This window comes from Gekko japonicus, unplaced genomic scaffold (assembly GCF_001447785.1).
Source record: "Gekko japonicus isolate JY-2015 unplaced genomic scaffold, Gekko_japonicus_V1.1 scaffold1705, whole genome shotgun sequence".
Taxonomy (NCBI): domain Eukaryota; kingdom Metazoa; phylum Chordata; class Lepidosauria; order Squamata; family Gekkonidae; genus Gekko; species Gekko japonicus.
Genome location: NW_015161450.1, coordinates 141,318 through 208,873, shown reverse-complemented (window position 1 = coordinate 208,873; position 67,556 = coordinate 141,318). Strand labels below are relative to the sequence as shown.

General features: G+C 47.9%; 1 protein-coding gene across 1 annotated transcript; it reads right to left on the bottom strand.

Moving 5' to 3' along the window:
- Positions 1-9,747: 9,747 nt before the first annotated feature.
- Positions 9,748-56,449, bottom strand: ATP7B (ATPase, Cu++ transporting, beta polypeptide). The gene is given in 20 exon segments (XM_015429051.1): positions 9,748-10,015; positions 12,479-12,581; positions 12,706-12,823; positions 14,133-14,336; positions 14,839-14,981; positions 16,376-16,525; positions 19,558-19,756; positions 21,528-21,713; positions 26,392-26,586; positions 27,195-27,329; positions 30,064-30,218; positions 32,338-32,465; positions 35,017-35,108; positions 37,647-37,880; positions 38,037-38,211; positions 39,220-39,296; positions 45,015-45,176; positions 47,219-47,382; positions 51,245-51,490; positions 55,273-56,449. Coding segments are annotated over 20 exon segments (4,311 nt in total).
- Positions 56,450-67,556: the final 11,107 nt, after the last annotated feature.

Sequence of the window (67,556 nt, the reverse complement as noted above, 5' to 3'; positions counted from 1 at the left end):
AATCCTCGAAAGAGCTCTCTCAGCCTCACCTACCTCACAGGGGGTCTGTTGTGGGGAGAGAAAGGGAAAGGAGATTGTAAATCGCTCTGAGACTCCAAATGAAGGATGGGGTATAAATCCAATCTCCTCCTCCTCCTCAAATCCTTGAGAAATTCCTGGAAATTTGGGGTTTGGCTCATGGGGAGGGCAGAGTTTGGGCAGAGGGTGGAGCTCAGTAGGGATGTGATGACATAGAGTCCATCCTCCAAAGTTACCATTTCCTCCAGGGCAACTGATCTGTAGTCAGGAGATCAGTTGTATTTCCAGGAGAACTCCTTGATGTTGATAATCATGAGGAGGAGAAAGGAAGACCTCTTCCCTTTTGTCATGAGCCTGGGCCGGTGTAGTGAGACCCAGAGGTCATTTCGGGGGGGATCGCGGGGGATCGCAGTTCCCCCGGGTGAGGTACTAATGTTCCAAGTTCAGAGAATGTGAACTTTAGGGTCATCCACCATACATACCACACTATAGCCCCCCCTTGATAGACCATCCGGAATGAAAAGTGCTGGTGAGACAAATGCCACTGTGTCAAGCAGGGGAAGGCCAAGCCTTTGGGTTGCTGCAACCATCACAGGTGGGCATGCTCAGTGACTAGTGTAAAGGGAGATCTCCACAAATCAGGTTGGAAAGATTCTACTGCTCAACGGGCAGCAAGTACCTGTCACTTGACAACTGAATAAGGGGGTGTGGCCTTATGACACACTTCCGGTGATGTCAGGGAGTGTGGCATATGCTAATGAGTTATGCTAATGAGTTCCCCTAGCTCTTTTTCTACAAAACGACCCCTGGTGAGACCTAGTGGATATGGGAAAGGCTGTATTAGAGTGACTACTGGACCTACATTTCCCAGGCCACCCTTTGGACCCTGTGATCGGTTAAGAGGGGAGTTGGAGAGGAGTAGAGGGTGGTGCCTGGGAAGAAGGGATAAAAGGCCTCACCCAAAGGGGGAGGTGGTTCACTCCTAGGGACCAGAGCTGAGGAGAGACTGCTGTAGACAGAGGGATCCCTCATCCAGAAGTAGGGTTGCCAAGCCCCCCCGGGGGGCAGGGTAACTCCCGCTCGAGAGGCCCATTCCCCGCTGGCCCGGATTGAGCCGCCAGGGGGAACCCCGCCCCCAAAGTGCCAGACGTGCCTGGTGCAATGACGCCACCCGGAAGTGACATCATCGCGTCGGGCACGTTGCGGGGGGACGCTCTATCATTCTAGGGGAAACTCTATGGTTTCCCCTCGAAGTATTGTGACCCCGCCCCCAATGTGCCTGAAGTGATGACGTCACTTCCGGGTGGCGTTATTGCGGCACACGTTCCCCCCGCTAAAGCCAAGGTAAGACTTGGCAACCCAATCCAGAAGGGGTGAGTCAGTTTGAGGCAAAACACCAAGACACAGCTAGGAACATAGAAAAGCGTGTAAAGGTGTTTTATTTTATTGGTTCACCCACCTTTACTGTTCTCATTATTCTACCGATTATTTGAAAACCAGTTATTACTAGACCTCTTAAATAAAATTGCTTATCATTCTGCCTGGGAACTCACACCTCATCCAATCACATATAAAGCAAAAACCTACTGAGAAAGAATCGGCATAAGAGGTCGGGTGGCTGCGTTGGGCCCTCCCGAGGAGGCCTGTACCAGAGTGGTGGCAGTCTACAGAGAGCTTCCCTGGTTCCCTGCTTGCCACACCTTTGGATTACAATATGAGCTAGAGAACAACAGTCATGCCAGAACACCCATTTGCGGTTGCAGCTAAGTATTACAGGGTGTCAGAACTAATGTTCCAAGTTCAGAGAATGTGAACTTTAGGGTCATCCACCATACATACCACACTATAGCCCCCCCTGGTCTTTCGGACGTCTAGGGCGTAATGCCGGATAAAGGTATTGGGCGTAGCCCACGTTGCAGCCTTGCAGATGTCTTGGAGTGGTACTCCGCTGAGGAAAGCGGTGGACGTCGCGAGAGCCCTGGTAGAATGGGCTCTAATAGGTCCAGGCAGAGGCTGTTTCGCCGGGAGATAACATAGCCGAATCAGACCAACGATCCATTTGGTCAGCCTTTGCACAGTAATGCGAGTACCGATTCGTGATGGAGCATACGATACAAACAGATGTGGATCACGTCTGGTTGGCAGTGTTCTTTGTAGATAAAACAAGAGAGTCCTCTTAACATCGAGGTTATGCAGCAGACGGTCCTCATCCGTCTTAGGGTCAGGGGAAAAATTCGGTAGTACTACTTCAGCTTGTAAATGAAATTCAGAAACAACTTTAGGCAAGAAAGTGATATCTGGTAATAGACGAACTCCATCAGGAAGGACAGAGAGGTAAGGCGGGTCATGCCGAAAGGCTAACAGTTCTCCCACCCATCTAGCCAATGTGATTGCAGTTAAAAAGGCTGCTTTCCAAGCAAGGAGCCGCAACTCGCAAGTAGCCAGAGGTTCAAACAGTTTCCGCGTCAACTGACGCAGGACCAGAGGTAAGTCCCAAGGAACAACTGGGGATCTAATCGGAGGGTAGAGACGCAACAAACCCTTCAGAAAACGTTTGGTGACCGGATGCATGAATAGTGAATAACCATCAACTTGAACATGGCATGCTGATAGAGCAGCTAAATAAACACGTAAACAGGAGTGGGAAAGCCCCGAGTCAGCAAGGGATAAAAGAAACGAAAAAACTTTTTCCAGGCCAGCCGATGCGGCATGAGACGTGTCAGTGCCGACAAATGTACAAAACCGCTTCCATTTATATTCATAAGATTTGCGAGTGGATGGTTTCCTCGCATTCATCAGCACATGAGCTATACGGTCTGAGAAGTTTGGGGTACTATGTGCCATGCTGTCAGCTTCAGTGTTTTGACATCGTGATGCAGTACTGGCGAATCCGTGAGACAAAGAAGGTCTGGGACCGAGGGAAAGTGGTAGTACATTCCCTGAGACAGTTCTAGGAGCGTTGAGAACCAGGGCTGTCTGGGCCACCATGGTGTTATCAATATCACCTTCGCGTTCTCCGAGAGGATCTTGCGGACCACACGGGAGATGAAAGGTAGAGGGGGAAACATGTACAGAAACCTCGTGGATGGTTTCCTCGCATTCATCAGCACATGAGCTATACGGTCTGAGAAGTTTGGGGTACTATGTGCCATGCTGTCAGCTTCAGTGTTTTGACATCGTGATGCAGTACTGGCGAATCCGTGAGACAAAGAAGGTCTGGGACCGAGGGAAAGTGGTAGTACATTCCCTGAGACAGTTCTAGGAGCGTTGAGAACCAGGGCTGTCTGGGCCACCATGGTGTTATCAATATCACCTTCGCGTTCTCCGAGAGGATCTTGCGGACCACACGGGAGATGAAAGGTAGAGGGGGAAACATGTACAGATGCCTCGTTGACCACGGGTAAAGAAGGCCATCCCCTAAGGAGTGGGCACCTTGACCGCCCCAGCTGCAGAAGAGGCGACACTTCCTGTTGTCCTTGGTCGCAAAGACGTCGAATTGGGGAGTCCCCCACCTCTGGAAGAGTGGGAGGAGGTAGGTAGAGTTGAGACCCCACTCGTGAAGGCTGAAACCGGAGCGGCTTAGGTGGTCTGCCTGTAGATTCAACTTCCCTGGTATATGAGTGGCCACTAAGAAAATGCCCTCTGCTTTGCAGAAGGTCCAAAGGGCTATCGCCAGAGTGCAGAGACAATTGGAAACAGTGCCTCCTTGCCTGTTGATGTACGACAGAGCCGTGGTGTTGTCCATGAAAATGCTCACACATTTCCCCCTGAGCAGAGGGAGGACGCTGGATACGGCGTTGTGAACGGCTAAGAGTTCCAAATAGTTGATGTGATTTTGTCTCGTGATGGCATCCCAAACATTTCCCACGGAATAACCCATAGAGTGGGCTCCCCAACCTGTCATGGAAGCGTCGGTAGTAATGACGACTTCTGGTGATGGTGGGTAAAACGGAGCCCCCTGGAGGAGGTTGGATCGAAGGGTCCACCAGTGCAGAGAGTCTCGTATGTGCAGGGGCGGGGAGAGTATCACTATGTGGGCGTTCTTTGAAGGCGTGTAATTGCGGAGGAACCATAATTGAAGCTGTCGCATTTGCAGTCTCAAAAAAACTAGGATTGCCGTTGTAGCGGCCATGAGACCCAGAAGCCTCTGAATGGTGTGGGCCGTGGAGGTAGGGCTCGCACGAACTAAAGCGGCCAGAGATATTATGTCCGCAGCCCTGTCTGGTGGCAAGTACACTGTGCAGGTGGTGGAATCTAATATTGCCCCTATGTACTGGATTATCTGTATAGGACAAAGATGAGATTTTTGGAAGTTGACTTTCAACCCTAAGTTGGCCAGAAGAGATAGGGTGTCTGCGACGTTGGAATGGAGAATGGTTTTCGTAGGAGCGACCAGGAGCCAGTCGTCTATATAAGGATATATTGTGATCCCTTTGAGCCGCAGAAACGCTGCCACTACGACCATTGTCTTGGTGAATACCCTCGGGGTGCTGGACAGACCGAAGGGAAGAGACCTGTATTGGAAATGCCTGTCGCCTATGGCAAACCGTAGGTATTGACGGTGGGACGGATGTATGGTAATGTGAAAATAAGCGTCCTGAAGGTCCAGGGTAGCCATCCAGACTCCCTCGCGAAGCAATGGCAGAATTTGATGGAGGGAGACCATCCGAAAACGGTGATATGCCACGTAGTAGTTGAGACCCCTGAGATCTAGAATCGGCCGCAAGCCGCCGTCCCGTTTTGGTACTGCAAAATACCGGGAGTAAAATCCTGTGCCTTGAAGGTTTGGTGGTACTCTCTCGATGGCCCCTTTCTGCAGACGGAGGGACACCTCCCGAAGGAGGGGGGGAGGGAGGCGTGAAGACGACAACTGGCACGTCGGGGTTCCACTGGAACTGGATGTTGTAACCACGGGTCACGATGGAGAGGACCCAATCGTCCGATGTTATATAACGCCATGAGGGGAGAAAAGGGTACAGGCGAGTTGGGGTAAAAAGAAGTGCTGATTCGGGGACAGGGAAGTCAAAAACCCTGTTTGGAGGGTTGTTTGGGTTGTTTGCCATGTGAAGATTGTTGCGTGGCGCCAAACCTTGGTTTCTGATAGTCAGATTTTTGGGGGCCAGAATAAGATCGAGGTTTCCATCTGGAATCCGGGGACTGATGTGACGGTGTATGCTTCTGCCACGGCCTAGTCCAGGTGCGGGAGCGTTGAGGCTGCCTATAGGATGAGGTAACTCCTAATGCTCTCGATGCCTTAATACTCTTATCAAGTTCCTGAAGAGATGAGTCCGTGTTGGCATTGAATAATCCTTGGCCGTCAAATGGCACGTCTTCCACCTGAGCCCTGGTGTCCAGTGGAAGGGAGGTGTTACGTAGCCAGGAGTGCCTTCACAACACCACAGCCGATGCCATTGTCCTGGACGAGGCTTCCAACACATGTTTAGTGGTAGTTAACTGTTGCTTGGCCACTGCCATGCCTTCTTTTTGAATAGAGCGGGCAAGGCGCAATTTTTCCTCTGGAAGTTCAGAAAGTAAATCTGTGAACTTTTCCCAAAGTGAGTATTGATAACGACTCATGCACGCTAAGTAAGTAGACTGCTTGACAGCTAAAGCTCCTGACGAATAAAAACGACGTCCAAAGGCATCCAGTTTACGCCCTTCTTTGTCAGACGGAGCAGTATGTGTTCTACGAGACCTAGATGATGAAGTCACAACCATGGAGTTCGGACTTGGATGCGTTACTAAGAAGTCTGCCCCTGGATCCTGGATCTTGTACATATGGTCCAGTTTTCTGGAAGATACCGGAGCAGATGACGGATTCTTCCATGGGGATTTTGCTGCCTCAAGTAGAACAGAGGACATAGGTAGCGCCACTACTGAAGAGGTGTCCAGCTGTACCACATCATACAGTGAGTCAGTGGTTTGTGGAGGCTTTTGAACTACTGTGAGATTTAAAGAAGTGGCCATCCTCTTAATCAAATCCGCATAGTTATTCAGGTTATCAGATGGAGAAATTGGTAAGTCATGTGCCACATCCGAAGTCGGAGATGTGTGGTCCGGGGAGGTAGGTATTACAGATGCATCAGTATCTGACTCCTCTTCAGGAGCATCCGAAAAGTCTTGGTCTGTGTCTGTTTGCGGAGTAATTGGTACGAGAGGTACCACAGGCACCTTAACCGGAGCTGCGGGTAAATTAGGTCGAACCTCTAATTTAAGCGGAGGCGGTTTTGGGTCCACTGACAAGAGATCAGAAGCAGGCGGGCGGGAAACTGTAGCAGGAGGCCGAGACCGAATGGGCGAACGAGATCTATGTCCAGAACGTATGGAGTAACAGTCCCAATCCGAATAAGTAGCCGGGTTAAGCCACGGCATTGGTGGGTGATACGGGCCATATAAGTATCTCATCTGCTTCTCATCCCATGAGAGTGGTGGTCTATACGCTCCAGGGGAAGGGCTTCTGTTCCTCTGTGGTCTAGAGGAGGCAGGCATGTCGTATCCCCGAGATGTGTGCCTGTATACCGGGGCATCGATATCGATCGGCTGTAAAAACTTAGATGGACGGTGACGCTCTACAGTGGATTGCGGTCGATGCCGACGGGCTTCGGCATCGTGCGGACCTGGATGCATCGATATCGATGAATGCGACGGAGCGGGGGAAAACTCTGCACCGTCTGGGTGACTAATGAGCTCCGCCGTGTCGATGTCGACAGATTCTGGAGCCTGTTGGCGTACAGGGGAAGCCAATAGACCAGTAGGTGACGTATGCGGTGGTGGAGGTTCCGGTATCGACACCACCTTCGGCGTAGATGGCTGTAACAAAACGTCCTCAGATGGTACTGCCTTACCCTTCTTGGACGGCACTGGCGTCGCCTTGGTAGACTTAGAGGTACCTGCCTTTGCACCTTTAGATTTAGCCGAATCCCTTGACGTCACCAAAAGTGGACTTCGATGTCAATTTTTTCGATGTCGACTGGTCGGTATCGACAGATTTCTTAGACGTAGAAGGTGGTTCTTCCATCGCCGAGGTTGGATTAAGAGCGGATTCCAGTAACGCAACCTTCAAACGAGCAGCGCGGTTCTCCTTCGTTTGATTAGAAAATTTCGCACAATGTCCACAAGTCTCTGGTTTGTGGGACTCCCCCAAACAAAACAAACACAGTTTATGGCCGTCTGGCGGGGCCAATTTGCTACCGCACCTACTGCAGCGGTTAAAAAATCCCCACTTTTTTCCCTTTCGTTTTTTTTCTTCCATACGGATGTAGAGAGATTTGAGGAAAAATTGGGGGGGGGGAGGCCCGAAAGCCAGAGGAGAAACTCCTCAACGGCTGAGGAAAAACACTAACAAAAACAATCCTTTTTTTTTTTTAGGTAAAGGAAAAATGGAGACAAAAAACAATTCAGAAGAAGTTTTGAAGCAAAAGGAAGAAGAGCTAGAGGGCCTGAAGGCAACTACAGCGAACCAGGTCGGAGGAGAGCAAAGTCGATCCTTTCAACACGGCGGTAGAAAGAGAACTGGCGGGATGTCCGCGCCCGCCCCTCTGGGCATGCGCACTGGGTTCCTGCGCTTGCCTGAGGTAAACGGGCGCGAAAATCCTCTGAAGAGAGCTTGCTACAGCACCGGTTGGTTCAGCGCGTGCGCACTAAACACATTGTTGTGAAGCACAGAGACCACAAATAAGATAGGTAATAATACTATTCTATTTCAGACTTAGATTTTTTTCGCATTGGCTCTTCCCGTTTTATGGTCAGACATTTTTTGTAGATATTTGTCCGCACCCAACATTGTTTTACATATTTTCAAATAACAGCCGTGCAATAACATGAGAGAGAAGAGGAGGTTTGAAAAAATAATGGTCAGAGATAACTTGAAGGATACACTTTCAGAATACTTGAATCCCGCTTGAATTTGATCAGCCTGAAAAATAGGAGTCACATGAAAAAGTGGGACAAAAATTTAGGAAGGGCGGGATTCATGGGATTGTTCCAAAGACAGGCCATAAGCACAGCTGAAAACCACTGCAAAGGAATTACACAATGGTGTATATCATTTCCCCAAAAGTGAGTGGATGGAAACCACTGCAGTGGATGGAGAGCACTACAGGGGCAATAAGGTTAAAGGGGATTTTCAAACATGGGGTGCGCTTTGTGTATTGTTAAAAAGTTATGGAAGGAAACGATAAGGCTAAAGGGGATTTTGTGCGCTTCGTGTATTGTTAAAAAGTTATGGAAGGAAATTATGAGATTCTTAGGGAAGCATTAGGTGTAGTTTCACCTCTAAACCAGGTAACAACCTTGACTTGGTTTGTTCTGAGAAGAATTAGAAATGAATCCCAAGTTAAAGTTTGTGTCTGTACATTATCATTCATTAAACATTTTAACAGCAAAAATACCCTACTTTAATGTAAAATGTAGGAGACACGTGAGGTTTTAAATCCAGCCTATTTTTAATAACTTATGTCTTAGGTTGACAGAACTGGTATTGCATTTTAAAAAAAACCAGTTCAGAGGTATGCCAAGGCCTGCGACGACCTATTTAAGATCAGGTTAAATAATTACGAAACACAGCTTTCTCTTCTGTGTTAGTTAGTTATTTGCATCTAAAATGTATTTCACCCTTTACTTGGTAACTCTGTGCTCCCCTATGTGTATTCTGAAAAAACAAATACATCAAAGTGTGCATGTTCTTACCCTACCCTTACCCATTCTAAAAGATTAGCCAGAAAATTTATTTGCTACAGTAGTGGGTGCACAATTTATCATCTGTAACCAGCTTACGTTGGAAATTACCCAGTGGAATAATTTCACTTTTAATATCGCTCGTAGTCTGACATGACTCATAGTCTGACATGACATACTTGTAGACATGAAATACATTTCCATCTTTGCAAAATGCAGGTTAAATGTGGAGACAGGGAACTTACTACTGATGGGAGGATACAAACGCCGTTATGGAAGCAAATGCCGACACAGGCTGACAGCGTAAGCTGACATCACAGTTTGTGGTCCATCGTTTCTTGCCCTCATGGCAGACAAAGAAGCCAGTTATAGAAGCTGAAAGGACCTTATAGGCACAGAAACGATACTCCACCTTGTTTGGTTTTTAGCCCTAATTAAGCAAAGGAACTCTCTCCTCCTCCTGGCTGGGAAGCTCAGCAGGCTGGATCCAATGCCTGTTTTTCACCAGCAGAAGGGCAGTACCATCAACAGGGGTGGAGAAGTAATTTTTGCTGATTTCCCCTTCCTACCACAGACCCCCTCACATCACACCCAGCACTGTTCTTGCAGATCCCCTGAACACCCCCCCCCCTCCGGGCAGGGCAGTGTTTGGGCAAAGATGCAGTGTGTGTGTGTGTGTGTGTGGGAGTTATTTTCCACAGTTGGAGCTCTTGACCACAATTCTCTGGATATGATCATAGTAGTCTGTCCCATTTGCTGCTGTCATTTGCAACCTTTCATGTCTAAAATTATTCAGTGCAATACATATCCTTGCATAACATTTCGTCTGTAGAGCTGGATGTGTGGAAAACCTTGAGGATGAGGCTCTCGGTCCACCTTTTGAGGGCCAGCAACCAAGATCAGATCAAACGCTGCCTCCCCCGTCAGAGTGCAGAAAGCACCACTGGACCCTCCAGAAGCCAAACACAAGAGCGCCAAGCTTCTTGTAGTGGAAAAGCCAAAGGTAAAGAAGTTGCATGAACTTCATAGCATCCTTGCAAGAAGATGAACCTCTTAAATGTACTGGTCTTCATCCTGATCATTGGTGAGCAGCGACCACCTGTCCGCTTCGTCCCCTAGAAGGTTCTCTGAATGTCCTGGCATTCGCTTGGAGGTCAGGGAAGAAAGAGACACGTGGCTGATCTCGTCCCAAGCACCTGATTTGGGCAAGTCCCGTCTCCTGTCATCCATTCCAATATGGACACTGACTTCGGAAGGAGTCAGCGACTTCATGGAACCCCGAGCTTGTGCTTTGTATCTTTCCACGTCTGGCTTCTTGTAGCTAAGGAAAGCAGACAACACATCAGAACGCTGAAGGTTCATACAAAGACATCTGTACTACAGATACCCAGGCTGCTGTAAGAACATGGCCGGCACAGTGGATTAGGCAATTTAGATGCCCCATTTTTAAGGTCGCTTAAAGGAGGAGCCAGATTTTCAGCAATTCCATCAGTGACACTCTCCCCTCCAGCTGCTTCTGGGGGTCCCCGTCCCCACTCCCAGTAGCATTTCAGGCTGCAGCTGGGGGGGGGGCAGGGGAAGAAGAGGTGAAGAAGTCATGCTCTTCAGGCACAAGTTCTTCTTGCAGAAAGTTTCAGTGGGATCCAAGGACAACATATTAACTGGTAGAGTCACTGGTTGGGATCCTGTAGTAAGTTTCTGTAAATGGAAGGGGAGGGCGATTTTTGCCGATTCCAATTTGCCCCTCGTGTTGTGCGGAGGGCATCCCCCAGTACCAGCATTTCAGGCAGAAGTAAGGAAAGGACAGTGGGGAAGTCCCATTCTACCAACAGAATTCCCCTCTGTCAGAGATTTACTGCAGGATCCAAGGCAGCAGAAAAATCAACTGAAGCGTAGTACGCCCCAACTCGGATGGTTTGGCACTTATGACTCTTTTGGGTAAAAGTAGGCACAAATTCTCTTATGCATACTTAAAATGGCTGTGAGCTGGCTGTGTGGGGTTATGAGGTGCCCTCAGGGATATTATCAACAAGTCCTTTGTTGAGGGACTGTTCCCGGGGGCACTCAAGGAAGCGATGGTCTGCCCTCTCTTGAAAAAACCGTCTTTGGACCCAGCTGAACTGGCTAACTATAGGCAAATTACTTGAGAAAGCGGTGGCGATTCAGTTGCAGAGCTTTATGGATGACACTTCCATGCTAGACCCGTTTCAGTCCGGCTTCCGGCCAGGTCATGGAACGGAGACGGTACTGGTCGCACTCACGGATGACCTCCGGAGGCATCTGGATTGAGGCGGTATGGCGGTGCTGTTGTTATTAGATCTGTTGGTGGCGTTTGACACCATTGACCATCAGCTACTGATCCACCGCCTCACCAACACTGGGATTCAGAGGCTTGCCTTGCAATGGCTTGTCTCCAAGGTTGGGGACAGAGGGTGGCATTAGGGGAGCAGACATCCCAGAGGTACCCACTGGCCTGCAGGGCTCCACAAGGGGCGGTACTGTCCCCGATGTTATTCAACATCTACATGCACCCCCTCGCCTAGATTGCTCAGAGTCATAGGCTAGGGTGCCATCAATACGCAGATGACACCCAGCTATATCTGCTGTTGGGTGATCAGTCCGACTCTACCCCAGATGACCTGGAGCGGGCGCTTTGTGACATGGCGGGCTGGCTTAGACTGAGTCGATTGAAATTGAATCCAACGAAGACAGAGGTCCTGTGCCTGAGTCGGAGTGGACCGGGGGTAGGGATCCCACTCCCGACCTTCGACGGGGCGCCATTGGTGCCAGTGCCGAGGGTTAGGAGTTTGGGAGTTCTCCTGGATGCCCCTTTAAAAATGGCAGCCACTGCCAAGGCAGCCTTTTACCATCTGCAGCTGATTAGACAGTTGGTTCCCTCCCTCGAATGCGATGACCTGGCAACAGTGATTCATGCTATGGTCACCTCGAGATTAGACTACTGCAATGCTCTCTACATGGGGCTGCCCTTGTCTCAGATCCGAAAGCTGCAGCTAGTGCAAAATGCGATGGCCAGGCTGCTGATGGGTCTCTCTATACGAGACCACATCCAACCTGTGCTGAGGACACTGCACTGGCTGCCTATAATGTACCAGATCTGGTTCAAGGTGCTGGTTTTGACCTTTAAAGCCCTATATGGTCAGGGACCTGCCTACTTGAGGGACCGTCTTTCCCCACATATGCCCCAGAGAGCACTGAGGTCAGAAACACAGAGTTGCCTGACTCTTCCTGGCCCGAGAGACGTCAAGTTGGCTGATACTAGAGCCAGGGCCTTTTCAGTGGCGGCTCCACGCTAGTGGAATGAGCTCCCGGATAACATCAGGGCCCTGCGGGACCTTTTACAATTCTGCAGGGCCTGCAAAACGGAGCTCTTCTGTCAGGCTTTCGATTAGGAGCCGCCGCTGATGAATGGGCCACTGGCGAATGCGCCACCGACGAATGCGCTGCCGGAATACATCTCGGCCCGCATGAAACATCGGTTGGTTATTGCCTCTGTTTGTATATTGCACGCCACCATCTTCATCATCGTCATTAGTACTGTTTAGTTACTCAGGCAGTTGTAGTTATACTCTATTGTATTTTAATGCATTTATTGTTTTAGTGTTTTCAATGTTGTTAGCCGCCTTGAGCCAGTTCTGTGGCATGGCGGGATATAAATTGAAATAAAAATAAATAAATAAATGAATGAATGAATGAATGAATGAATGAATGAATGAGAATGCTGGCTGTAGCCCTCACAGTCACGACTTTATGGACAAATCCTTACCATTTTAGCTGCAGAGAAGAGAGCAATACTGATATTGAAGACGCTGCCATGGCTGCTGACCCCATCCATGGTTGCAACACAATTCCAATAGGCATGAAAACTCCTGTAGACAGGGAGGGCAAGCAGTTAAACCAAGCTCCTTCATTTGGGTAAGTGATCTTTGTAAATGACCCCACAGCAAAGACAATCCGGCAGCTAAGTGAATTATCTGGACCATCGTAGCTTACCTGCTGCTATGGGTATCCCAAGGAGGTTGTATATTAAGGCTAGGATTAGATTTAATCGGATTCTTTTCACTGTTCTCTTGGAGAGATGGATACTTGCAACCACATCCATCAAATCATTCTGTGAGGGGGAGGAAAAAAAGAGAGAGAAGAGATTGGATTTATACCCCGCCCTTCACTACCCAAAGGAGTCTCAGAGCGGTTTACAATCCCTTTCCCTTCCCCTTCCCACAACAGACACCCTGTGAGGTAGGTGGGGCTGAGAGAGCTCTTTCGAGGACTGCCCTTGAGAGAACATCTCTGAAAGAACTTATGACTGACCCAAGGTCACACCAGCAGCTGCATGTGGAGGAGTGAGGAATCAAACCTGGTTCTCCCAGATTAGAGTCCATGCTCCTTAAATACTACACCAAACTGGCTCTCACACCAAACGGCTGCACCAAACTGCACTCACACGAATAAGAACGACATCTGCTGCTTCAATGGCGACATCTGTGCCTGTTCCAATAGCAATGCCAACATCAGCTCTCGCCAAAGCCGGGGAGTCGTTGACCCCGTCTCCGACCATGGCAACTTTCTTCCCAGCAACTTGGAGTTCCTGGACCTTGGCTACTTTGTGCGATGGGAGAACCTCAGCAAAGACTTTCCGGATTCCAACCTAGAGGTGGAAAGATATCTTGCGTTAGTGCAAGGAGAATTCATCCATCCTAATGAATTGCTTGCAGTCTTGGTTCCACTGCTGCACAGCAGACCGCAGGAACAGTTACGTGTGTACAAATGCTCCAGAAGGCCTCCTACTTTCACTAAGCCAGAGCCAGGATCATTTCTCGAGCCACCTCCTGGTGCAGCAACCGTGCTGAAAAGGGGCAACAAGCGAGCGGGGCGACCCCCCCAGAGGGCACTTCTGCCCAGCTGCACTTCTGATTGACTCTGCATGGGGGAAAAAAGTGTGCCGGCGGGGAGGTGTGCGCAGGGGATCTTGCGCCCTCCCCGTGCGAGCTTCACGAGGAGCCGGGCTGTTCGTGCGCTGCCGGAAAAGCGGGCAAGTGGCTGCTGGGAAAGCTTGCGGTCCAGAGGGGTGTGTGTGTACTGGGCTGGGCCGGGCACCTGAGCGAGCCCCTCTGCGAGAGAGCCGGGCCGCAGAGCAGTTGCATGGCAGAGGCGGGGGAGCGCGGGAGGTCCCAGCTCCCTTCATTTCTTCCCTCCAGGCTCGTAGCTTTATTGCCAACGCGGGCCGGCATCATTATGTCACTTCCGGGTGATGTGTGTTCGGCGGGCGCACGCTTTGCGCGTTGACCCAAGGTCACACCAGCAGCTGCATGTGGAGGAGTGAGGAATCAAACCTGGTTCTCCCAGATTAGAGTCCATGCTCCTTAAATACTACACCAAACTGGCTCTCACACCAAACGGCTGCACCAAACTGCACTCACACGAATAAGAACGACATCTGCTGCTTCAATGGCGACATCTGTGCCTGTTCCAATAGCAATGCCAACATCAGCTCTCGCCAAAGCCGGGGAGTCGTTGACCCCGTCTCCGACCATGGCAACTTTCTTCCCAGCAACTTGGAGTTCCTGGACCTTGGCTACTTTGTGCGATGGGAGAACCTCAGCAAAGACTTTCCGGATTCCAACCTAGAGGTGGAAAGATATCTTGCGTTAGTGCAAGGAGAATTCATCCATCCTAATGAATTGCTTGCAGTCTTGGTTCCACTGCTGCACAGCAGACCGCAGGAACAGTTACGTGTGTACAAATGCTCCAGAAGGCCTCCTACTTTCACTAAGCCAGAGCCAGGATCATTTCTCTCTTCTCAACATCAGTGTCAATCTTTCTCTCTCACACACTCACATGCATTTTTACTGTTAATATATGAAATTTGCTTCCCCACCCCAACTAAAGGCAGAACTGGTTCCAATTTTCTTTGCTCAGAGAGACAGAGCAGGTCAGTTGATTGAGGCTTTCTGGGCCTTTGAGTCTTGTGAGGGCACTCTCTTTCACAATCTTTTCCTGGGTCGTCTAGGAGCTCCACAAGCTATCCTGTCGGAGACCCCCGATCTAAACAGTAGTCAGCATTCCGATCCTGCAGGCGGACGAAGCCCATGCACGTGCGTCTCTATTTAAGACCATGAGGAGTACCTGAGCTGCAATTGCTTTGGCAGTTTTCCTGTTGTCACCCGTCACAAGCACCACATCCATGCCCATATTTTGCAAGGTGTGCATCGCCAGAGCTGCCTCCTCCTTGACGGAGTCCGCTATCGCAATCATGCCGCAAAGCACACCTGCAGAAGGAGACGACTCCTCTTTATTCAGCAGCTAAAAATCAAGCGCTAATCTAGGCAGCATCCGTCACCAAATCCTGCAGCCTCCCCAAGCAAGCAACAATATATTTAAAATGTACCAAGAAGGATTCTAACCTGCCAGTGTTTACGCTAACACCCAATACCAGCACCCAATCTTAAAAGGCCTTACATGATGCTCAGTGACTGGCAAGTCTACAGGGGGCAAAAAACAGTCATCCAGAATGTGATTTTGACTTGCATACAGAACAGCCCTGTTGATCGAGGGCTGAGAGTGAACCGGCAGCTCACAAAAATGAAAGGCTGGAAAGTGGCAAGTAAGAAACCCTCCCACCCCTCCAGCCTTACCCACTTCTGGCAAGTGTCACCTTTCCTATTTTCTGTTCTTTTCTTTTGTCTCACCCACTTCCGCTACACCGCTTCTCCCACAGGGGAACCCCTTCCTGCCTTCAAACCTCCTTTCTAAGCTCCTGCGATTCCTTGCATAGGAAGGGAGAAGAAAATAGTGTTGGGAGTTTTGCAAGTATCAAACCCACAGTCACGAAAGAGTTAAAACTGTTTGTTTATGTAGGCTAATATTAGTTAGCTAGCATATGGCCAATTAGCTATCATGCACGTGTGCTTCCTGCCAAGGAAGAGGAGGTGTCCTTCATAACGAGGCTAGTTTGACGGCAAAGGATGAGATGGTTAGACAGTGTCATCGATGCAACGAACATGAAACTGAGCAAACTTCAGAGGACGGCGGAAGACAGGAGGGCCTGGCGGGATCTTGTCCATGGGGTCGCGAAGAGTCGGACTCGACTGTGCGACTGAACAACAACAAATAGGCCGATCAACAATTCAGGACAAGGTACATGCTTGTTGTCACGTACACAAGAAGGTGGGGGCTGGGGGGGGGAACATCCTTTCCTTCGTTCTCACTTTCTCACCCAAGAGTCTGAACTAACTCGGGAAGAAGATGGAGTTTAAATAGTTAGAGTGTCTTTGTTATTTTTTCTTCCAAAGGTTACCCTGCCCTTTTATCTTTCAAGTGAAGTTTTTTTTTTCCTGTAAGCTGAACACACTGACTTCAGCTGCTTTATTTTTCCGCTGTGCCTTATGTTGGACTCGGCTAAATTTTTCCAACAAATAGCCAAGATACTCTTCTCCTGAAATCCCAATCCTTCTACGACACTCAAGCCAACAGGAAGGTGCTGGGCACCGCCCAAGTTGGAAACGGCTTGTAGTGTTTAAAGGCCGCTGGAACTGGGTCAGATTTCATTGGCCAGCCCCTGACCATACAGATCTCGCAGCTGTCTCCTCATCCTCTGATCCCCTCAACATGCAACCTAGCTAGACTCTAGTCAGCCACGGAACGTGCAATAAGGTGTTTAAGCATGTCGGCTACCCATTTATAGCCACCAGTATAGCGGTGTGTCCTTTTGTTTCGTGGCCAGTCATTGCTTCATGGACGTCGCTGGAGATGTGCAAGCCATTCCGCCTCATCCACTCCCGATTGCCGATCAATACTGGGTAGGTCTGAGGGACTACCACATCTGTCGGGCACAGAAGTAATCGCGGAGCAGGTTAACGGGAGCTGTCGTTCAAAGGGTGGTAACCGAGCATCGAAGAGGGTTCCAAAAATCACAGAGGAGGGGTTCTGAGAACAATGTGCACGCCTGACCAAAGCTGTGCCATACGTGTATTTTTCGGTAGGCACAGAACTTCCTGCTATGCAGTTACACAGATCAAGAAAGTCTATTTGTTTATTTGCTGCCTTTTAGACCCCGCCTTTCTCCCCGATGGGGACCCCAAGTGGCTTACACCGTTCTCCTCTCCTCCATTTTATTCTCACAACAATCCTGTGGGACAAGTTAGGCTGGCCCAAGGTCACCCATATAAGAGTATCTGGCGGAGGAAGCTTTGACTCTCGAAAGTTTATAACCTGGAGATCTTGTTGGTCTCCTAATGTGGTACTGGACTTAAATCTATCTGTCTGGTGAAATGCCAGCAGGGCTATTTTTGGGCAGGAACGCACAGGAACGGAGTTCCGGCTGGCTCCTGAGTTGGCCACGCCCTGCAGGAGCTCGTTAGCATAATAGGCCACACCCAACAGCAGAAACTCATTCGGATTGGCTATATTAGGGGTGTGTGGCCTAACATGCAAAGGAGTTCCTGCTACAAAAAAGGGCCCTGGGTTTTGACAACAAGCAAGGTAAACAGAATAAGAAGCAAAAGGTGGGCGTGGCTGGATGAGCACACTTCTGGTAACATGGGGATATGGCCTAATATGCTAATGAGCTGTACTATCAGGGGTGTGGCCTAATATGCTAATGGGTTTCTGCTGTTGGGTATGGCTTATTATGCTAATGAGTTCCTGCTGGGCTTTTTCTACAAAAAGAGCCCTGAATGTCAGTATCCTTGAGCCAATAAACCTATCAACATATGTTACATGTTGGAGCCTCATGAGGAATCACGAGGTGGGGGAGGCAATAAATGATTGGGTAATTCCCAAATATTCATTCCCTCCCCTCAACCCAAATTTCCTCATTTCAGAATCCAATATACTTTTAACTGACTTCAGCAGGCCAAGTTCCTATCTGTCTCTGTTTCCAGCCAGACCAGTTCTCATCAGGCTATGCTGGTTTCCCCCCACCCGTGGCTTTTTGTTAAATTTACAAAGTGGTATTATGTTACATGCCCTGACCTGGATGGTCCAGGCTACCTTGATCTCATCAGGTCTCAGAAGCTAAGCAGGGTCGGCCCTGGTTAGCACTTGGATGGGAGACCACCGAGGAAGTCAGAGGTCATGATGCAGAGTCAAGCAATGGCAAACCCCCTCTGAACCTTTTTTGCCTTGAAAACCCCAGGAGGGGTCCCCATAAGTTGGCCGTGACTTGACAGCATTTTCCACCACATTGTTCTGCATATCTGGGGAGGTCTTCAGCCTACTTGGCTGAAACCGCTACCTTGCCTGTGAACGATTTGAGGGTTTTTTGTGACTAGCCAGAGCCCACCCACTTTATTTCTAGGTTTATTATTTATTTAATCCATTTATACCCCGCCTTCCTCCCTTAATGGGGGCCCAAAGCGGCTTACATCATTCTCCTCCATTTTATCCTGACAACAACCCTGTGAGGTAGGCTAGGAGGAGATTTAGTAATCCTTTATTAGTTTTAGCTCTTAGCATAGTTTTTCATTTTAAGGTCTTAGTGGCTTAATAGATTTAGGGCATCTCACAGTGCAATGCTATGTAGAGTTACCCCAGTCTATTGTCTTCCATGAGCTTAGAATGGAGTAACCTGCCATGGGACGCCAGGATTGCACTTTATGTGTGCAAAACGATTTTAGAAGAATTCATTTAGCCCAGGGGTCCCTAGCAATGCTCCCTCTAAGCTGTGGAGTCTTGTGAGCAAAAATTCTACTTTAAATTGCTGGTCCCCTTTGTAGATTTATTCCCTAGCCTTGTTGAACCTGTGGGCATTTTTGGAATTCTGAGACCAGTGAGTGGGGTGCCACAACAAACGATGGCCAAAGACTGGTGATGGGGGTGGGACCCATGAAAAATGGGTGTCGGGGTTCCAATCACAGAACACTGGCGGGGTTCAATGAAACGCTGCAAGGTCCCAAGCCAGGCCTCCTCCTGCAATGGAGGCTGCTGATTGGATGCTCCCAGCAGACACAAAAACGATGCCTCCCGGGCTCTGGGGAAGCACCTCCTACTTCACTGAAGTGGAAGAAAGCTTAAGATTGTTGTGCTGCCCCAGCGGGCACAGTAAGCCATTTGTATTAGTGCAGGAAAATAAGTCCCCGACCTTTAAAGTAACGCATGATTGGAATCATAGTTTACTGGCCCTCCTTATTGGTTATATCGAGATAGCCTTCCTTATTGGTTACAGATAGGTTCCCTTCCGGTTGCTAGGAAGCCCACCCAACTCCTTTATTAGCCTTTTATGACCTGTTGTTTAAAAGTGACTAGCTGCAACGAGATGCACAGGATCATCTCTTTTAATCAAAGCCAACGAGCCGGCCCGTAGTTTTAACATCTGGCCTCTACCACTGTGCTCAGGAAGACCGTTGAGTGGCAAACCGTTTGGCTGAATGGTATTTCCAGCATGCCATCTTATGTACCCAATGTATTCGCACTAGCACTTTATGAGTTTGTTTTACTGTGTTTGAAATTACGTGAATTCATGGTCATTTATAGACCAAGTATGTAAGCCGCCCCGAGCCCGCTCGCGGGGAGGGAGGGGTATAAGTTAAATAATTAAATAAAGAAATAAAGTCATACAAATGGACTCTTACCACTAAAGATGCACTCTGTCATTCAAATCGCAAGTCAACGATCTTTGAATGCAAGAGGAGCCCAATAAAATGATTTGAGTCTAGTAGACTGGAACGGATCACTCACTTGCGACACGGCTCGGTTCCAGCTAGCCTCGGAGCAGGAACAGTTGTCTCTTTGCTTTGAGGAAGAGAGGCTAAGGGGACGAATAGGAGCCAGGAAACAAGCCAGATGACACCCATGGGTAGCGAGGATCACCGATTTAGCCCCCTTCTCAAGCAACTTACAGCTTACCTCCCAGTTCGGAGAGCAGAGTCTGTGAATGCTGGTTTGCAGGAACTCTGTCAGCGTCACCAAGTTGAGGGCTCAGGCTATCCAAATGCTGCTCCGTCTCCCCCAGCATCGCTTCAATGCTACTGACTTTACAGCTTATTCCGCAGCCTGGAACTGACTGGAAGTCCTGACAATACCCCAGGATGTCCGTGCCAAGCTCCTGAAAAATCCACATTGAAAAACTCTCATCTCTTCCCATTCCCCACAACAGGAAAGTTAGTTTAAAAGTCCACAGCATGAACCTTTCAGTGGCTTAACTACAAAATTCCATTTACATTTAGGGTTTAAAGCCAGTTTGTAATTTAAGAGGCAGGGGAGAGGTGAGATCCTTTCTGACCTTTCCAAGAATGTGGAACTCCTTGCAGCTGTTCAAGATGTTCTTGATGCAACAAAAGTCTTTGAATGCTGGAGCTATTTATTGGCATGGTTTTATTGTAAGTTTGAGAAACATCCACCAGCCTCGATGGGCAACATAGGACATTTAAATAGTTCCCCCTCCCATGGCCTTCCCCTCAGCATGAGAGATTATTCCCTTCTAACTCCCTTCCCAGGGCTGGATCTCCACTATACTTCTATCAAACTGTTGTGTCCGCTGACCGCCACCAGAGGTCAGCGAATACCCCAGAGCTTGACTCTGGAGGAACAATGGGACAAGGCTCCTGGTCTCTCCACCGAGGGACCAATGGGATGTTGGCGGGAGATTCAAACCCACCAACGGGACCTAGGGGGTGTCCCCATATGTGTATATAGTTGGCCCATGGGCCGTTTTTCCCTTTGTCTTTGTTGTGTAGCAGTAAGTGTGCAGGATGATACGCGAACCGCAGCGGCCTTGCCATGCGGTTAACCCACTACACAATACAAACACCACCCAAAACAAGGCTGGATCTCCACTATACTTCTATCAAACACCACCCAAAACAGTGACAGATATTATGGGAGAGAAAGCAATGGTGCAGTGCGATGGTGGAGAAGAGCCTTGGGGAATGCAGCCTCCTATCCCCATTTGACTCCGAGCACTCTTCTGGGCCAAGCACAAGTGGATTGTGCGCAGCAACCTGACGAAAGGACATCTCCTGTTTCTCCCTCCATCCATCTGGGAGCATCACTTCAGTGCAAGCACAGGAGGAGAGAGTTCACACCCTACTGAATCGCTACACAGTGAGCTGACAGAACCTCCCAGCATTTGAACAGGTCATCATATCCATTAGGGAAGAAGAGAAACTGCTGTACGGTGTCCTGGCAAGGCAGAGTGTCTCCATAGTTCCGAGTAGGAATGGGCAGCTGTTTTCAAAGTGCCTCTTCAAACGCAGGGCTGGCCCGACCATGAGGCAAACCTAGGTGACTGCCTAGGGCGCCACAGTTCTAGGTGCACCAAAAAAGCCTGCGCTGAAGTACTGCCTTACACCAAGTCAGACTATTTGACTTATCTAGCCTACGGCTGCCAGTGCCAATAACCTGTCCTTTTAGCAGAGGTATAATGGGATGGTTTCTTGCTGTTCTCTCTACTGAATGGGAGGACACCCAAGTTGTCGTTCATCCTGGGCTCCCAAATCCCTTGGGCCGGCCCTCTTCAAGTGACAGGAGTGGCTGTAAAAAGGTGCTGGTCCTTGGATTCATGGCCTGAAGAGGGGGAGGAGGAGGAGAGGGAGAGAAGGAAGTCTTCCCCATTCCTCCTGTCCTTCATCTCTTTGAAGAAGTTGGGTCAGTTGCAGGGACCAGCTTCTTCCTGGAGTCAGATCCCACAGAGTGATCCCAGGGATCTATGAGAGGAGATGGCATGTTTCATCCACCCCTTACTATACTGAGTGTTGCAGGTGAGCTTGTCCCGGAAGCCCAGCAAAGGCTAGGAGATAGGATGCAGCTGCTAAACATGCAAGGGCAGGGCCCCCCCCCCCCATCTGAACTCTGATTAAATGTAGCTCAAGAGGTACCTCTTTGCAGTATCGAGTGACAGCCACCCCTAAGGGATGCTCACTGCTGGCTTCGGCCGTGCCAACAACAGCAAGGATCTTCTTCAGAGAGAGAGTGGCTACCGCATCACCTAACAAGAGGATCCTCATGACTCTGGGGACCCCGTAAGTGATCGTCCCCGTTTTATCAAACATCACAGTATTGACCTGCAAGAAACAGAAAAGCAACAGCCATAATCCTCCGAGGACCCTGAAGCACCTCTGGTCATTGCTATGCATCAGTTTCTGCCTGTTCTGAAAACATGCACTGGCACAAGGTAATGGGTAACCAAAAACAACAATAACACCAGACAGAGAAACCCGACTGTCTTAAAGATAGTTTCAGGCACGGCTTTTTTTCTGGGGGAATGCACCAGAACGGAGTTCCGGAACCTCTTTGACAAAATTCTTTTCAAAATGTTTAAAAGTTTATGAGTTTTTCACTATACAGATTTAAAACTTGATTTCCCTCTTGAGAGTTCTGGCACCTCTCTTTTAAAATAACAATAACAATAACAACAACAACAACAATAATAATGAGGAGGAGGAGGAGGACGACGACCTGGTTTTAGGGGTTATCCATGCTGATCTGCAGTAGAACAGCCAGATTCAAGTCCAGTAGCATCTCAGAGAACACCAAGATGTCCAGGGTATGAGTTTTGGTGAGTCAAAGCCCTCTTTGTCACATACAAGGAAAGGGAGCTTTGACTCTCAAAAGCTTATACCCTGAACATCTTTTTGGTGTCTGATGTGCTACTTGGACCTGAATCTAGATTCTGACTGACTTGGAAGAAGAGGAGGGGACCCATTGAGATGAGGAAAGTGGGGCAGAAGAAGCTGGGTGGAGACCGAACAGTCCCTATGAAAGATGCACATGGTGCTGGGTCCATGGTTCTGACCACCTGATGGCTTCCATCCAGCATCATGGTCTGATGACCACCATCTTGGGAGGCGTAATTCTGTAGGAGTGAGAGGTTCTTATGTGGGAATTAAGAAAGCATGGTGTCACAGGCATGAGCCGGAACCATCACCGGAGAAGCTGACAGGTCAGTGATCTCCCTCTTCAACATGGAACCAAGAATTTGTACTTGCAAACAGGGGTCATTTCCTGCAGGAGCGCACAAGAGCAGAGCTCCGGCAGTAAAGAGCCCAGGGGGCGGGCACATGCAACAAGCCCCACCCCCTGCTTCCAGCAGCCTTCAGTCAGAGCAAGCAGCAGCCAGGTAAGTTGCAGAGCCCCTCCCCCAGCCCCTCCCCTGCCCCCCCCTGGCCCAAAATGGTCCAGTGGCACCTTTAAGACCAGCAAGAAGCAGCCAGGTAAGTTGCAGAGCCCCTCCCCCCACCCCCCCAGCCCAAAACAGTCCAGTGGCACCTTTAAGACCACGTTTTATTCAGGTACAAGCTCTCCCTCCTCTGTGAGGAAAGATCTGCACGTCCCCCTCCCCGCAATAGCTAGCAATCCAAAACAGTCCAGTGGAGCCTCGGTGGTGGGCGTTGCCTTCTGACACACTTCCGGTGATGTCAGGGGCTGAGGCATATGCAAATAAGTTATGCTAATGAGTTATGTTAATGAGCTCCTGCACATCTTTTTCTACAAAATGACCCCTGCTTGCAACAATGCATATTTTGGGGAATATATTATACGAGATGATGTCATCTGCCTTGTGATCTTAAGATAACAGTGATAGGGCATTTAAAAAGGATTACTTGTGGAATCTGTTCTGGAAATTATTTTTTGCCTATTGCCAGCAATGAAGCTCTGAATAGCTGCTAATGGGAAGAAATCAGAACCATCAATATAGAAGTTCTGGATAAAATGGTGGGAAGGTAACAGCGTTCCGTGCGTCTTGGTGTTTAGTCATGCCGGCCACATGACCCCGGAAACGTCTTCAGACAGCGCTGGCTCTTCGGCTTTGAAACGGAGATGAGCACCGCAACCCTAGAGTCGGATTCGACTGGCTTTCGAGCAAGGGAACCTTTACTTTACCTTACTGAGGCTTGAGTGTGAGAGAAGTCTAGAAAGATTTCTGAGTGATGTAAGATGGGCTCAGGTTGTATAGAGGTCTGTGGCAAAACAACAAATTCCAAGCAGCAGAGAAAGATGCAACTCCAGAAACAGAGTGTGAGATAACAGATGTGGGTGGGCCACAGCAGGTGGCACAGCTATTACGGAAGAGCTGGGACCCAAAAACCAAAGCAGTTTCTCCATTATTATCATTTCTTCTTCTTGGATTCTTCAGATATGTTACAGCCTACAGCTCCCAGTGGTCCAGGGATAATAGGGTGGTTTATTCCTGTGGCTTTGAGTTCCAGTGACATGCCAATCCTTCTACAGAATTACTGTAGATTTGTGCAACAGGAAGCAGGCAAGAGAGTTCTCTTAGGCCACAACCTCCCAGTTGACCATGGCTCCCTTTTCCACAGTGCTCCGGGCCCTCCTCTATGCCCTGTTTTTGGCCCTCCAAGGTAAATTAGTTGGCCTCTGTGTCAAACAGGACACTGGACTGGATGGACCACTGGTCTAATCCGGCAGGCTCTAATTTATGTTCTTATGTTGCTGCATAACTGCTGGGCTTGGTATAGGCCTCTGTGATTAGCAGCAAGTTTTCTCATGCAGGGGGATTAAGGGCTCATTGTAGGGTTGCCATTCTCCAGTCGGGGGCAGGGGATTGCCTGGTTTTGCAGGCTCCTACTCGCCGCTGGCCAGCTGACTGATGGGAGGAAATCCCGCCCCCCGCAACAGCAATGTTGCACGACATGCCTACATCACCGACAAGTGACGTAGGCATGTCAGTGATGTTGGTGAGCGACAATCTGGTTTCTGGGCAAAACTATGGTTTGAGGGGGTTTTTACCATAGAGTTTTGCCCCAAAATCAAAGCATTGCCCTCGACATGTCTACGTCACTTCTAGGAGACGTAGGCACAGTGCGTGATGTCACTTCTGGTGACATCTGCATGTTGGGGGCGACACTTCCGGCTCCCGGAACATCGCCCGGCCCCCCCACCAGCATCTCCAGTGGACCTGGCAACCCTAGCTCATCACCTTTTTCAGCCCCAGGTGGGGCTGGAAAGGAAGAGACTGGAAAGAAGTGAACAGCTTTGATAATGGTCTTGGGCTCCCAGCTTGCAAGGAGGAGCTCCGAGGAGACTTGTCTTTACTTTTGCAACTTCTCTTTAGGCTATGGTGTTTTCTACACGGGGACAGCCCTGTGCCCTTCACCTTTAGCGGCTGTGGCTGCCAATACAGTATAGTTTCCCTGCCTTTGTGGCAATGGCTACCACCCCCTCATGTGAGCAGGGCCTTTTCAGTTTCTTTAAAAATCAGCAACTGAATATTATATCATTATAATAACATAACACTCTGTTAGGTTCTCTGAATTCCCAGCTTTCATTATTAAAAAGTCAATGTCTAGGCCCTTCTGTTGTGGAGACAAAAGGGGAAAGGCACAGAGATTTACTTTTTAAAAAGCTGGGAATCCAGTAAACCTGACACACAGATCATTAGATCACCATAATGATATGACAGCATTCAGTTGCTGATTTAAAACACACACACACAAAAGGCCCCCCCCAGTGGTGGGAGAGAAGACAGCTGCTGCAGGATGGGGCAGAGAAAATGGCTGCCCCATGGACAGGACCTGGAAAAGCCAAACTTTCCCACCTACAAGGCAGCCATACATCTAGTCAGATTTGGTAAAGATCATAGAAAAGCCAAGGAAACCCCAGGAGGTGTATGAATGCACCACCATGATATGGGGAAATAGCAAAAAAAAAGGTCAAAGGGTGGGGTTTCCCCACTTTCAGGCCCCACCTCTCCGCCACTGGCCAGCAGGGATGAATTACGACCCCCCAACAGAGAGAAATATCAGAAATTAACACAACATGTCTACGTGACCCAGAAGTGATGTAAGCATGTCGGGCACGTTGCTTTGGTTTTAGGGCAAAACTCTATGGTAGAAGCTAATTCTACCATAACAGTTTTTGTGCAAATGGCAGAGTGTTGCCCCCCTCCCACCTGCCTATGTCACTTCCGGGTCATGTAGGCACACTGTGTTAATTTTCGGTGTTCCTCCCTGCTCCTGGTAAGTGTACCCCCCCATTCTCCCTGGCAACTCTGAGGGACCTGGCAACCTTCTGTATGGAAACTGCCAAAAGGAGGAGGAGGAGGAGGTAAACCAGGGCTGCCTCCTGCACTGTTCTATCCGGTGAAGAAAGAAAATGGAGTGGAGTGGAGTAGGGGGGCCCTTCAAGGGGACTTCAGTTAGGGTTGCCAGCTCTGGGTTGGGAAATACCTGGAGATTTTGGGAGTGGAGCCTGAGGACAGCAGGGCTTGGGGCTGAGAGGGACTTCAATGGGGTATAATGCCCCAGAGTCCTCCTTCCAAAGCAGCCATTTTCTCCAGGTGAACTGATCTCTGTCACCTGGAGATCAGTTCTAATAGTGGGAAGATCTCCAGCTACCACCTGGAGGTTGGCAACCATAACTTCAGTGCCTCAAAAACCCACTCATTCACAGACTAGGCCTAGGAGAAAGGACGTGTAGATCATCTCACTCAGAACCCAGACCTAAACTACAATCCCTCACAGTAAAGAAAGAAAAAAAAACCAGGAATAAAATCTCTGAGGAGTTCGATAACAGTTTGATAAGAGCAGTGCCTCCTGCCCCAAAGCCATGGCTGACAGCAGCATCCCAGAAATACTCTTTGTGGAGGACCTCTGCTTCCTATCAGTGTAGTCAAAACCGAAATTAAGAAATGCATGTGTGACCTAAAAAAACCTATTGAGTCCCAGGCTGGGAACTTAATAGCCGCCCCCCTAGGCACAGATGAGCAGCGACAATATTAACCTTGTGTGCCATTTCCAGAGGCTTCCCACCTTTGATGAGAATACCATTCTGCGCAGCGACTCCGGTGCCCACCATCACAGCGGTCGGGGTCGCCAGCCCCAGGGAGCAGGGGCAGGCAATGCACAGGACTGTGATGGAGGTCTGGAAGGCAAACCGCACGATGACTTCTGCTTTTGAAATGTGTTTACTGTAATGCTGGAAGGGAAAGGAAAGAAAAAATCGGTTTTGCTTGCCAAGGAAACCTAGCAGCCTTAAAAGACAGTAAAGCAGAGGTGTCAAACTCATTTGTTACGAGGGCCGGATCTGACATAAATGTTACTTTGTGTGTGCCATAAAATGCAATGCCAGGTACTGGAAAGATAACCTTTATAAAGGATACAGGTAAACCCAATTAACAATATTATTTTTTACTCAAAATACAAACAAATAATTTATATCCTGCCTGTACCCCCAACCTGCCAGCTTGTTATCAGAACTGTTGCTTAGGCTGGCAGAAGTGATTAACTTGCAGCAGCTGAGAACTGTCATCTAAAGTGGTTGACAGTTTGCATTAGAGATCTATCCTGATAACAGCTTTTTACTGGCTAAATGGCTTTTCTTTCTGCATCACCAGAAAAAATTTGCCCCACAAGCCACAAAATCCTGGCTTACAGGCCTACAGGTTAGTCTGAGAGAGATTGACTGGCCCACGGTCACCCTATGAGCTTCCATGGTGAAGTAGGGATTTGAATTCAGGGCCTCCCAGATCTTAGCTAGACGTTCTAGGCGCCACACCATAGTGGCTCTATCAACGCAGTACTTACAGGAAAGTATTTCAGCACGATATTGAAGTCTACAAATCCAATCACAATCCATGCTATCAGTGTTGTGGTAGAAATTATGATGATAAACGGGACAAAGTACCCGCTAAATTTGTCAGCCAGTTGCTGGATAGGTGCCTATAAAAATTCAGAAAAGTAGATATTTATACTTGCGCATAAGAATACAAAGGGAGACATATGAACTCCTGTTTCAAAGCCTTCCTTCACAAATCTGACTGGTCTACAACATGCCGGTCCCCAGCTCATATTTCCCCACAGAGAAACCTCTCCCACCAAATCTGCTCACTGGCCCTTGCCAATTAGTCAAAGGTGCAAGCCAAACCAAACTTAATCTACCTCAGTCTTGTAGACATTTTTTTGTACAATAACAGGAACACACCGTGGAAAACACAAATTACTTAAAGACAGATTACACTCATGCACTGCTTAAAGGCATATGGCTTCAATACAGTCTATAGGAATATAATGCATAGAGACTGAAATATAAATTCTACAGTATGACCCACATACACTTATAATGACTGTCAAAGCACAATGGCTTTAAGACAAATTACACATACATATATATACAAAGAAAACCTCCCCAGAGCAGGACCAATACAGCGGCTATGTACAGTCCTTGAGCCCATCTGTTATTTTCTTAATGCTTTTTGTTTCCTATATGTAGTGTATCCAGCCCTGACAGGGCCGGGCATGTCTGGACTTGTCCAGGGACAAGTCCTCAAGCTTTGCGCCTAAAGACAATGGGTCAGTAGGATCCTAGCCCGGCCCAATCAGAGGGCTAGGTCCCAGACCGTGAGGCCAATAGGCCTCTCGGTTACTGTAAATAGCCTATTGGGAAGTGGGGTGTGTGTTATGGTGATGGGTTCTGAGGGATATAAGCTGGCCTGTGAGCCGGCCAAGGTGTCTTGTTCCTCACTGAATAAAGTATGCTTTGCTGAAATCACTCTCCGTCTGCATACTTTTCACTATAGCTTTCAGGTCTTGACCACCACTGCAGAGAGGCCTCTCTTTGTGTATTTCAGTCTCTATGCATTATATAGGGTTGCCAGCCTCCAGGTGGGGCCTGGGGATCTCCTGCTTTTACCACTGATCCCCAGCCGACAGATATCAGCTCCCCTGGAGAAAATGGCTGCTTTGAAGGGTGGACTCTATGGCATTGTACTATGCTGAGGCCCCTCCCCTCCCCAAACCCCACCCTCTCCTGGCTCCACCCCCAAAGTCTCCAGGTATTTTCCAACCCAGACTTGGCAACCCTAGCATTATATTCCTATAGATTGTACTGAAGCCATATGCCTTTAAGCAGTACATGAGTGTAATCTGTCTTTAAGTAATTTGTGTTTTCCACAGTGTATTCCTGTTATTGCACTAAGTATCTCTATGGTCCCTCTGTATTCAGTATTCAATTTGTTCAAGCAGCAGTGTGCCAGTCAAGGACAGGGAGAAGAACGCTTTAGCCTTGCCCCTGACTACAGTCCCAGGTGCTTTTCTCCTCAGCTCAGGCCTTAATGTCTGAAGCAAGCTCAGTGTCAGTGAGGGAGGGGGGAAGGGAGTCTGCTGGGTGAAGACCTTACTGTCCAGGAATGTTCGCTTTCTCTTCGCACATGGCCCTTATCTAGTTTCCTGACCTTGAAGCTTCGCTCTATCTCCTTCCCTGGGAACCTGTAGTCCTTCCTTTGCGCATGCAAAACTAGCACCTCTGATTGGCTTAACTCCATCAGAAGACCCCGCTTTGAATGTAGTATATCCTTTTCCCCTCCCGCCTGGTGGGTTACCTTTTGCACAGAATGTACGTACAGATGCCCTCATACTACTGAACTCAATAAGTTTGATCCTTCTAGGGAATGTCGTTGAGTCTGAGTGCTGTGGGACTCTGACACTCAGTTGGATAAAAGTACAAGGAGACAGGAAGCAGGTATGAGAAAAGTTCAGCTTCCCCTTTGGCTTTAGGTGTGCCTGGCACGGACCGGGGTTAAAGTATCATTTCTAGCTTGGCTCTGAGGCAACTGTCGTATTATATCCGATGAAGCCCTAGTCGTACGGCAGCTAGCCTACCTGCACAAAAAAGACCAGAGAGGAGTCCTACTGTAAAAAGGACAGCCATTTCATATGCCCCCTGTCCCGTATCTGTGGGAGATGAGCTTTCCCAGAGCTGGAGAGGAGGAGCGCTCAGCTGACCATGAACTCAGTTCTACAACACTGGACAGCGCGGGAGATCCCTTTCCCCAGCAACCAGGTGTTACCGCTTGAATTCTGAGAAAACATAACCCTGCCTCCCACACGCTAGCTCATGGAAGTCTTCTTGCTTCTGCTCAGAAACATAATGGCTGTGCTAAAACAAAACAAATGAGCCATTTTCTAAAGGAAGTCCTTGAGTTTCCAATTGGATGAAGGGAATCATTTTTTCCCCTGTTTTATTAAAGTAAAGGCACCTGGGATGTTAGCAAGAAGGAGCCAGCAAAAAACAGGAGGAGGAGGATATCAAGGAGGACGTGAGCATGAGGAAGGAGGAGGAGAGATCTGAGTGGGGCAGCGGTTTAGCCAACGGTCTCGTGGGCAGGCCAAAGAGCAGAAGTGGAGAGAGGATCAGAGACTGATCATGACGCCAGATGTGGATCCTGTAGTAGCAACCTTGCATGAGTCTTCTGCAGTGAGATACATTAGAGGCCCTTTTTGCGACTTCACAGAGTACAAATCCAGTTGGAAAGTGCATTGAAAGTGGATTGAAAGTGCATTACTTAGTGTGTGTGACCACAGCCTGTTGCTTCCTACAGACCTTAACACAGTGTCCACCGTGGGGATGAACGCAGCAATTCGACAGCCAAAAGCCCAAGGCTTGAAGACACTTTACCTTTGACATCTGAGCTTCTTCGACCAATTTCACAATCTGGGCCAGGGTGGTATCAGAGCCAACGTGTGTCGCATTGACAAGCACAGAGCCGTGGGCATTGAGAGAGCCTGCAATCACAGTGCTGCCAGGTCTCTTGGCGACAGGCATGGCTTCCCCTACAAAGACAAGCCTGTCAATATCCACTTAACAACAGCACCTCCCTCATTTACTGGCCCCTACCAAGAAACAAACAGAATAGAGCTACTGCAAACTGTGCATATTTCAAACTTGTATTAAATGCAATAACAATATATCAAACTATGTTTTACAGAAAACTGAAGCCAATGTCCATAAATGATGATGGATGGATGACGAACTCCCCCGGAGTTGACACCTGCCTCGAGGCGTCTTCCCCAAACATCAAACCCCATGCAAGTGTGTCTCCGCAAGGCCACAGGTCCTCCAAATTGGATTTCTCCTTAATTCCTGTACATTTTGGTATTATTTATAAGATGTTCTCAATCACAATATCAAATGCGAGCTGATCAGGCTGAATTAAGGAGAAATCCAATCGTCATCCATCCATCATCATTTATGGACATTGGCTTCAGTTTTCTGTAAAACATAGTTTGATATATTGTTATTGCATTTAATACAAGTTTGAAATATGCACAGTTTGCAGTAGCTCTATTCTGTTTGTATTCCTATCATACTGCACCCCCCTCTATCTTTTTGGTTATTCCCTACCAAGAAACAGCCATACCAGAGCATACGCTCAAAACTTGATCAAATCAAAAGCCTATCATCAGGGAACCAAGGTGCTCCAGATCAAGGGGGAAAGGAGATCAATGCGCTCTCAAGTGAGACCTTGATAAGCCTGCAACAATGAACCTCATTGGTTTTCCTTTCTGCCTACTTTGCTTTCCCATGGCAACCTAGTAATGCTTCTCAGCAACCAAGAAATTCAAGCAGCTGAACACAATCTTCAGGAAGAGGTTATAGAATCATCATCACCTCTAAAGTCTACTCATTTAATTGCTTTAATAGCTCACTTCCATATTTGAATTTCTAGGAACACCTTTAAAGGAATCTTGTACACGTTTCCTTTTAACCACATGGACCAGGTCAGCGAGAAGAGAAATATGCACATACAATCAGAGAAGGGCTCTTTTCTAGGGTCATTTTGTGATGCTATTTACCTTAGTCGTTTTCAAGTTGTTATCAGGATGCGGCAGCATGTGTCCTACCTCAGGCTGGAGGGAAGGGCAACTTAAACTGGAGGAAGACTCCTTCGGCTAGAGGAAAGCTTCAAAGGTGGCCAAAGTGATGCAATTTTGCATCATCGCATTTTGACTGGATTGTGGTTGGGAGAACTGACCACTGCCGTTCCTGGAACCTCCCTCCAGTCTTAACGCTTGCAATTCTGGCATGGTTTTATTTTCCAGAGATTACAGGGCTTCCTATTCCTGGTTCCAAGAATTAAGACCAACACTGCAGTGCAAATATCTTTCATGTTCCAATGCAAATCTAGGGCAGTGGAAGACCACATGGCTTAGATACTTGATAGATTTCTGGTCGCAAATACAGACTCATTCATAATATGAGGCCCCGTTATATCAGCCTCTTAACATCACCAATTGTAAACTATCCAACCGTGCTTTGGAAGTGCTTTCTTATACTCGGAATTTGATAAATCAGTAAAATAAGGTGGAAGGGTTAAAGGAGAAGGTGCAAGTTGCTTGGAAAGGGGAACTATTTTCAAGGTACATAACATTGTGGTCCCAGACTACTTACAAGCATTTGCCAGTACCTTTGCTGTCTATTCATGAGAATGTAGAGAATTCGCCATATTCTTAAGGGAAAAAGTCTTTCGCACATCCTGTATATTCTCAACAGTTGAAGTTCACTTTAAAAAGTACTGGCCTGCATCCAGCTACATGCCAAAGACCACTTACGTTTTCTTAGGAGGGCGGTGTCAATTTCACTAGATTTCTCCTTCCAACTGCAAGCCCTACTAGGCTATTCCCCAGATACTCCAGCACTAAATCTGGGGTGATGGCTGTGAGCTGTGGGGGGGACGACACACAATCAGCATAACCCCCCCTCCCATTAATGAAAAAAGTGCCCTTAAGTCTTTGGAACCGCATGGCAGAATACAAGTCATTACCTTCTCTGTTTTGCCTCTGGCCCAATGAACAAGCACAGCAACAATTCTTTGCATTAGTGATCACGTGTCTACAAAGCCTATCCTTGGAAGCAGAGCCCAAAGTAGTTACTGAAGCCTATGAAAATTACCAGTGATTAGGGATTCATCTGCCATAGAGCTGCCTTCAATTACTTTCCCATCAACTGGAAATTTTCCGCCAGGTACCACTTTGACGATGTCTCCTCGCTGAACCAGCTCGACAGGTACTTGATCCTCCCTGCAAAGGGGTCACAGTTAAGACCCAATGATCCAAATCCTTAAGAGAAGTTGCACGTTATCTCAGTTGGGATAGATCCCCTGCAGATACCAAAACAGAAGTGTGCATCCTATATGTGTACATGCATGTTTACTACAGAGTGTCTCATGTTTTGCACATCTAGTTGTGGTGGCTTAAACTTCTGCAATGGAATAAGATACTCAATACAGGCAGCAGACAGGTGGGATGCAAAGACGAAAACTATAACAAGAGCTTCAGGCATGAGCTGTAAACGTTTTTCTTCTCTGAGGTTTCAGGTTGCTCTGATGCTGTTGCCTTGGTTTTCCACTGAGTTCACCCCAGCTCCTACTTCTTTTTCCCCTTGACTGGTTTGACTATTTATTTTATCCTGTTCTCTGTATGGGTTTTTACTGTATTTACACTGTGGAAGAGTGTTGCCAGTTTCATTTCTTGATAGCCTGGTGGTAGGTAGCACTTTATTTGGAAACCATTTCCAGGAGGAGATAGAGGAGGAAGAGGAGGAAGATGAGTTGGATTTATAACTTGCCCTTTGCTCGGAGTCTCAGAGTGGCTTACAACCAACTTCCCTTCCTCTCCCTACAACAGACACCCTGTAAGGTAGGTGGGGCTGAGAGAGTTCTGAGAGAAGTGTGACTGGCCCAAGGTCTCCCAGCGGGCTCCATGTGGAGGAGTGGGGAATCAAAGCCACTTCTCCAGATTAGAGTCTGCCGCTCTTAACCACTACACCAAACTGCTAACATCACGGAATAGAACTATTCTCTACAAATAAAATTACTAGCATGGATTAGGGATTAAGATATGAAATAATAAGTAGTAACACCCCACTATTTATTAATTTATCAAAAATCCTATTTTTTTTAGATATTCCTTGTTGGGAAAAACTGGGAGACAACATTTGAAGTAGATTATGAAATCAGCCAATACCTGGACTTTGCAGCTTGCAGTGCTCTGGTGGTCAAACATTTATTACTCCACCTGGAACGTTCCATATTCCTCTGACACAAGCAAGCCTCCCCTCCATTTTTCTTACACAAATAACATTCTACTGATATGTCTTGTACAGAGTCTGATCATTCATCCATTTAGATCAATACCCTCTCCCCTGACAGCAGAATCTCACACAGAATAAGGTCTTCCCCACCATCTATGCCTGCAATCTTGCCACCGAAGAGAAGAAGAGGAGATTTGAATTTATACCCTGCCCTTCATTACCTGAAGGAGTCTCAGAGTGGCTTACAATCTCCTTTCCCTTCCCCTCCCCACAACAGACACCCTGTAGAGGTAGGTGCGGCTAAGAGAGCTCTTTCAAGAACTGCTTGTGAGAGAACAGCTCTGAAACAACTTGTAACTGACCCAAGGTCATACCAGCAGCTGCATGTGGAGGAGTGGGGAATCAAACCCAGTTCTCCCAGATTAGAGTCCGCGCTCCTAACCACTACACACAGCAAAGCAAGTGCTCTACTATTGAGCCTGTATAAACCTACCTAAAATTTGGCTTTTCTTGCCTCAGAATCCACCACTTTCTGTATGAAATTCTGAATTCCAGATACCACAGGAAACAATGGGTAGTGGGGCTGTACCCTACCTCTCCACTAAACCAAGAGGAACAGCCTCTTCTGCTCGAAGAAGGCGGCAAGTCTAACCAGGTCTACTCCTAAGTAAGGCCCACTGCAGGATGGACTAAGAATCAAAACAGATTCCTTTGGGTCCCAGGTAGGGATCCCAAGTCCCCCTGGGGGGCGGGGAAACCCCCGCCCCAGAGGCCCATTCCCCAGCGCTGCCGGATCAGGCCCCGGGGGGAACTCCACCCCAACGTGCGCGTCACCCGGAAGTGACGCGGGCACGCCGGGCACGCTGGGGGCGGGGCTACGGCCATACAAGGGAAAACTCTATGGTGTCCTCCCGTCACTTCCGGGTGACGTGCGGGGGGCGTGCGCACAGGACGCCGGCCGGGAGCCCCCCGCTCCTGGCGAAAATAGACTTAGCAACCCTAGTCCCAGGAAGTCTCTGCGCTTAGCTTATTGGTGCGACAGGGTACAACCCAGGAATTTTATTTGTGCTTTCATTCCCTGATGCCACTGCTTAAAAAGCAAAACCCACGTTCCCCGCACACAATTTTAAAAGATGCATGATAAGAAATACTGGCACCAGTAGCTGAGTTCCCCCAAACACAGTCACCTCCAAACCCTCCAAAACAGTCACATCCACTGTGTATCATCTACCACTAAAGCTGGATTCCATGATATCAGAAAAACTAATATTATCATCATGTTTGAAAAATACTTTTCACCATGGACATATAGGGTTACCAGCCTCCAGGTGGCAGCTGGAGATCACTTGCTACTCCAACTGATCTCCAGGCAACAGAGAGATTGGTTCAGCTGGGGGAAATGGCTGCTTTGGAGGGTGGGCTTTATGGCATCATAACCCAGTGAAGTCCCTCCCCTACCCAAACCTCACCCTCCTCAGGCTCCGCCCCCTAAATCTCCAGGTATTTCTCAACCTGGAGCTGGCAGCCCTGTGGACATACCTGATGACACTGTTGTCAGGTCCGAGTGTCACTACAACAGCCTCTGTGGCTTGAAGAGATATTAATTTGGCAAGCGCCTCTGATGTTTTACTCTATCCAAAAACAAACAAACAAAAAGTGCCTGAAACATCCCTAGTACGTTGATTCACTTTTCCATCAAGCCCCACGTGCTCTAGAAACATGAGTAATCTAGCATTGCCTACAAACATGGCACAATATTCTGATTTTCTACCGAGAACAGTGAGATATTTCATGCTATAAACAAAATGGATGAATAGTTTCTTAAAACCGGCTTTGCCCAAACAACGTAGAAGCTGCAGAGGATTATGAGTCAAAATTGTCATTGCTGCGGCACAAAAAGACAGAATTGTATGATGCCATTTCAATCCGTATTGTTCAGGAGGGCCTTTTTATAAATGTGACAGAGTTATATTATCAAGGAATGGTTCAGGAGGTTTTTCAAGGAAGGGAACAGGTCCGTGGACTTAACTACTGTGTATGGAAGGTGCTATCTGTTGCTGTACACATTATCTTGTTCTCAGTGCACTGTATTTCTACTTATAGAATACCATTTACCACTTGTTTAATTCTCATGCTTTGTTCAAATTTCTGTAATCCCAGTCCTATTACATTGTTTTAAATGTCTCATCCTTTTGATTGCACTGATTTACACTGTGTAATCTGCCTTAAATCTCATTGAGAAAGGTGGATTGATGCATACTGCAAATAGATCGGGGTCCCCAACCTTTTTGAGCCTGCGGGCATCTTAGGAATTCTGACACAGCATGGTGGGTACAGCCACAAAATGGCTGCCAGGAAGCTAGGGTTGCCAAGTGTATCTACGCCGGGAGCGGGGGGCTCCTGGCCAGTGTCTGGTGTGTGTGAGCACACGCATGTCACCCGGAAGTGACGGGAGGACGCCAGGCACGCTGGGGTGGGGTTCCCCCCCGGGGCCCAATTCCGCGGCGTCGGAAATCGGGCCTCCAAAGCGGGGATTTACCCGCCACCCGCCCCCACTTGGCAGCCCTACAGGAAGCGGCTACCGCAGGAGGTGGAGCCAGGTGCAAAATGGCTGCCACAGCTTACCTTCAGCCACACGGTGAAGATCCTTGTGATGCGGTGGCAGCTGCTGCCAAAGCAGCATTCTTAAAAATCTGCATAGTAAATTGACTCTCCAATGGCCAATTAGAAGCCTTGCTGGGTAAAAGCCTAACCTGGCCCACCCACTTTCAAGAAGCCCTTGGTGGTCACCAAGAAAGGTCTTGGTAGGCACCATGTTGGGGACTAGGGTTGCCAGTCCCCAGGTCCCAGAGGGGCTCCCCCAAATTATGCTCTCCTCACAATAAATTTACATGAGATTGAGACACCCCTGTCTCAAAAGATTTATGAATTATTTACTTAAATATACAATACGATAATGCGGAAGACATATGTTATGTATTGTGTATACATAATGCCTGAGCTTGAGTTGCACCGCTATCTAAGTCTGGTATTGTAAATTGCACAGTCTGATTGGCTACTCTGTACAGTAGCCCAATCAGGATGCAAGAAGCTTCTGAAGGGAGATGAATTCATTGGTTGTTATGTTCTTATTCTGATTGGTTCTTAACTCACCAGTGGGCATGGTTATCCAAACCCGGATAGTTTAAAAGAGAGCCTGTTGCTCTCCTGTTTGTGTTCGTTCATGTCTTGTTCAAATAAAGCTGAATCACTTGTTAATGAGCTGCCTGAAGTCTCATATTTAACAACATATATATAAATTTCCTGCATTATTGTAACGGACTCCAGGTGGCCTACAATGCCTAGTGCTAGAACAGATGCAGATTCATTCGGAGACTTGACCAGCAGATTACTTGGCATGGTCTGGACTGGCAGGGAGACAAATACATGCTCAAAAGGACACAGACTTGCATCAGGGAGCTAAACAAAGGAAAGAACGGGTGTGACCTGCGCCTCCCACATTCAGCAGCCACAACACCAAAGCATAGGGCTGCCAAGTGGGGGCGGGTGACGGGTAACCTCCCACTTTGGAGGCCTGATTTCCGCCGCCGCGGAATCGGGCCCCGGGGGGAACCCCGCCCCCCGAAGAGCAGCTGGTGACGCAACCACGTAGAGCACGTTGGGGGTGTGACCCCGATCGGCAGAGGGAATACTCTATGGTTTTCCCTCTGCCGATTGGGGCCACACCCCCAGCGTGCTCTACGTCGTGCGTCACTTCCTGTGACGTGCAGGCGGCGCGCGCGCGCTTCATGCGTGCGCACGTCCCACAGCAACTCCCGGAGCCCAGAGACAGTCCCCCGCCGGTGAGTATAAACGACTTGGCAACCCTAGCAAAGCACAAGCCCAGATTGAGATCTGCACTGGTTTGCGAATCACAGTCTGGAAATCATCAGCCATTCACCCCCCAAGTATACCAGAGTCTCAAGGCAGATATTGCAACTCAACAGTCAAAATACAAACTTGGTAAGGAAGTTGGGGTCTCTTTATGCCATGCAGATTTCCAAGAACAGGACAGGGGGGAAAGGATCTTTTCAGATTAGGTTTCCTTCTGCAGGGCAGAAGGTTGGACTAGATGCTTACAGGGGAGTCCCTTCCAACCCAGTGAAGCATTTAGTTGCGGGATGCATTACCTTCGCTATGTGTTCCAGCCACCGACCGAGAGCAATGAACACAAACAGCATTGGAGGGGTGTCAAAAAAGGTGAGGGGGCTTTGCTCTGCCTGTTCCGCCATTCCGACCAGTAAGATAGCACAGGAGTAAACATAAGCGATAGTCGTGGCCAGCACTATGAGGACATCCATATTGGCCATCTTGTGCTTCAATGACTTATAGGCCTGGATGTAGAAGTACCAGCCACCAAGGAACTGTCAAGACAAAACAAAACAAAAAGTCTCAACTCCCCATCAACAGTTCTAGCTATAAGGCCATTCTATTCTATAAAGTGTAAACACTGTGATTATATCCAATTATGCAACAGGAGATTACAAAGATAAAGGAAAGAAAATACTCTCGAATCGTACCTGAACCAAAGTGCAAAGGACAAAGAAGAGAAGGTTTAGAATAGATAATCCAGGAATTAGGTTTTGCTCCAGCACCGACGATCCATGCGGCTGACCATCAGGTATTAGCATGTAAATCATTAAGATCAAAACAGGGATACCAAATACCAGACTGCATAAGAATGATTTCTTCCACCTGAAAAGGCAGTGAATCCACAACATGAGAAGACCAGACATCCCTATCAACTGAGTGGGTAAAATTCCTGGGTATGTGTTTCAACTGTTTGTTTTAATTGTGTACATGGTCTAATTGTCATTTTTGTTGTTTAATCAATATATCCAATTCTTAATCTATAGATCCAATTCTTAATCAATATATCCAGTCAATATATCCAATGGACAAATCTGTGGATACTTAAATCCAGAGACCAGAGCCATGAACAGACATACCAGATCTTTCCACAAACCTAAGAAAAGCCCCAGGTTTACAGAAAAGTCTGAAAACTAAAAGAAGTACATTGGGAAATTAACATCCTTCCTCATAACAGAAACAGGCCCTGTAGCTTTAAGAAACTCAATGGCTGTTGTGGCCATTGCTAGGCAACCACACCAGTATTGCCAACCTTCACACTTTGGATTCCGGTCAGTAAAAGACAAGGGGGGAGAGGGCGGGGTGAGATGCCCCCTACCCAAACACCAACAAATCCAACCCAGACATTACTTGAAAACAAATCACATGATTTGCGTGTACTTTGTATTTTAAAAGCTTGTTTTAATGCTTTCGATTGTTTGCCACCCTGGGGACCCTAAGCCAAATGGAAAGGTGGCATGATTTTTTTCCCCAATAAACAAAAAATAAATTAAATGTCTGATATTCCTGAATGTAAACCAAGTGACTGCTGCACTCTGAATATGCACTTGCTGCACTTTGGTATATACCGAGACAGATACATTTACATTGAACTGTCCCATTTAAAAGCATTGCTGTCAAAACTGTCAAAGCGTTTACGTATTTTAATTGAATTATTTTATAATTTTAAATGCATTTTAATCGCTCAAATGTTTTCATTTTTTTTTTATGTTCGCCACCTTGTGGCACAAAAACATCCTAAATAAAACAAATCAATTAATAATAAAACAAACTGGAAAACTGCTTATTACTATATGGCCAGCCATACCTTTTCTCATTCGCTGCTATACTTACTGTTGGATCTCTTCTTTGTGATCTAAGCTGTGATCCCGTGGGCCCTTTTTAACCAGAGATGGTTGAAAACCAATTCCCTTTGAAAACAAAAGCCAAAAGAGAGAAAGACATTTTGAACTGTTCCTCATGCATCAGGCACAGCAGGGTCAACAACAAGGACAGGTGCTCTGGCTTGGGCTCCCTTCTGTAGCTATCCAGTCTCTGGGAACTGACGACAGATATTAGCTTTCCCTGCCATTTCCCCCTGTACTAGGGTTGCTAAGTCGAAATATCTTCTTACTGGGGGACTCCCGCGCTGCGGCTGGAGTTTGCACACGCCACACGCACATCACCCCGAAGTGACAACGCTGGGCACAGTGGGGGCGGGGCCACGATTATCCGAGGGAAAACCATAGAGTTTTCCCTCGGATGACCGTGGCCCCGCCCCCAGCGTGCCCGGCGGGGTCGCGTCACTTCCGGGTGATGCGCATGTCGGGTGGGGTTCCCCCTGGGGCCCGATCCGGCGGCGGTGGGGAACGGGCCTCTGGGGCGGGGGTTTCCCCGCCCCCCGGGGGGACTTGGGAAGCCTACCCTGCACAAGCGTACAGATTGCATAGTTTCTGAGAGCAGGCTGGATCTACTCTGCAGCCATTTCTGAAACTAGCTAAAACTGATCTGGAATTGAAGGATAAGTATAAATTAAAACAAACAGGGGCTCTCTTAATTAGGGTCAGTAGACTTGATTAGCACCTGTCCCTCTGACATGACACCCAAAAAACGTCAGGTAAGATATTTATCCTAAATATCCTAAAAGAGATCAACACTGACTGTTCCCTGGAAGCCCAGATACTGAAGCTGAAGCTCAAATACTTTGGCCACCAAATGAGAAGGGAGCACTCCCTGGAGAAGACCCTGATGCTGGGAAAGATTGAAGGTCACAGAAGAAGGGGACGGCAAAGGAACAGTGTCATCAATGCAATGAACATGAAATTAAGTAAACTCCGGAACATGACAGGAGGCCCTGGCGCGATGTGGTCCATGGGGTTGCAAAGAGTCAGACTTGACTGTGCGACTGAACAACAACAAGATATTTCATTGTGTTCCAGAAAGCCACAGATTTCAGCCTGAGGGCCTCATCTAGTACTGTGATTATACAGAAATACGGAAGTAAATGAACAAAGACACCATAATGGGTACAAGAGAAAATAAAAAGGACATAAATGCACACAAAGAGACGCAAGACCAGCTAGAGGACCCATGTCTCCATGCTCCTAGGCCCTAGAAGCATTCAGGGTACTACGCAATCTAGGAAGAGGCCTGTAACATTTTCACTACAGCAATCTACAGCAGCTAATTTTCACTCTTGTCTGTGAGAACCCCTATAGGGAGCCTCTATAAAAGCCCTTCTCTGTAGTGTTCTGAGGTGACGTGTATTATGCTGCCTCCTGCTTAACTTAAAAGCGTTCAGCACAACAGAATGCAGTCTGCAGCCATGATGCTCTTTGCAACAATTCCTGTGTCAGGACATTCAGGCCCTCGAGCACGGGGAAAGCAATAATGCCAGCGGATTCTGAATAAAGGCAGCCCAAGCTTTTATCCTTGGTCCTGTGTTCAGTTGTGGTCACTTTGATCTCCAAGGATTGGGCCATGCATAACATTTGTTCACTGTACATTCAAAGATCTTCAGTAGGGGATGCTGGTGCAGGGTCCCATGCCCTTTCATCGGGGCTTGGATCTTCAGAACTAGCATTAGAACCAAGTACCCATTCTTCGCCCTCCTCCACATCAGAGACCGGAGGTAGGAGATAGCGGTTTCCTGGAAACTGTCACCAACGTTGAAAGAGATGGTGGTCTCAGTTGTGAATGTCGAACCTGAGTTGGATCTGGTCTGGTCCCGGGGCCATAACAGTCTCTGCATTCAGCCATATATGCTGGGTATATAAAATATGGATAAGGAGGCCATGGCAGGAGGCTGTTACCATGGAACCAGTGGGTTAACTTTGGGTCCAGGAGGGCATGGAACTGAGGTGACCATAGGTTCTGGCTCGATTTTGCTTTTCAAAAATAAGAGTGGTGGAGAATCAGGTCCAGGTGAAGGAGTCTTTGGAAGGGCCAGTGCTGCTTCCACCTTGTTAGATACGAGACTCAGGCTGCAGGTGAACAGTGATTAACAGCTTTATTGAACACGAAGTCAGAAGAACCAGAACGAGACAAATCAATGGAGCAACAGGCTCCTTTTTAAACTGTCCGGGCTTGGCAAGCCACGCCCACATGTCAGCTAAGGTCCAATCAAATGCAGTACATAAAGACCAATCATTTCTCTTCCCTCCAGAACTTCCTTTGTTCTGATAGGTCTATTTACAATACCTTTCTAGACTCAAGCTCATACATTCATTACATTACAATACATTACATTACATACACAACACATCTCAAAGGTAAGTTCCGGCACTTGAGCTGGTGCATGATGTTTTGCTTTTGACTTGTGTTTCTCTTTGTGTTTAACTTTCAGCTTCAGTCTTTTAGCCATGAGTTTGGACGGGCCCCCAGGGACAGAGGGGGATCAGGAACATGGATGGTTCCGCTGAGGTTCGGAATGGAGAGAAGATGGAACCCATTTAACCAACCTGGATGAGGAGGCTTTGGGTGGCTGCTCCAGAGCCAAAGTCAGGTTCAAGGAAGTATTGGAGGACTGCAGGGCCTTTCCCCAAAGTGCCGCTTTGAGTTTAGATGCCCAATTGCCCCTCACCTTGGGGGTAAAATGCTGGCAAACTTTGCACGTGGCCATGTTGTGTTCTTTCCCCAAACAGAAAAGACAGAGATTGTGCTCATCCGTGTGGGTCATTTTCCCACCACACCAGGTACACTTTTTGAACAAAGCTCCCTGGGCCATGTTGAACATCCAAATAATAAAACAGCAATAGAACAGAAGGTTTTGTACTTGCTTATCAAACGGGACTGGCTTGCTCCTTATGTAAAAGCTTAATTGCTACAATAGGAAGATAACCACAGAGCAACAAGAGGAAGATAATTAATGCAGAATAAAAACTTCTGAAGACGTTGTTATACGAAAAGGGTCGGAGAAGAGGATTACTATTGGCAGCATATGAAAGGAACACAGAGAGGCAGCTAGCAGAATGTCTTCTAAATGCTTTATTTCCCCCAGTATGCTGCATGTGTCTTTTAGAGATGTAACCTGATATGTAATCTGCTGCTGGGATCATTGGTTTATCTGCACTGCAAATGCCTTTAGTTCTTGCTTTTTTCTTGGAGATAGTTAAAGATTTTTTTTGCACACTCCTACTCCAGAGAGAAGGGGTTTAAAGTTTAAAGTCCTTCTCTCTAGAGTTTCCCCTCCCAGCCCACCTTGGCAGGTCATCTGGGGAAGGGAACGGGAGGCTTTTGAAGATGCCTCCCCCCTTTTCTTGCTTCCTCAGCCAGCTGGCTTCTGCCCCCCTGGCTTAAATGCCAAGTGGGTGAGCCAAGGAAGGCTCCTAGAGGGCCCCCCCACCTTCTCCAGAGACCTCGAGTCACGCCGCAGTGGCGGTGCAATCTTTCCATTATATTCTATGGGCCATAGAATATAATGGAAAGATCACGCCGCTGCTGCGGCACAACTCCATAGAGAAGGGGTTTAAAGTTTAAACCCCTTATTTGTGGAGTTGCGCCGCAGCAGCGGCACAATCTTTTCATTATATTCTATGGCCCCATAGAATATAATGGAAAGATTGCGCCCCTGCTGTGGCGCAACTCTAGAAAAAAGAAGTGCGGAGCTGCCGGAGCAGTAGCCTATATATCACAGTGATTATTCCTTGGATTCTGTGAATTTAAGCAGATTGTGGGCAGGGGATCACCCACTTTTGTGAGTTCCTGCTCACTGCTGGCCAGCTGGCTGGTAAGAGGAAATTCCCCCCACACACCCTGACGTCACCCACAAGTGATGTTGGTGACATCGGGGGAGGGGGGGGACACTGCTTTTTGGGCAAAAGTCTGTGGTTTGAGGCCACTTTACCATACAGCTTTGCCCCAAAAGCAGAGCATCACCCCGACGTCGCTGATGTCACTTCCGGGTGATGTCAGCATGTTGCAGAACATCTCCGCCCGCCCCCCCGGAACACCCCCCAAATACCCTCACTGGCATGACAAAGAGACCTGACAACCCTAGAGGGAGGGCAGGTAGAGATGAGTCAGCACTCGGCTCTCATGCCCTTTCTCACATGCCCAGAGTTATGAAGATCACCACTTTGAGGTCAGGAAGGACTTTTCCTCCAGACCAGATGGTTCCCAGGGATCCTGGATGTTTTTGCCTTCCTCTGGGCATAGAGCAGAGGTCACGGGGGGCGGGGTTAGTTGTGAATTCCCTGCACTGTACAGGGGTTGGACCCTTGAAAACCCTTCCAGCTCTCTGTTTCTGTGTTTTAGGGGTGAGGTAGGCCACCCGGAGCATCTTAGATGAAAGACAGGATAAAAGTGTCCTAGCTTCAGTGCATGTACACAGTTACACTGGAGTAAAGGAGGCAGGAGGAGCTCTGTACACTCACTGTACTCCACTGCGACCTTTCAGATCCATCAGCATAAGAGAGCCCTGTCGGATCAGGACAGTGGTCCTTCTAGTACCGCATTTTGTTTAATATAAGGGCCAACAAAGCGGACAGAGGCTTCTTCCTGAAATTGCCACACAGCCTGAAATTACCACACAGTCACCACACCTTAAAAAGGATATTATAGCTTTGGAAAAAGTGCAGAAAAGGGCAACTCGAATGATAAAAGGGTTGGAACACTTTCCCTATGAGGAAAGGTTAAGGTGCTTAGGGCTCTTTAGCTTGGAGAAACGATGACTGAGGGGAGACATGATTGAGGTTTATAAGGTTATGCATGGGATAGAGCAGGTAGAGAAAGAGGTACTTTTCTCCCTTTCTCACAATACAAGAACTCGTGGGCATGAAATTGCTGAGTGGTCAGGTTAGAACGGATAAAAGGAAGTACTTCTTCACCCAAAGAGTGATTAACACATGGAATTCACTGCCACAGGAGGTGGTGGCGGCTACAAGCATGGACGGCTTCAAAAGGGAACTGGATAAGCATATGGAGCAGAGGTCCATCAGTGGCTATTAGCGACAAGGTATAGATAGGGACTCTGGGGCAAGTGATGCTCTGTCTTCTTGGTGCTTGGGGGGGTCAACAGTGGGAAGGCTTCTAATGTCCTGGCCCCACTGGTGGGCCTCCTGATGGCACTGGTATTTCTGGCCACTGTGTGATACAGAGTGTTGGACTGGATGGGCCTTTGGCCTGATCCAACATTGGCATCTCTTATGTTCTTATGTTTTTAGCATTGATATTCAGAGGATTACTGCCTCTGGATGTGAAAGTTCCCTTTAGTCATCATGGCTAGTAGCCATTGATGGACTTCTCCTCCATCATGAGCTCCTTCTTCACTGCCCCTACATCACATAAAGTTCAAACAGCAAAGGCCTGTATAGTGGAATTCTCCATAGAGACCTCAGTTGTGCAACTCCCTTCTCTAAAAGTCGAAGGAGGAGGAGGAGGAGAAGAAAAAGAAGAAGAAACCCTCTGAGCACAAATGCTTTCTGGAAATGCCGCAAGACTGTTTAGGCAACCTTTTAACAGCCGCAGCTGAACAGCTGTGGGGTGATCAAGATTTAAAAGTTGTGTATGCAGTTACTATATTTTGGTGTTCCTACCTTGAGAAGAGCTTGGACTGAAGCTGAGGAAAACCCCACCACTACAAAGAGGCTTAATGTTTAGAACATCAACTAGTGTTTTCTGTTTCAAAAACATCCGTTTCAATAACTTACCTCAATAATTTTTATAATATCTCGAGGACCGATGACTTCGGGGTCAAAGCGCACACGGGCCTTGGATGTGGCCAGCACTACGGACGCATCAAGGATGCCAGGCGTTTTGACAAGTCTGGATTCAATGTTATGCACGCATGAACCACAAGTCATCCCTAGGATCTGAACAGAGTTACAGTTAGTGCTAAGAGATGAAATGGCCTTCTGCCAATCAGGCCTCTGATCCAACAAGCCAAGCTCTCTCCAACATGGACTGGTCGAGTTCTCAAGCTGAGATCTGTCCCAGATCCTTTTCAACTGGAGATGCCAGGGACAGAACTTGGGAACTTACACACGCAAATCACGTGCTGTACCCTAAGGGTGTGCTCATTCCCCTTAACTGATCTTTCACGGAATTCCCAGGGCTTCTACGGCTTTTCCTTAACAGAAGGGCCTTCTCAGATACTCAAAGGCATCCCTCTCCAGGTACCTGAGCCAGAAGCAAATGGCCATGTGCTTCATGGAGATTTTGGAAGAAGCGGTTAATCCTTCTCTTCCTGCCCTCAATACAATATCCTAGGTAGAATTCAGGCATCAGGAGTGGCTCCCTGCCGACCAAGTTGCCCAGTGTGCCTGGGTTAGGCTTGCCAAGTCCCCCCGGAGGGCGGGGAAAACCCCACCCGAGAGGCCTGTTACCCGCCGGCGGCGGATCGGGCCCCGGGGGGAACCCCACCCCAAAAGCACCCACCATGCCTGGCGTCAGCATGTCACCCGGAAGTGACGCGATCACGTCAGGCACGTTGGGGGCGGGGCCACAATAATCCGAGGGAAAACTCTATGGTTTTCCCTCGGATGATTGTGGCCCCGCCCCCAACGTGCCCGACGTGATTGCGTCACTTCCGGGTGACGTAATTGTGGCACACGCGCGCATGGACTCCCAGACGAAGACTGGACTCCCCCGCTATACAGCAGATGAGGACTTGGCAACCCTAGCCTGGGTTCATGCAGAGGGGCAGGGCCTTTGGGGGAATCTATACACCTCTGCCTTTCAGAAAGCCAGGTGCGCATTTCCCTAGAATAGGTTAATAGAGTGGCTGTGGCTGGTGGAAATGGATCCGCATGCAGGTGAAGCATGGTTACAGTTAGAGTTGCCAACCTCCAGGTAGTGGCTGGAGATCTCCTGCTATTATGATTGATCTCTAGGCAACAGAGCTCAGTTCGCCCAAAGAAAATGGCCGCTTTGGACTCTATGGTATTATAGCCCATCGATATAACTCCGCCTCCTTAAACTCCCCCCTCCTCAGGCTCCCCCCCCCCAAATCTCCAGGTATTTCACAACCCAGAGCTGGAAACCCTAGTTACAGTGGCCACTTCCAGAGGGCATGTGAGTTATATTAGGGAATAAGTTCCATTTAGGTCGGTTAGGGACTATTTTATTGTTTTGCGTACCTAGCCTGGCAACCTTGAACCTGTATTGTTGTTTGCTTCCTTTGTGGCTCTGGCCTCTTTGCTGAGTGCACAAAGGTTAAATTCCAACCCAACAGCAGCAGTTTTTTTTAGCTTCCCAATAGGAGCCAAACATGACCCATGCTTTACACAGAGCTGCTCATTCCCGGGCACTGGCTTTTGGGGCCAGCCCCCATCTCTCTGCCTTGACTAGATGTTTCTGTGCAAAACCTCCCACGGTTTTGGCATGCTTTTGGACCTTTGGGCTTTTTCCCTACCCAGAACGCAATCTTTTAATAAAACCTTTTAAAATTCTGCTAGGGTTTTTGTATGTCTCAGACTCTGTGGCTGATCCAGGCAGCTACTCGGTGAGAAAAGTGTTGCCGCCAGGGGAGTTCATGAGGGAAATGGGGGGGGGGGGGACAGGGGTGACATGGGCTTCTCTTAAGTAATGAACATCCAAAAGGCATGATGGTGGCAAGTGGTTTACCAAGCCCCCTGCCTGTCCAGGAGTTAATCAAGTGGGGGTGAGAATGAAGCAGAAAAAGTTGAGGCAGGGCAGTCTGCCAGTCACGAAAGGGGTCTCTGCTCCAGGGGGGCCCCCAACTTTCACAATCATCACCAACACTCCTGTAACACCTAAAATCCACAATCTCAAATTAAAGAATTCACATCTCTGAACCTGAAACTCATCAGACAGCACAGATTCTGTGGTACGATGCCGCTCTTTCGCCACATTTCCGTCCAGACAAATGACAGGCCTACCCTGCGATACTCACCTTAAGATCTATATTGCCATCTGCGTCAGGGTAATCTTTTATGACTGAAGCGTCAAAGCCCAAATTCTCAATCAGCTGGGCTATCTCCAGAGGCTGAATCAACTCCGGTTTATATTTTATTTCGGCTTTCCCCGCCATCAAGGCAACAAGCACAGAAACGATTCCTGTAAATGACAGGATTGAATCAGATACAGATCACAAAATGGGGGGGAAACAGCGAGAAAATGACACGCAGCTGGTGTCTTTTTAAAAAAATTATGTTCTTTACGGCCCGCCTTTCTTACTGGGACTCAAGGCAGATTGCTCAATGTCAATCGATGCAGTCAACAGGATGGAACATTCAGTAAACAATGGAATGGGATTTGGGTTGTAAAACCAACCAGAGTTCTTTTTTAAAAAATCCCCATAAATGACGCAAAGCATAAATGTTAACATGAGTCATTAAAATGATCCAAGATTATATAGTTTGATCCAACTTGGATCAAACTATGCACAGTAGTGTAGGTCACAGTCACTAATAATTTGTCCAAGTAACTCTGAACCATTTATACAGTCCTACCCTATTGCCTGAGTAGAAAAGCCCTCTTGGAAAATTCAGTTTTGCACAGTTTGTGGAAACCCAGGAGAGAGTGAGCGGCCGAAGCCTTTCCGACTCCCTCAGACGGACCCTTCCATAAGGCTTAAAGTAGGGCTGCCAGGTCCAGGCTGGGAAATACTGGGAGGTTTTGGGGGGTGGAGCCTGGGGAGGGTGAGTTTTGGGGAGGGGAGGGACCTCAGCAGGGTATAACGCCACAGAGTCCGCCCTCCAAAGCAGCCATTTTTTCCAGGGGAACAGATCTCTGTCCCCTGGAGATCAGCTGAAATCCCAGGAGATCTTCAGTCACCACCTGTAGGCTTAGGGATCCCAAGTCCCCCTGGGGGGGTGGGGAAACCCCCGCCCCAGAGGCCCGTTTCCCGGCGCCGCCGGATCGGGCCCCGGGGGGAACTCCACCCCGACGTGCGTGTCACCTGGAAGTGACGCGGGCACGCCGGGCACACTGGGGGCGGAGCCACAGCCATACAAGGGAAAACTCTATGGTTTTCCCTTGTATGGCCGTGGCCCCGCCCCCAGCATCCCTGGCGTCCTCCCGTCACTTCTGGGTGACGTGCGCGCGCACAAGTCGCCAGCTGGGAGCCCCCCGCTCCCGGCGAAGATACACTTGGCAACCCTATGTAGGCTGGCAACCGCAGCTTAAAGAAGTGTTGGTTCACACATGCATTTTCATCATTTGATGAACAAACGGTTCAATAGGAAGGTACTAAACACTATTTTCAGCTGAACTACCAACACATACAGAATCCATTTATAGGCATATACAGGCCAGGCCAGTGATAACCTGAACTTCTGGGCTTAGTAGATTTCACAGGACTCCAAGACACTCAGCATTCAATACAGTCTACCCTGATGGCTGGAGGTGGGGATTAAGATACAAGCAATTTCTACTAAGGATTTCTACTAGTATTTAGAAGAAGAGTTAGATTTATACCCCGCCCTTCACTCAGAGTGGCTTACAATCTCCTTCCCTTCCTCTCCCCACAACAGACACCCTGTGAGGTAGGTGGGGCTGAGAGAGCTGCTCTCCAGAGAACATCTCTGAGAGAACTGTGACTGGCCCAAGGTCACCCAGCTGGCTGCATTTGGGGAATCAAGCCCGGTTCTCCAGATTAGAGTCTGCCACTCTTAGCCATTACACCAAACTGGCAAGCAAACAGTGTGTTTGGTAACAGCTAACCTTCTCAATGGATTCTGCATGCCGAACACAATGACTTCACAACTCTTTGGTCAAAAACATTCCCAAGTTCTCATGACTTCACTTTCGAGGATGTCCCCCCCCCTGCGCTGGCCCTGCTTGCATGTCTTTCCCAGTGGCCTGACACACGGACATTTAGAAGATGACGTTTTCTCCCTGATGCTTGTCAGGAAAAGCTCCCCCTGCTCAGTTTCTGCGCATCAGTTTGTGTTTTTCAAAGGCAGAGAAATGAGAGGAGTTCCTTTCCATATTTTTAAAAATAAGACCACCATGCAATCACGTGAAGAGTCACTCCAAATCTATACCCCTTAATTCCAACTCTGCATGGGACTGCGCTTAACCTTAAACTCAAGATACTGCAGTGGGGCTTCCAATGGGAAAGAAATGGGATTCACTTCTGCCATGAACTTATTTGCCAGTTTGGTGTAGTGGTTAAGTGTGTGGACTCTAATCTGGGAGAACTGGTTTTGATTCCCCACTCCTCCACTTGCAGCTGCTGGATGACCTTGGGCAAGCCATAGTTCTGTCAGAGCTGTTCTTGAAAAGGAGCAGTTTTTGTCAGAGCTCTCTCAGCCCCACATACCTCACAGGGTGTCTGTTGCAGGGAGGAGAAGGGAAAGGAGTTTGTAAGCCGCTCTGAGACTCCGAGTGAAGGGCGGGGTATAAATCCAATCTCCTCCTCCTCCTCCTTTGCAGCCTTTAGGCAAATCCTAATCTGAAATATGGGGGAATAATGAAACTGGCCTATCTTACAGGGGAGTTGTAGAACTTGTGAAGCATTTGGAACACATGAAAGTATTATTATTTCAAACTTTATATCCGTTCCTACTCATTGTCCTATCACTTTCAAAATGTACCCTACCCTATAAATTTCAAAGCCCAACTTTCATTTCCTAGTTCCTCAAATAACGAGTTATCAAAGTGCCAAAATATTTTTTCAATTAAAAATAAAATAAGCAAAAATATACAAATTTGTGCACATATTACAGCAGACACCCATTTAGAATCAGCACATTTGTGAACAGCCCGTACCTATTCAGTAAAACAGCCTGCAGTATCCAACAGACAGATTTAAGATGCAACATCATACGTGGGTTACCAACTCCATGCTGGGAAATTCCTGGAGATTTTAGGGGTGGAGCTGATCCCTGTCATGTAGAGGTTGTAATTCCAGGAGATCTCCAGGCCATGCCTGGAGGTTGGTAACCCTGCCTAGTTCCCATTTAATGATTAAACCATAAGCATAAGATGAGGGAGGAAAAAGCAAGTGACTCATGTGAGGAGACAAAAATTCCTCCATTTTATCAGGAGGGGAAGGGATGTCAAATCTGGTACAAAAATTCCTCTTGAAACACTTTAGGAATTTTGCATTGTATTTCTAACGGCAAAAGAGATTTTTAAACTTAACAGCATTTCTCAGCTTTGCATTGACTTCTCCTCTGGCTTTTGCTGCATCCTTCCTTGGTGGCAGGTATTACTAACCCCAGCTTTGCAGGCAGACCTTGCGCTGAAGATATTACCAAGCAGTCAAGGGCATGCAGATATTTATGGAAGAGGCCCGAATGAACTGAGCACTCCTGGGTTCATGGATGGGTGTCTTAGCCAAAAGACTTCACTCCACTCCCTCAGTAATAATTAACCTGCAGAATTCTTGTATAAACAGGGATTAAAATAACCTCAGACCTTATTCTAGCTCCTGCATGGTATACCTGTCTGTTAGCTAAAGCATGACCAGATCAGGAAGAACAGGTCCACATAGTCCAGGGAGCAGGAAATGGGGCATGTTCTCGTTTTACAATATGGGAACTGAAGACTTTCATCTGAATTCTGCACTTACTCAGGTTTTGGTTTTGTAGCATTCTAAGGCCTCGCAATAAGCCACCCACAAAATATAATGCACTTATCCCATCCTGTCTTTTGTTAAAGAACTCAATCTGTCACTGCGGACACTCTTCCTTGGAAACGTGTATCCTGGAATCAATGGGACCTGCTTCCAAGGAGATGCACTTAGAACTGCATGCCCAACTTCAGAAGCCATACTGAGCCGCACTGCTAAGAACTGTACAAACGAGGCTGTACTTATTCCAAGAATATCAACACCTCCCATCTAGAGCCAGGATGCCAAATCACCTTCTAAAGATAACCAACATTCTAGTAGGCAGCAACCCAGCGGTGCCCAAAAACCACTGGCTCACAGCACCGGAAGAAGATCACAAAGGAGTATTAGTTGTTTTACCATTTTCTTTTTGTAGATTATTTTCAATGTTTGAGACACAAGATGCACAGGTCATGCCCATGATCTGCATAAAGCATTTTTCAGTGGTTCCCGCACTGGGTGGCCTTGGATGATCACGATGCAAGTCCTCTGTCTCCAGCACAACATCGCCACATGGCAATTCAGAAACAGGTTTGGTTCTCGAAAGAGCAGAAACTGGTTCACTGGCCTCGCTACTTCCAGTGGTAAGTCTTCCAACGGCGGTGTCTTGAAAAGGGACATGAAACAAATTAATGTAAGAAATAGCCCATCCATAAAGAGGTGCCATATTTATGGGAAAGAATGGAGATAACTGAAGAGAGATCCGGAAGAGAAAAAAGGTAAAGGTTCCCTTGCTCGAAAGCCAGTCGAGTCCGACTCTAGGCTTGCGGTGCTCATCTCCGTTTCAAAGCCGAAGAATCAGTGCTGTCTGAAGACATTTCCGTGGTCATGTGGCCGGCATGACTAAACACCAACGCGCACGGAATGCTGTTACCTTCCCACCGAAGTGGTACCTATTTATCTACTTGCAATTTCTTGCTTTCGAACTGCTAGGTTGGCAGGAGCTGGAACTAGAGATGGGAGCCCACTCTGTCATGTGGCAACTCGGTCTTGAACTGCTGAACTACCAACCTTCCACAGCCTGCAGTTCAGCGTCTTAACCACTTGAGCCACCGCAGCTCCTCCAGAAGAGAAACCCAAGGACAAAAATACCTTGTTGATGAACACTATAAGGAAAGGTTGAATTGACAGAAGCTAGAGCAGAAGGGGAGAAGAGAAAGAGATGCCAGTTGTTCTCATACATCGAGGAGGCTGTTGGGGAAAAAGATAATAATTGGTATCTCATCCATAAAAGCTGCTAGATTCTATAACGCGAGGAAGTAAAAGTTACAGAAAGCTACTGCTGCTAACTCATGCCTTTCAGGCAGGGACAGTATCAATCTTGTGTCTGATGCCCAAGATACACCCAATGTAGGGAATCTCTACTGGCATAGTACCAGCTGTGTACTGGTAGTGCCCTTACAATTAAAAAGCCAGCATTGCAAGGGGGAAAAACTGGCTGGGGGAGTGGCAGGAGAAGAGTAGAAGCTAGTCAGGATCTGATATTTGTTCAGGGATCTGTCTCACTCAGACTATGGCATAATATTATTCTTGTAGAAGAGGTGGCCTAATGCTAATTCGCTGACCTGGATGGGCCAGGCTAACCTGATCTCATCAGATCTGAGAAGCTAAGCAAGGTTGACCCTGGTTAATGCTTAGAGGGGAGACCACCAAGGAATACCAGGGTCGTTATGCAGAGGCATGCAACGTCAAGCCACCTCTGGACATCTCTTGTCTTGAAAACCCTACAGGGTCACCATAAGTTGGCGGTGACTTGACAGCAAAATAAAAAGTAAACTGCTAATGCTGTAAGCGAAATCCCCTGGAGAGCCCCCAAAAACTGCTCCTATATCCACACAAGCCACGATGGAGGCGAAGAGGTCCAACTCACTCGGAAGCTAAAAAACAACAGTATGCTACCAGGAATTTGCAAGACTCAGCTAGTTGAACAATACTTGCATTCTGAAAACCCTTATAAGTATTCTGCCTGGAGATGCAAACCATCCACTGGGAACCTCAACCTCAGTCTTGAAAGTTGACCTGCAAGGACAAAACAGCCAAAAAAATGGAAGGGAAGTGGTGAAGCTGTGTTTCAAAGTAGGGTGCCCCCATTAAGTATCCTAAGAAAAGGAGACGGATGTGCAACCCTATAAGTGCCTTTGCTGGATCAGACCCTCAAGCCCAGTATTCTTTGGAAGAATCACAGTAACTAGCAAGCACCAGCCATGGGAAATCAGTTGGTCCTTCGCTGGACCTCTGTCTTCCGCCTACTGTTGCTCTAGACACCAAAGCACAGCTCTTGAATTGCATATTGCTTCACCAGCACCTCTGTTGCTACTCCAAGTGACTGATGGTACTGTTGGAAGTTCCAGATGTGATGTCCCCCGTCTCAGACCTCCAGACTGAGTGGCAAGAGAGGCTAGATAGCTAGACAGGCACACTGACCTTTCTTCCTGTATCTACTCTTCAGCCACTGTCACCTTTGAAATGCAGATTGTGTTCTCAGGGACCATTTTCCCTTCCTCCTCCTCTTACTCACATGCAGGTGAAGACAAGCTCTCTTCCTACATGCACCAAGAGAGAGAAATGCGGTCCTCTCTTGGCACCAGGGGTCATTTCATAGAAAAAGAGGTGCAGGAGCTCATTAGCATAACTCATTTGCATATGCCACACCCCCTGACATCACCGGAAGTGTGTCAGAAGGCAACACCCACTGCTCAGGCTCTGTGGGACTGTTTTGGATTGCTAGCTATTTGGGGGGGGGGTGCAGATCCTCATGATCCTCGTGGCCGGGGCTGCTGGGAGCAGGGGGCGGGGCTTGTTGCATGTGCCCGCCCCCTGGGCTCTTTACTGCCGGAGCTCTGCTCCTGTGCGCTCCTGCAGGAAATGACCTCTGGTTGGCACCATGAGGCAGATGGGCCTCTTGCCATCTGCTTCCATCCTTTAGCTAGAAAGTGAGTACTCTTATCAAATCGCTCCTATCCTAAGTGTACCTCTCAAATAAAGAGAGGAGTATTTCTCTTCTAAACTTGCAACGTGGCTCTGTGTAGCCTCGTAAGCTGAGTAAATTGGTAAAGTGACATTGCTGCGTTTGTAGCTTTATTTAAGTGCTCTGCTAACTAATGGCGACTGGACTAGCCACACCAGTTAACCTCAATAAGCACAAGCAAGCCAGTTAAGGTTTTCCCTGGAACAGAGTTTCCCATTCCAGGTCCAATGTGGTCCATGGAATTTCGGTGTCCAGTTTTAAAACTGAACCTTGTGATCTCTCTCACTTGTCCACTCACATCCAGCCACACCAGGACAAACCACTTTCATTATCCCCACCGCCATCCTGCTGTCTTTAATGATATTAATTCTACATGGCTAATTAAAAAGGGCATGACAGCATTCATCATCTCGTGGTCAAACTCATATGCTCCAGATTAACTGGAAGTTACAGAAGTTATCTCACAATAAGATTTTGGGGGGGAGGGTTTTAATATCTTTCTCTGTCAGCCTTGCAGTAAAGGGAATTACGACTGGTATACAAAGCGAACCTGAAGCACTGTGATTCATTCACAGTTTTACAATACTTTTCTGGACAGAACCCTGTGAGTTTCTGCTCTACATCTTGAGAGACAGCAAGACCGGCACTCCAGGCTGCTGGCCATTCCAAAGTTGAGCAACAGATGGGGACGTACTGTGGCTCAGTGGAAGAGCCCGTACTTTGCATGCAGAAGGTCCCAGGTTCAATCCCTGGCATCCCCAGCTTAAAAAAGACGAGGCGATGGGTGATGTGAAGGAACTCTGCCTGAGACCCTGGAGAGCTGCTGCCAGTCTGAGTAGACGATACTGACCTTGATGGACCAATTGCCTGATTCAGGGGTCATTTCGTAGAAAAAGAGGTGCAGGAGCTCATTAGCATAACTTATTTGCATGTGCCACACCCCCTGACATCATCGGAAGTGTGTCAGAAGGCAACACCCACCGCTCAGGCTCCACTGGACTGTTTTGGATTGCTATCTATTGTGGGGGGGGGGAACGTGCAGATCTGTCCTCGCAGAGAAGGGAGAGCTTGTACCTGAATAAAACTTGGTCTTAAAGGTGCCACTGGACTGTTTTGGGCTGGGGGGCCATGGGGGCTCTGCAACTTACCTGGCTGCTTCTTGCTCTGACTGAGGGAAGCTGGGAGCAGGGGATGGGGCTTGTTGCCTGAGCCCGCCCCCTGGGCTCCTTACTGCTGGAGCTCCGCTCCTGTGCGCTCCCGCAGGAATTGACCCCTGGCCTGATTCAGTATAAAGTACCTTAGTAGGCCCAAACAGAGCTCCTTAGCAGCAGGTTTTCCCCGTAACTATAAGGTACTTACAATAGGTTTACTAAATGTCTATGCCAGTTTTTGTTCAGAGCTTTCAAAAGCTACATCATACCTGTTAGCACAGAAGCATCAAAGCCCATGTCTTCTATAGCAGCGCTCAGTTCTTCAGGGTCTGTTAGAGCTGAATCGTAGCATATGGTTCCAGTCCCTTCAGCTAAAGATACTGATATGTGAACCACCCCTTTCCTCTGAGATATCAAGCCTTCAATGGATTTCACGCAGGAGTCGCAGGTCATTCCGCCAATGCTGATCACAGTGCTGCTGGGTTCGCTTTGCAGATGTCCTTGAGGAAGACGGCTGGGATGAGAAAAGGAGGGCGCTGCATGGGAGGGAAACGCTCCGTTACAGTTCTCCGTTCCGCTAGAAAAGGATACTTTGAAATGACCAGGAGGGAGTCCTTGGATAGCTTGTTGTAGTGAGGACGGGGTGACCAGGTTCTGGTCATACCACACAACCGCACTTTTCTGTTCCAAAGACACCTGAATACGATGGACACCAGTCAAGTCTGAGATGGACTTTTCGATGATGTCAGTGCAGGATTTGCAATGCATCCCTTCCACAGCCAATGCGACAACTGATGGGTCCTTTCCATGGTTCTCTGTTGCATCTCTCTTGCCATCCAGCCCAGCCAGTGTTCTTGCATTCATCTGCTGCAGGCGCCCCTTGTCAATCACACCAAGCATTAATGGGTCTTGCTTGTGCTTAATGGTGCTTTTGTATCCCAGGCTGTCTATGCTGTTCTTTAATTCTTCGGGATTAATTGTGTCGGGATGATAAACAATGCTGGCTTCGTGGTTGATGAGGGCCACTTTAATCCTCTTCACGCCCTGTAGTTTTCCAATCTTTCCCTCAATAGCGTTGGCACACGATTGACAGGTCATGCCTTCTATCCTGATCTTAACAGAAGCTTCGCTGGCCAATTGCCTCGGAGAACGCGTTGCATCGACCGTGCTGGCCTCATATCCCATGTCCTGGATCTCCTGGCTGATCTGGTGGGGGCTGATTTCCACTCCCAAATATTTTATTACAGCGTTCTTTTGCTCGAGAGAAACCTTGGCATGCACAATGCCTTTTAGCTTGGAAATCTTCCCCTGTATGGACTGTACGCATGCCTGGCAAGTCATACCCAAAATACCGACTGTAACAACGTCGACTTGAGAACGAAGGGAGGGCAAATCTTCTGCATCTTCCTCAAAGGCAATGTTGTCAAAGGCAGTCTTGTGCTTCATTGTCAATGCCTGGGCGGAGATGGGGGAAGCATCCCCTGCTACAGTCTAGAGAGAAAATGAAAGAGTCATGTACTTTTGATTTTTTACACAATAGAATATCTGAATATCCTTCAGAGTGACCAAAGGTGGCTACTAGTTTCATCATTGTAACCACAGAGGAATCAAACACGGGACAATCAGCCCATGAAAAATGGACCACTGACCAGATGCTTCCCCCTACCCACGTGTTTGTTTGTCTGCTCTCAACTGTAGACAGCTACTTTGGAGAAAGGGGCAATCGTGGGGTTGAATGAGTTGCAGTCAGAGGTCATTTCGGGGGGAATCGCAGTTCCCCCGGGTGAGGTACAGGAGGCGGGGCACATGACGAAGCCCCGCCCCCTGCTTCCGGCCGCCCCGCTTCCGGCCCTCATTCAGCCAGGAGGAGGCAGGAGAAGAGGGAGGGTAAGTTGCTTCCTCCCTGCCTCTCCCCGCCCCAGCTTGCCTGGGGCCAGGGAGGGCCGGAAGCGGGGCTTCCTTGCATTCCCTCATGAGGCTCGGCAGTGGAGCTGCAAGGCCGGCGGCGGTGGCCGGGACCGTTGGGGGCGGGGTGTGTGGCCTTATGACATACTTCTGGTAATGTCAGGGGGTGTGGCCTTATGACACACTTCCGGTGATGTCAGGGGGTGTGGCATATGCTAATGAGTTATGCTAATGAGTCCCCCTAGCTCTTTTTCTACGAAACGACCCCTGGTTGCAGTTCTCATTAAACCCCTGCTAAATGTTCTTAAGGAACGGGTAAGCGTTGACACATCAGGTCCTAGGTTAAAGTCCTAGTTCAGGCACAAGTTTTGCTGCACGACCTTCAACAATTTGTACCCACAACTGTTACATATTGATGGCACATTGTCCCTGACAACAAGGCAATTTTACTTGCACTCTTAGGACCTAAACTGGAAGGTACATATTTGTTCCAGTATAGCAGTTCAAAAGCAAGAAATTGCAAGTAGATAAATAGGTACCACTTCGGTGGGAAGGTAACAGCGTTCCGTGCGCCTTGGTGTTTAGTCATGCCGGCCACATGACCACGGAAACGTCTTTGGACAGCGCTGGCTCTTCAGCTTTGAAACGGAGATGAGCACCGCAACCCTAGAGTCGGACTCGACTGGCTTTCGAGCAAGGGAACCTTTACCTTTACCTTTTTATACAACTACTTCTGACACAAGGTCAGATATATTTGTGGCCCCAAATAGAAACTTTTTGGTGTGTCATTCAATTCCATATTGGAACATTCAAATTTTGGTCCTATTTTATTTATTGCTAATTGCCTTACATGTGTTACGGGGACTCTGTTGCTTGTTGTATTTTGCACTATTTGACCTCTGAAGAAGGCTCTTGTGAGCCAAAATGCATCAGGCCATACACTGTCCTTTTTGCGTGTGTGTATTTGTAACTTTGAACATTTTATGAGGCTTTATTTGGGCCCCTACTAGGTTTTTATATGTCTTTGTAATAAACACTCTTTTGTACACTTATGTTTTTAACTTTTGGCCCTCAATAACTTTTCTAAGCTTCCTTTGGAGGTTTGTACCCACACTTTGAGCCCATGAGCGAGACTTAATAATAATTAAGTGCCGTCAAGTCGTAGCCAACTTATGGTGACCCCTTGAGGGTAGGGCAGCTCAGGCTCTGAGGGGAACTGAAGATTTGGCGGGATACTCTGGCAGACTGTTGGGGAGATACAGGGGTTCGTTATACAACCCCACAGCTTTTCAAGGCAAGAGACATTCAGAGGTGGTTTGCCATTGCCTGCCTCTGTATCACAACCCCAGTATTTCTTGGTGGCCTCCCATCTAAGTACTAGCCATGGGCAAACCTGCTTCACTTCTGAGCTCTGACAAGCTTGGGATTGTCTAGGCTATTCACACAATACTGATAACAATACTACACCAGGCCCGTAGTCAGGATTTTGTAATTCAGGGGGCCTTTAAATAAGACAGGGGGCACTGATGTCACAAAATGAAAAATAAAATAAAAATAAAAATTTTAAAAACTCACTTTTGCAGGAGGCAAGTCGCGCTTGGGGAAGGGGCAGTGCTGGGGAGTCCTCCGGTCAGCCCAGAGAGCCGGGGGCCTGGGGGCTGGATAGAAGTTGGGGGGCTTGGCAGGAAGTTGGGAGGCCAGGCCCCGAAATGCCCCACTGTAGCTATGGGCCTGTACTACACAAAGGTTAACTGTGAGGAACTAGGCTTCACCAGAGAACGTCGGCCCTGGCTTTTGGGAACACGACAGGATGTGAAATAGCGATACATAGCTAACAAGTGCCCATGATTGTTTACCTTCTTGCTTTTTATATGTTGGCAATGCTGCGTACCCCTTAGGAATCTCTCAGAAGGGCATAAGGAGGACAATCTGATTTGCTTTGAAAATTATTAAGTGGATGTAAAAGACAAAAGAAATGGACTTATAATGATAATTATGCGAACATTTGTTACCTATGGTTATATGATAAAAGATTAGAACCATGTTAGAATTTAAGATTTGAGCTGGTGATGGGAACGCTGATGGAAGCCTAGGAAAGTTGATATAATGTGAATGTGTATTATCCTAATAAAAGTTGTTTAAAAAAAGAAAAGAAAGGCATAAGGAGGGTTTGCCAGATTCCAGGCGGGGGACTACAGTTCTCATGGAATGACAACTGATCTCCAAACAACAGAGATCGGTTCCCCTGGAGAAAAAGGCCGCTTTGGAGCGGAGCTCCTACGGCATCACACCCCTGTGAGGCTCCCTTCCCTCCCAAATGCCACCTTCCTTAGGATCCACACACACACCCTCCCCAAAACTCCAGGGTTTTGCCCAGCCGGTACCGGAAGCCCTCCAATAGGCCGGAGCTGCTGACTCTGGCTTGGCAAATTCCCAGCAGTTTGGGGGCAACACTTGGAAAGGGTGGGAGTGGGAGCTCAGTATGGATGTGAGATTTCTGTCTTTCCTTAGGGTTGCCATTCCCCCCGGTGGGGCCATAGGATCTCACGATTTCGGAGGCCCCGATCTGCCACGGCCCAGCTGGCTGGCGGGGAAAGCCCCACCCCTGAGAAGCCCCCTCCCGGTGCCAGCATGATGACATCACTCGGGAGTGACGTCACTGTGTTTCCAACATTGGAGGTGACGCTCTAGGTTTTGGGCAAAACTCTATGATTTTGAGCCTTCAAAACCCAGAGTTTTACCCAAAACCTAGAGTGTCGCCCCAACGGTGGACATGCGATGATGTCACTTCCAGGTAACGTGAAGCGTGCGCCAGAAAAACTCCAGGAAGGATCAGGAGTCCCCCCACCAGCAGTCAGGTAGGACCTGGCAATCCTGTTTTTCCCTATGCTGGACAGTATACCCCAGGGGTCGTTTCGTAGAAAAAGAGCTAGGGGGACTCATTAGCATAACTCATTAGCATATGCCACACCCCCTGACATCACCGGAAGTGTGTCATAAGGCCACACCCCCTGACACCACCGGAAGTGTGTCATAAGGCCACACACCCTGCCCCCAACGGTTCCCGGCCGCCGGCGGCCTTGCAGCTCCACTGCCGAGCCCCATGAGGGGCCCGGCGGTGGACCTGCAAGGCCGGCGGGAGTGCAAGGAAGCCCCGCGAAGGCCCTCCCTGGCCCCAGGCAGGCAGGGGTGGGGAGAGGCAGGGAGGAAGCAACTTACCCTCCCTCTTCTCCTGCCTCCTCCTGGCTGAATGAGGGCCGGAAGCGGGGTGGCCGGAAGCAGGGGGCGGGGCTTCGTCATGTGCCCCGCCCCCGTACCTCACCCGGGGGAACTGCGATCCCCCCCGATCCCCCCCCCCGAAATGACTTTTGGTATACCCTCAGAAACCTCCGTTTGGCCCTGACCTGGATATCCCAGGCAAGCCCGATCTTGTCAGATCTCAGAAGCTAAGCAGGGTCAGCTCTGGCAAGTACAGTTGGATGGGTGACCTCCAGGGAATAGCAGGGCCGGGATGCAGGGGCAGGATTATCAAAGCCACCGCTCTAAAAAACATCCAAGCCCCCAGTAGGGGTCATCAGAAGTCAACCATGCCTTCCAGGCAGGCATACGAACACACACACTCACACATATAATGTTTGTTTGAAAAAGTTGCCACTTGGTCACCCTAAAGATAATCCCACAAACATTCATTAGCAGCCCCTGGAGGCCCAAGAAAACAGGAGGATGAAATGGATGTTCCTATACTTTTTATAGTACAGGAGCTCAGGGAGGTATACACAATACTCCCCCCTCCTCCATTTTAATCTTTGGTGGGTGGGCAAATGGACCAAAAGGACACAGATGTCATTTATTTGCTTCCTCTGTTGAGTCATGAGGAAGTTCTTTCCTGGTCCATTTATAGCTTTTATAGTCCTTTCGTTTTTACACACACACCCCCCCGAAACTATCTACACCAGCAAAGTAAAACCTTCCTTCTTGCCCTTCCCAAGTCGCATCCAATCCTGGAGCACTCTTTTCCTGTACTGATTTTGGACTGAGTATCTTGTGTGAGTTCTGTAAACATTCTTCATTTAATGCAGCTAACATCCAGCAGCTAAGGTACCTGTTTCCCCCCCTCTCCCCAATCTTGGGGCTAATAGATGCTCTAGGAGGGTGTCCAGATGAGGAAAAAACCCTGCCTCTCTGGTCCATTTCGTACTTTTCATGCAGCAGAATGTGAGTCAGAATACAGATCTCAGGAAATCCTATCATGGATCTACTGTATGTGTAGTCCACCTTTCCTTTCAGAAGCACAGAAAGCGTTGTCTGCCTGCCATCGTTTGTAAATCTCATTTGGCCCATGTTATGCAACACACCTCAGCTTCAAAAAGCGCATGCCTGAAGCTACGTTTTCAATCTTAGCTATGTTTTAAATATCTGAACAGCAAACTATTGGTGCAGCAAAACGTTTAGCGTGTTTCTCAAAGCAACAGACATCTGCATTATGACAAAACCATCAAAGCACAAACTAACCAAACAGATGAACTTATAGCACCAGATGAAAAACGCAGCTGTGTTATTTAAACTGAAATGTATTTGATGCTTTCTTTCTAATCCGGGCAGGGTAACACGTCAATGCTTAGTACAAAGTACTCTGCCATAAAAATGTTAAAAATGCCTTCTTTGTTATATAGGACCCCAAGTTCCAAAGGCCCTGAAGTGGATAGCTAAGGCTAGCTCCATCTCGGCAGATCTCACAAGCTAAGCAGGGGTTAGCCCTGGTCAGTATTCGGATGGGAAACCATCAAAGAATACCAGGGTCACTATGCAGAGACAGGCAATGGCAAAACCACCTCTGAATGTCTCTTGCTGCCTTGAAAACCCTATATGGGGGGTTGCCATAAATCAGCTGCGAATCGACAGCAAAAACAAGAAGTCTCAAAGCCACACCAACAGATTTAGAGACAAATGCAAGAAGGGCAGCTCTAACTCCAATGGCTGCAACTCGTTGCACCAGTAAGAACCGCTAGTGTCAGTTTCTCATAAGCAGCTTTTCTATCATTATGAAGCAATTACCATTATTTTCAATTTCTATGCTACCCACAAATTGATGCTTAGCAGCTACCGGAGGAAGCCGTTTTAAAAGAAGTCTGCTGGACACTGCAAATAATTCACCTCTTTAGGTAATTAGCCAGAAAATCCTCAATGGAAAAAAAAGGATAAGTTTTATTCTCACGAGGACAAAGGTAAGGGTTTCAAAGTTAGAGCTCTACATGAATCCAAAACCACATGCCGCTAGATGTAAACGACTCACTAATAATTTGCTATTTCAAGGAGCATTTAAATTATACTCTTTGCCTGGGAAGGAAGTTTAGGACTTTTCAAATGCTGTTTCTTTTTTTTTAAAAAAAAGACAGAAATTTGAGCACAACAAGATTACGAGCACATTAAATCGATGTCCCCCGTTCCCTTAAACTGACCTGTCTGCTATGGCTTCCTAGCACTTCTGGGGAGTTGGAAAGAACAGTTTTCCTCTTTCAAGGACAGCCAGCTTGTCTTCATAGGACATTCTCCGTCCTCCAGCACTTGGAGCTTTTTAGACGACTGCTGTTTGGAGAAAGACACCAGAGTAATATTTTTGTGGCTTAAAGTTGCAAGCGAGGACTGGCCCTCTTTCAAATCGCTCAAGGTTTCCATGTCCATTCCCTTGTCATTTAAAACACCGGCAAGCCAAGTAAGGAAAAGAAAGCGCTTACAAGGAGCTCTTCAGTGTATCACTGCATCAACTCCCCCCCCCCAATTTCTACACCTTTCTGTAAGCCTAGATTAACTCTCCTTGTCTTTTTTCATAACCTGTGGGTTGCGCCTGGCTGTGTACTTTTCCAAACAGGTTGGTGTGTTTCCCACCAGCTGCTATCCTTTTGCACAGTGAGAAAATACATTCAACACTATTAATCTTTGCACACGGTCCCGTGTCCTCAGTCAAGGCTGCCTTTCACAACTTTGTCAAACATGACCGGAATGGGGCAATCCGGTGTATTATTAACTCCGCCAGACAAGTTTTCACCTTTCTAAAATGCGCATCCAAAACGTCGAGAAACTAGCACTGGGGCACATTATTTCTGTTTATTTGCAGAGACCTATTTTAAAGTATGAGAAGGAATGCACGCTGTGGATTTCCTATTTCACCAGGCAGCAGCAGCAGTGAATGAACACCACTGACAAGGCAGCCTTATGCAGAATTACTTCAGCTGAAGACTCTTCCTGGACCTGGATGGCCCAGGATAGACTGAGCTTGTCAGATCTCAGAAGCTAAGCAGGGTCAGCCCTGGTTAGTACGCGGATAGGAGACCACCAAGGAAGTCCTGGGTTGCTGCACAGAGGCAGGAAATGGTGTGGTGTAGTGGTTAAGAGTGGAAGACTCGTCTGGAGAACTGGGGTTGATTCCCCACTCCTCCTTCACATGAGGTTTGCTGGGTGACCTTGGGCCAATCTAGGGTTGCCAAGTGGGGGCGGGGGGGCGGGGAAACCCCCGCTTTGGGGGCCCAATTTTCGCCGGTGGCCCCGATCGTCGGAGGGAAAACTCTATCTGACTATCGGGGCCACGACCTCAATGTGATCGATGTTGCGCGTCACTTCCAGTGACGTGCTGGCAGCGCACGCGCGCGACGAGGGACAGCTCCCGGTGCGCGGCGAGGCTCCCCCGCCAGTGAGTTAAATTCACTTGGCAACCCTAGGCCAATCATAGGTTCTCTCAAAACTCTCTCAGCCCCACCTACCTCACAAGGTGCCTGTTTTGGAGAGAAGAAGGAAATGCAGTTGGAAGCTGCTTTGAGACTCCTTAAGATAGAGAAAAGTGGGGTATAGAAACCTACTCTCCTGTTTGTCTCTTGCCTTGAAAATTTTACTGGGGTCAGAAGAAGAGGAAGAAGAGGAGGAGGAGGAGATTGGATTTATACCCCACCCTTCACTCAGAGTCTCAGAGTGGTTTACAATCTCCTTCTTTTCCTCTCCCCACAGCAGACACCCTGTGAGGTAGGTGAGGCTGAGAGAGGTCTTTGAAAACTGCTTACAGTCAGCTACGGCTTTACAGCACTTTCTGCCACCACCAAGACTCATTTATTTCAATGGGTTCTGAGGGGAGTAACTTTGTATGGGATTGTAATGTCAGTCTGCTAACAAATCAATATAATTTTAGATTACCAGTCAAGTCCCACTGTGGCACAACCTTGTTGCAACCAAACGGCTCCCTCCAGGACCCGTTCCCTAGTCTGGCTCTTTCTTTTCTCATAAGCATCTCCCACTTCAATAGTGTTTTCCCTTCGGTACAGGCCCCCATGCAATTCAAGATCCCTCTTCTGGCTCATCTAATTCACGTAGTGATAAGGGAAGCTTTGCCCAATCTTGGAAGTGGGAAACTGGACTGATGTTGCATGTGGGGATAACTCTACCAGACACTTACCTTGTCTATATCACACATATGAAATTTCCTATTAAAGAGTGAAGCAAAATATGGCTGAAACATTTCAGAAAAGTTCTAAAGAGAGAGAGAGAAGCAAAGAGCTTGTATGTAGATAGCCAGAAAAACCATGACAGAACTGAATTAAGGGAATTTCCTCATCTCTATGCATACCAAAACCTGAAAGCCAGACAAAAAAGAATGGTTCCAACACTATTGCCTCTGCCCTTAGCAACAGCAGGACCTTTACACACAGAGAGAGACACACACACACAGACACACACACACACGGGGGTATTTCCTTTTTTAATGTTTAAAATAACACTTCAAAATCTTATGCATAAGAGTCATTTTCTTCTTCATGTATTGACATAGAAATTTTATCATGTACACATAAATCACATACTTTAATAAGCCAGTCATGAATTGAGGGACGTACCTCTGTCTTCCAAGTCCTAGCCAATACTGCTTTAGCTGCTGTACATAAAATTGCAATTAATTCCTGTTTTTGCTTAGATATAGTATTATCGCTCCAAAGATTGAGCAGTAGGATTTCTGCCATGAATGAATGTCACATGACGTTATCAGAGAGAGGCATTTCCCTTTTTTTGTACAATAAATGAACATTTACTTTTTGTTACGCAGACTGCACGTGTTCCTCAAGGGTGCGCTTCTGCCGTAGAAACTTTCCCAGCCCCCAAAGAATAGTATTTTTGTGTTTGGAAACACAATATGACCCTCCAGTCGCAATCACAATAGCGAGGCTTGATGTGGAATGCGGATGTGGGAATGACCCAGCACCTGCGGGTTACTGGGAGACATGAAGGGCAATGGCCCTTTCCTTCTCCAGGTTGACCAGTTTGCGAATTTTAGTCTTCCTGTTGAATTCCTTGCAGATGGCTGTGTGTGTCCCCCTTCTAACCAGTTTCTGGACAGAAGTGCATATGAGGCATCAGAAAGTCTATTTTCAACACACGCAAACACAACCATTTTGGGAGACTGTGAATTAGACCAGTTTGAGAAACTTGACCAGTCAGTAAGCTCTGTGGCTGAGTGGAGACTGCCCTCTTCCACAGGCCTTCCAGATGGAACTCTGGGCAAAACTCAAGCGTATTATGCCACAAATATGTCTAACCTGACCTTGAAAGAGGAGGGGGGGAAACCTCATTTCTAATCCCTTAGTTTCTCTCGTCATGAAAGCATTTTAAAGGTGTTCTGAACAATGGAACTGCAACCTGACTCAAGAACAAACCTGAGAGGCTTGTTTAAGATGCCACACAAAGGAAACTCGATCAGGTTGAGTGCGAGCGTTAGAAGGAACTAAAGGAAAGGTGAGACGTTTTCCTTCGAGAAGCATGTCTAACCTGCATCAGAAAACACCAGACTATACGGGAGGTTAGCAGAATTGACTCACCATCCCAATTTCTGCCTTTCCAAGGAAAAAAAAAAAAGCTGCTCAGTTCAAATAAAGCACTTTATTTAATATATCCACTAATTCTTTGGAGTAACTACTGTCATTCCCTCCAACTCCTATTGACCAAGTCAACGCAATGCCAGAGTGGTGGAAAAAATAAAACAGTGAGATGCCCTCCTCCTTAGGGATGACCACAGTCACACAAGCAGTTTCCTTTGAGGGATGAAAGTGCTTGCCTTCATGGGAATTAATACGGGATGGGAGGAACAGTTTTGGCAAGACGGCAGCTTAAGTGAGAAGAGGTCCCAGGCGGCAGTGAAGCTCAGGATGTGTGTGGAAGAAACAAAAGTGGACTGAGAGACAGGAGACTTGAGGGAAGAGTGGGGCATAGAAAACAAGGAACTGAGGGAAGGAATACCCCAACATGAGGACAGAGCTTACGAAAAGTCTAACACGACAGAAATGGTATGTTGGTTGGATGGTAGCAAGAACAGGCCATGGCAGTGAAGGATGCTGGCTGGGAGCCAGAGCAGCTCAAGACGACAGGACTGGGTAGTAGAAAGAAAATCCGGAGACTCCTTTGAGGAAGGGCTCCCTGGGGCCAGGCCGGTGTAGAGATGCCAGCTCCAGATTGGGAAATTCCTGGAGATTATGTGGTGGAGTCTGAGGGGAGGGTTTGGGGAGGGGAGGGGCGTCAGCTGAATATAATGCCATAGAGTCCACCAGGGCTATTTTTGGGCAGGAACGCACAGGAACGGAGTTCCGGCTGGCTCCCAAGTTGGCCACACCCAGCAGGAACTGATTAGCATAATAGGCCACACCCAACAGCAGAAACTCATTAGGATTGGCTACATTAGGGGTGTGTGGCCTAACATGCAAAGGAGTTCCTGCTACAAAAAAAGGCCCTGGGTTTTGACAACAAACAAGGTAAACAGAATAACAAGCAAAAGGTGGGTGTGGCTGGATAACCACACTTCTGGTAACATGGAGGTGTGGCCTAATGTGCTAATGAGCTGTGCTGTCAGGGGTGTGGCCTAATATGCTAATGAGTTCCTGCTGTTGGATGTTGCCTATTATGCTAATGGATTCCAAGAGCCCTGGAGTCCACCCTCCAAAGCAGTCGTTTTCTCCAGGGGGACAGAGCTCTGTCATCTGCAGTTGTAATTCTGGAGATATCCAGGTCCCCCATGGAAGCTGGTAACCTTAGGCCTTGAAGCAACTTCTGGGTGACTAGATACCACCCGACTTGCATGACTCATCTAGGCCCGGCTGCTTGCTATTGTTTAACAGCAGTCACTCAATGAAAGCCAGTGTGGTGGAGCAGTTAGCACTTCAGAGTAGGTTCTGGGAGATCCAGGTTCGAATCTCCATCTTGATGTGGAAGCTCACTGGGTGATTTTAGGTAAGTCACATAATTTCAGTCTAGCCTACCATACAGGGTTGTTGTGCAGATAGGCTTTCGAATAGGAGCCGCCACCACCACTAGACCACCAATGCATCAGTATACCATCGACACCTGGGAGGACATCTGGATATGGGCATGGACTGCCAAAGCCCTAAATACTTTCTTTTGCATTATGGGCAAGACTGGGACGTTCAGAGGACCGCCATCTTGGTTTTAGCTAGCTTTGTTTTAGATAGGTTATAAATTATGATGCAATTTTAATATTTTGTATTGTTTTACTGTTTTACTGTGTTATTAATTATATGTTGTTAGCCGCCCTGAGCCTCCGGGGAGGGCGGGGTATAAATATAAATAATTAATAAATAAATAAATAAATGAGAAGAAGACAATA